Raw genomic sequence first — 60,948 nt, forward strand, 5'->3', positions numbered from 1 at the left:
ATGCAAGAAACCTTTGCCAATCCTTTTGAATCAAGAAGGCTTTTGAATGTATTAGTTAGCTATGCTAAATAGTTTATTATTTTATTGCCTATCACTTCATGAAACCCCTTTTCTTTCCTGTAAACCAGCATAAACCTTATAAATAAATTGTTAGCCTTTAAATGGATTGTGTCTTTTGATTTTGGGATTCCAAGCCTAAATTCTAAGTGCCTTGTGTGAGTGTAAAAATCACCTACCAAAAACCTGAGACAGTGTTGGGAAGTTTGCACAGTCCTGGCTAGGTCTCCGCCTGGCAGGAAAAGTGTTACACTGAATTTGGAGCTTGGCTGGAGGTACCCTGGACTCCTTGCCTGGAGGCTCACCCTCTGGACCCCAGGGTTGGTGGCAGCTATCCATTAAACTTGGGGTGAAAGCCTGGAGTTTAATGTTTTGTCCCTTTTGGGAAACTTTTGACTAAACCAAAGCAGCCTCCAACTGGTGGAGACTGGTTGGAGCTCTTTGACTGTCATTTCCATATTTTTAAATAAAGGAGTAATTAAACTGGCCATCAGCTCATTAAATATAGGACACTCCATGATCATATGTTTGATATTTTCAACTTTGTCATGTGAGCATCTTCATGTTCTATTTGAGTATGGCACTTTATTATATCTGCCCTCCAGAACTCCTGAAGGAAGGGCATTCATTCTTGCCAAAGTAAAAGCTCTTCTGAGCTTTGGTATTGTCAGGCAATAGAAATACTTTGGCAGTTGCATCGGAAGGACAATACCCAAAAAGGAAGCCAAGCATCCCTACGAGCCCTAACAAATGTACTGTTAGAGTCCAATTCCTTTACTCTCATTTTGATTAGCCTAATTATTTCTTTGGTCTCCATAGTCTTTACCATGTCTTTACCATGTTGTTTGTAGTTCCTAGACATTTCATTTTCTTTTCCAATAAATAATCTAATTGGCTAACATGAGTATCTGCCTGTACAAGTCCAAGTAAAGTAGGTATCCCCACATATTTTATCCATGCTTTTATTCATGCCTTAGCCTTCACTGATGATTCATCCAATTGAGCTCTCAGCGCTATGCCCGAGACACATCTAGGAGTAGCCATAAGCATCAGAAAAAATTATGCTGAATGCAGTCCATCCTCTCAGAGACAGCACCAATCCAGATTTCCACACCATACAAAAACTGGTTTGAGACCTTGGCATTATATATCTTTAAAGTCTAGGGGACAAATTCACCTCCTGCTGTATAAAAGTCTTTCACGATTGTCCTCTCGACTTTCAAAGCATTATTCCGCATCAGGTCCATATGTGATTTCCATGTGAGGGATGCATTGAAATGGATTCCCAAGTACGGTATTTGAATTGAATAACCTGTTCCATAGATTGGCCTACTATAAGCCACCTGAAGATTTTCCTTCTTTTCCTTTTACTAAATATTAGAACCTTAGATTTTGCTACATTAATAGACAGACCTTCATGGTCACAGTAATCCTCAAAAAAATTAATCGATTTATGGAGCCCCACAACTGATCTGGACATCAACACTGTATCATCTGCTTATAAAAGAACTGGGATTTCTCAACTGGACAAATACGGAAGATGGAACCATTCCTCAAAATACAAGGTCTAAGATCATTAATGTATAAATTAAACATCAGGGATGCAAGAATACACCCCTGTTTAACATCCTTGTCTAGGGAAAGTACTCCAGATAACTGGCTCAACTCCCCACACCTGACCTGTGCAGTGGGACAGCTATAAAGATGCTGTATTAGATAAAAAGGCAAGATTCAATGTAATATTTCTTTAGCTTTTCTCCAGGACACCGGCGGTCCTGTACCAGCTATTTTGGTGGCACAGGCCCGCTTTCCCCTATGGGTGAAAACCCCTTTTTTTCTGATTTTTATATGGCCGGGAAGCCTATGAGGAGACTTCTCAGCTGTGCCGTCCCGGCTGCCACGGTTTGCGCCCCCGCCCCCAGGAATGGGCTGTTAAAAAACCTCAACCAGAAAAGACTTAAAAGGTTATTAGAGTTATAAGAGTTAAAAGTTAAACGCCTTGCAGACATTGAAACAGGTAAAAACAAGACATAGCAAAACAAAAACAGAGCAGAGCAAAATCCTGGACTTACTGAAAAATTATCTCTGGCTTGTTTCCTCCACTCAACCTTCTCATGACTTTGCTACACCCTCATAAGAGAGGGAGGAAGGAAATTTCTGCAACAAATTCTAAGTTAAAAGCTTATAGGTGAGGAGTACAAGGCAGGACCCCCTACCGGCTGTACAGCCGTCACCCAAAAGCAGAAGACTTCGGCATTCGCCCCAGCGTCAAGTTTGCTCAAGCTTGGTGTAGAAGAATTTTAGGGAGGCAGAGTAGCAAATGCCAGTTATTAACTCCCTAAATAGTGTGGATGCCAGCCAGCTAAACTCTAACAGATAGAGATAATAAAACGAAAAGATAACAATTCTAAAAATAAAGTAAAATAAAACACTTCCCGAATCGGAGCACCGTCACCACGCTGCTCTCAGCTCAACTGGTGAGTGTTTAAAGTTATGGAAATCAAACTCAATGTCATTCACACCCAGTCCTAGCCTGCCTCTGGGATCACTTGATTGATACAAATCCAGGAAGAGAACAATCCAAAGTAAGAGTGACTACATACCATAGAATTTTCATTTTTATTATTGTTTAATTGACATTTATGTAGATTATATGTACTAATGTGGGTAGCATGTCCTTATAGAAATAGTGGCATATATTTAACCATGCAGTTCATCAGATAGAATGGCATTTACAGAAGAGGGAGTGGAGATTTCCATCAGTTCTTCCCCTTCCACACACAATCCCTCTTTGCCCACTATGCAGTTCTAGGCTGCTATGCTAACCCCCCAGGAACAAAAATTTGGAGCCGGGGTGGAGCAGTCCCATTTTGCAAAGTCCTGGGAAGGTTAGCTACATTCCTATATTTTTTTCCCAAACCAGTTTTGCATCTGTCTTAATCCATTATCTCTAACCACTTTAACATAACTATTCATGTGATTTTATGTGTTGAGTCATTCTCATTTATGTTTTGTCGTAGTCTTTAGACCTTTAAGCACAAAAATGAAGTAATAAATAATTAAAACGGGCCGTTTCTATTTGAAAACTAAACCAGAAAGGAAGACATGGTGGTACCCACCGAAGCTGAAGACCGCTGCAGTAAAATGTGGGACTTCTCCGCTGAAGCCACTGGCTTAACCCGTGTCACTAAAAACAATCCATCTAAAAACTGGGTGTTATTGGAAGGAAGAGGAAATGACTGTGAAGCATTTTCCATCTTTTTAGAACAGTTTGCATTTCAATGTCTAGAGCAGGAAAAGGAGTACTATATCCTGTTGATTTTGCCAGCAGATGGTGGTTGTTATTGGTCACAATACAGAATCAGGGATGTGTTTTAATGGACTGATTAGGGATTGTGACCATTAGGTCCTCCTGCAGTCATAGATCGGCTTTGTTGTGGGATTTGTTCAGGACTTCTGGGCCTGTAGCATACATCAGAAAAATTATGTAGAGTCATTCCCTCCCCTTCCTAACACTATGGGCATTTATGCAGGGGTAGTTAGCTCATGATCCCTGCTGGACTCCTTCGAGGCTTCCTTTGCATTATTCATGATTTTACCAACCTTTAGAAGTCACTTCGCTCCCACCTCATTCTTTCCTTCCCAGCAGTTCTAGGATGCTGTTTTATAATGAATTTAAATTCTGCTTTGAGGCAAGAGCGAGGCAAATCTCAACCATTCTCATGCATAGTCCTACCCCCATTCTGGCTTCCCCCTGCCACATGTATGTCCCTTCCATCCAACACCTTCCCTCAAAGCAAAGCACAAAAGAGGGAATGAAACCTTCATGAAATGTGCAGGAAGACACCAACTGAAGAGAGGCTGGAAGGCAGCTCCTGGCAGGGAGCCGTTGAAGAAAGGAGGGGAGGAATACCCAGCTTTGCAAAAGCCCACACATAGATAAGGAGCAGTCCCTTTAAGACACTGGTTCCCAACCTGTGGGTCGCGACCGGGGAGCGTATATAAACCGCGCGTGTTGACGGAGGCTCCTGCAGTGCCAAAGTGTGGCTGGCTGGAGGGTGGGCTCTGAAGGGAGGGGGAAAAGGAAGAGAAGCAGCTCGAGCACGCCCTTCGCCACCGCTGCTGCTATGGGGCGGCAGCCCCAAGTTTGCAGCGGCCCCTGCTGACTCGGACGAGTGCATGGTGACGCACCAGGCTCCCTGGGAGCAGAGAGGTGCTGGTAAGGCGGGCGAGGAGGAGAGCGGCGCCCTGAGTCACCCTGCCTGCTTTATGCATGAATAAGAACCAGACAAAAAAAGGGAAATTCCAGAAGGGAGGAGGAGAAACGAGAGAAGCCGATCTGTCAGGGGGGGAGCGACAGGCGGGGGACTGAAGCGACTGGGTGGCAGTAGAAGGCAGCTTCATGTGTGTTCCTCCCCTCTGACATCCCAAACTACGAGTTCTACTGAATCAGACCTTTGGTCCATCAAAGTCAGTATTGCCTACTCAGACCGGCAGCGGCTCTCTTTTCACATCACCTACTTGCCCAGCCCTAGGCAAGGCTAACTACTTGTGCCCCCCCAATTGCTAACCAATTTTCAAAAACAGATTTCTTGTAGAAAAAAATACAAGCCTGATGTATTCCTACAAAACATTTTTATAAGGCGTTATAATTAATTCTATTCCATCGCACCGTTGTGGCACTTATCTTAAAATAAAAAATATATAGGTCGTCAGCTGCATCTTTTCAAGAAACTAATCTGTTGAAAACGGTGCCCCTCAGGTCAGATCTGCTCCCCTCTGAGGTCTGCGCCCTATGCGGTTGCCTAGTTCGCCTGGTAGCACTGGCCCTGCCTGGTCCCTTAAAGTTTAACTGGAGATGCCGGGGACTGAACCTGGGACCTCCTGCATGACAAGAAGATGCTCCCCCCCCTACGGCTTTATGCAAATGTGGGGTCGCAGGTTACTTGGCAATTGTAAAAGGGGTTCGCGACTCGAAAAAGGTTGGGAACCACTGCTTTAAGAGGTGACCCGCCCCCTCCAAGTAAACTGCAACAAGGCTGCGTTTTTGGGGGGAGGGACTCAGAAGCTCTGTGATTCACTGGGGATGCATAATTAATCACAAGGTACTCCTGGAATTTCTTCAGCGGGGGGAGAGCCCTCATACATATGTTTGAGAATTCGGATCAGAAAACTGTGCAGCAAACCAAACACAAGCTTCCCCTGCATAAATGACCTATGTTTCAGGGGGTACCACCATCATAGCTATAGGGCGAAACTAAACATAACTGAATAGGAAATCCAGGTGGGGTGGAGGAATAATTAACTCCCCCCCCCAGCTGATCACTGCAGCCACCCCGTGATCTGAATCCACATTCCTCATGGCTGCTTCCCCCCCTCCCCGTCAAGTTACAGCTGACTTATGGCGATCCCATAGGGTTTCCAAGGCAAGAGACGTTTGGAGGTAGTTTGCCATCGCCTGCCTCTCTGTCACAAACCTGGTATTCCTTGGAGGTCTCCCATCCAAATACTTGCCAGGGTTGAGAATGAGAGTGCGTGACTGGCCCAAGGTCACCCAACAAGTTTCCATGGTAGAGCGGGGATTTGAATCTGCGTTTCCCAGATCCTGGTCTGACACTTTAACCACTACATCACACTGGCTTTCTATGACTACTTTTAGCCACTCAGAAAATTACAGGAAAAGTTCACCCGATCTCCCAGGTCCAGTTGCCTCCTGCCTTCAACTTCGTTATACAAATATTGTCCTCTGCCAGCATCCTGATCACTGTCTGATTATTGTGACCTGAGTGTGTGAATCCTTTCTGGCCTGCCAGTGCAGAATTCCTAGCCACTATGCGTTTGCGCAAGTCTTGGCTTGTTAATAATCCCCTTTCCCTAGCCGAAAGCCAAACCAAACCCCAAAAAAGTGCATAACTTGTGACACCCCCCCCCCAACAATCAAGTCCTGCCAAATACCTAACCCACACCCTCCTGTCTTTGAATTTCCAGGCAGCCAGCAAAAATGAGGTGGTTATTAGCAGCCCGAAGAGTTCACACTAGCCTGATCTTGTGAGAGCTTGGAAGCTAAACGGATGCTGATGACCGTACTTGGATGGGAGACCACCAAGCCACGGTTGCTGCCATGCTGAGGCAGGCAATGGCAAACTGCCTCTGCTCATCTCTTGCCTTGAAGCCCCATGAGGGGTTGCCATAGGTTGGTTGCAACTTGACGGCTCTTTATTGTTATTATTATTATCATCAGAGTTGGCTGCCAGGGACTGGATTCAGCTCGGTGGACCCATCTGTTTTGCAAGGCTGGCTGGAACATTTAGGCACCTGGCCAAACTGAGCCGTTATAAACCGTGCCTGAATAATGGACAGTTATGTCCTCAAGCAGCGTTTCCATTCCACAGGCTAAATTACTGTTATTTTGCTGTGATCTTACACATCCAAGCTCTTCCGAGGGTACTCATTATGGAAATGTTGCATAACTTCATCCGCCGTTCCATGCAAAACAAAGCTTTCCCTGTGCTGTGATGGAAAAATACTCAGGATCTTTAAAAAGCCAAAACCCCACCTTCCCCTAGGGAGGGGACTACAGTAATTCCAAACATCCTCCCACTGCTTTTGAAGTCTGGAGTTAGTTGTGCACAACAACTGTGTTGGGCTTTCCCCGGTCCCAGCTGGGAGGAGTTTTGCCTATAAAAGCCAACACATTTGTGAGTTACCAAACAGAACGTTATTTATCTATAGAGGAGGGGGAAGAGGATCATCCGCACACCGTCCAAGATGTTTAAACTGAACCTTGCAGAGGACGCAAAGCTGGTAGAAAACAAAGCACAGGAAACAGGTAAAGGACATTTCATCTCCCTCTCCTTATAAGCTTTTAAAAACTAGCCTTCTGCAACCTTTTCAGATCTGGCCCACCTTTAGCACAAAACATGGGGGACAGTAACTTTTCAACCAGCCCCGCTATCTGATTCTTTAACGGCAATGTAACCGGCCAACAGTATTGACAGGTGATAATAATCGGTCTATCTCCATGTACATTTCATTGGCTGATTTTCACAGATGGAGCTGCTGAGAAACAGGGCATGCCAGTTTCTAAAAAATATCAGCAACTCTTTTTTTAACCATATATGTCCATCTTCTGTTCCATAAGGTCACCAGATGCAAAAGAGGAATGGGAGTGTTGCATCTATAATAGCTACATAGGAGGAGGAGGAGGAATTGGAGCAGTTGCATTTTGTTATGCTGGGTTGCAAAAAGTTGTATTTGTGGATATTTCCTCTTATACCAGTAGTAAAAGAGCTCTCTGCTGCTTCAGATCTGATCACTTGTCATCTGCTTTTCTTAGATTGTAATGTTGTTACTGGGGACTGAACTTAAAATGAGAAAAAGTCACCAGGCAAAGACCAGTTTTAGGCTTGCCATCTTGGGGCTGGGAAATTCCTGGAGATTTGGCGATGAAGCCTAGGGAGAACAGGGTTTGGAAAGGGACCTCAATGAGTTATAATGCCAATGATCTGTCATCTGGAGATCAGTTGACATTCTGGGATATCTCCAGTTGTCATTCTGGGATATCTGGAAGTTGGCAATCCTATATAGAACCCTTGAAAATGCCTCTACAGCCTCTCCTTTTAGTTTGCATGTTTCTAAGGTAACGTTTCAAACACAGATGGCGTCACAAAGGCGGCTTAGGTGGTCCCTTGCCGAGCAATGACAGCTGCTGGAGGGCTCACTCACAGCAGGAGTTTCTTGCTAGTGCTTAGGGTTGCCAGCTCCAGGTTGGGAAATACCTGGAGATTTTGAGGGTGGACCCTGAAGAGGGCGGGGTTTGGGGAAGTGAGGGACTTCAGTGGGGTATATTGCCACAGAGTCCGCCTTTCAAAGCAGCCATTTTCTCCAGGTGCACTGATCTCAACCTGGAAATCAGTTGTAATCCCCAGAACTCTCCAGCCACCATCTGGAAGTTGGCAACCCTACTAGTGAAGGAGGAAATCCGGGGGAATCTGCTGAATGTGGGGGAGGGGTCGCCTCCTTCCCTGCTCCCCTCTCCCCAGCTTTCTCCTCACAGTCTGCTGTCTGCACCCGGCATTTGCACCCGCACGCCTGGGAGGATTTGGTGTATTGGCTGCAAGCCGTACTAAAACGACGAGCAGGATTGCCCGCTGGAAACAAGGGAAGGCCCATTGGATGCAATGGGCGCCAGAAATGCCTTTGACTTGCGTGGACACCATTAAAGTACATTACAGCATCAGTTGCAGTGAAAATACAGAATGGATTTTGAATGAAGTTCTCTGGGCCCAGATAGACTGCTCTGGCACTGGAACAATGACCCGCAGAGTGGAAGGGCGGCCCCTGGGAGCAGCAGAAGTGTCCTGGGCCTGGAAGGACAGCCCTCAGATTCCCTGCTTTGTGTCCCCCGTGCCATCCAGCTACTTGGTGGCTGTGTTACCAGGTTTAAATTCAAGCCCAGGCCTTGACGGTGCTGGCGTGATGACGTCACTTCTGGAAGTGACGTCATCACACAGGCAGCGACGGGAGAGATGCTCTGGTATTTGGGCAAAAACTCTATGATCAAAACAGCTTCTACCATAGAATTTTGGCCCCAAATAACAGAGTGTTTCCCCCATTGGTGTTGATGTGATGACGCCACTTCTGGAAGTGACGTCACCACACAGGAGCCGTCAAGGCCAAGGCCTCCTTTTAAGCCTGGCGAGATTTCCCTCCCACCTCCCTCCCCGCTGATGGCTGGGGGGACCTGGCAACCCTAGACCTCAGCAGGATATGATGCCATGGGACCCACCCTCCTAGGCAGCCATTTTCTCCAGGGACGCTTATCGCTGTCACCTGGAGATCAGTTGTAATTATGGGAGATCTCTAGGTAGGGTTGGGAAATACCTGGAGGTTTTTGGGGCGGAGCCTGAGGAGGGCGGGGTTTGGGGAGGGGAGGGACTTCAATGCCCTAGAGTCCAATTGCCAAAGCGGCCATTTTTCTCCAGGGGAACTGACCTCTATTGGCTGGAACCCAGTTGTAATAGCGGGAGATCTCCAGCCACCACCTGGCGGTTGGCAACCCTATCTCTAGGCGCTCACCTGGAAGTTGTCAGCTGTAGTATTCTGGGACTGGAATGACAGCCCCTGTGATTGAAATCAGTCCGTGCAAGATATTTCATTGCACTCCAAGGTTTGTGATGATAGGTGCAGAACACCGACTTCAATCACAGGGGCTGCGGTTCCGCCCTTGGACTTCTCGTTCCAGCCCCAGAACACCTCTGTTCCTCCCAGGGTCCGTCACGCCACTCTGGAGGTTGACATCCCGGGCCCAAAACGCTTCTCCTCCTCCCAGGGGCTGTCATTCCACCCAGGATCTGTGCTGAACCGAAGTTTCCTTTATATGGCAAGACGTTTCCCTTTTTAAAAATGAAAAGGGTTGACGCCTCCCAGTTCTACAACCTTTCATTTTTTTTAAATGCTGACATCAAAAGACCATTTCCCCTGCTGAAGTTTTGTTTCTCATGCAGCTATTAAACGCACAGACGTTTTGCAAGAAAACATATGCTGCCGACCCAAGAATGTTCTTTTGAAAGCATTAGGAAAAGATTGGCCTGACCTTCCCCAGGCGAGGGGAATTATTTTCTCTTTCAAAGACATTGTGAAAGACTGGGTGGCACCAAAACTGTCTTCGCGTGTAAATATGACCCCAACTGAAAGATAATAAAGCCCTCACATTATCACAATTCTTTGCAGTACATAGGGTGTTTGGTTATGGGAGTCAGACAGAAATCAGAGCTGCTTCACGCATTACATGGTACACCCTAAACATAGTGAAGTAACTGCTGTGCTACAGTGCAGTCCTGCTTCCCAGATAGGGCTGCCAACCTCCAGGTGGTGGCTGGAGATCTGCTGAGACTACGACTGATCTCCAGGCAATAGAGATCAGTTCACCTGGAGACAATGGGTGTTTTGGCAGGTGGACAGTATGGCATCATACCTCACTGAAGTCCCTCCCCCTCTTCAAACCCCACCCTACTCAGGCTCCACCTCCAAAATCTCCAGGTGTCTGGCTAGGTTTCCTGTGGGAAGTCATGAGAGTTATATGTGTGTGTTACTTTCTCTCAGTGTCAGGTACCCTCTTCTGTAGTACTCTAAAAGGTACTCTCTCCTGCTCCTTTCATAACTGAGATAACAAATTTGCCTGAAGTACAACTGCTCTCTCCTGCACTAAGGCAGCAATATGCAGCTGCCGAACATCAGGCTGCCTCTGGGCAAAAGTAGACAGAATTCCTGTCGGTTAGGAAGATTGTTATTCCCTAAACCAGCCACGTGACAGCCTTGTGTGATATGAAAAGAACATGAGCTGAAGTTGTGTGACCCTTTGTGGGGGGGGGGGGATAGAGAAACGTCTCTATCCGTGATGCACCATCCCATTTTACAGCAAGAGAAAGTGCAGGAAAGAAAGCCCTCTGGCATAGCAGGGACATATGAATTTGCTATTGAAACAAAACCAAGAAGCATCTTGAAAACAGACCATCGTGATCAAATTGATGTAGACAAAAGACTCATTTTACTTCTTTCATGGAAGAAAAAATGCACAGCCCCCATAATTATCCTGACCTTTAAGTAAGAGATCCAGAGAGCTAAAGGAAAACTCGATTCTTCAGTTTTTAAGGGTTTGACATTCAAGTGTTTGGAATCTTGGCACAAAATGCAGCTTTAGAGTTTCCAGGGAAATTGTGACACATAGGAAATCTTACTTAATGGAAGCCAGACCTTGGCTCCAAACCCACACTCTTTATGCAGATCAGGGTTGCCAAATTCCCAGATAAATTTGCACTTCTGTCAGACTAGCCTGATACACGGTCTTTTCTTTGGACTTAGTACCAAGGCTGTGTACACGTAGAGATCTGGAAGAACCAGAATATGATTATGTATGGAATTCAGAGCATCTAAGCAACCCAAACACTTCTCTAAATCTCACAATTAGGAGGTTATAAATAAAACAACTGCTGAGGTGGGACCTTGATGCCTAAGAAAATCAGGATTTACACTAAGTAGCAAACACTGTAGTTTCTGTGAGAGGCTTCTATAGACATTTACTTGATTTGCATAATTTATGAATGTTACAGAATTGATACAGAAAGGGCAGTGTGATCATTGTGTACCTTATTTTCATGGTAAATGGTCTCATTTTTCCAAAGAGCTTCATTATTACTATCTGTTTCATAAACGTGATCTTTGGAACTTAAAAATATGTTTTTACTCACTTCTATTTTTATGTAATGGCAGTTAATTCAGCAGCTCAGGCTATACAGCAAGCAGCAGACCAGGCAACAGAAGCTGGCCAAAAAGGTAAGGAGAACAAGATATTTTCTACTTCGCAATCTAGAAAATTCCCAGCATATTTGCAAAGTATTTAAGACACCAAACACACCTAAATACCAAGGGAGAAGAGATCTGGCTGTTTCCTTCCAAAATCCAGGTGTTTCTTCTCCCAATAAGAGTCTATAATGTTCAAACTACAGTCTAACTAGAGCAGTCATGTCCAAAGTCCGGCCCGGGGGCCAATTGTGGCCCCTGGGCCAGTTTAATACGGCCCCCCAGCCTGTTTTGCAGAGAGAGAAAAGGGGGTGCATGGGGGCTGCGCCTGTGCTTTGCATCCCCGACCGAGGGGGCGACGCTTGGTCGGAGGGCCGCCTTGATTGGCTGTCTCAGCCCCACCCAGTCTGAAACCCTAGAGAGGCCACTTCCTTCTTACCCAGAGCCCGCGAGTGGGGACACGGCCTTTGTTGTTCTGACGCATGGAAAAGCAGCAGCAGCTCCTCCCGAGTGGGTCAAGGGGGATCCTGAGGATGGGTTGGGGGGGGGGACTCGAGGGTGGGAAAGGTGGCGGGGGGGAAGGGAAATGCAAGGGAGGTCAGAGGCTGGCCCCAATCCAGGAGAGGAAAGACCCCCCCCCACACACACACAAACACCGAAAAGCCTGGGAGTGGGGGGGGGCTGCTCCGTCTGGCTCCCCTTTTTCCTCCTTCCTTTCTGCAGAAGGCTGGGGGGGGGGAGATGCAGCCCCTTCCCTGCATTGCGGAGGCCTCGCGAGGGATCCAGATTTGCAGGGTGGGTGGGAGGGAGGAGAGACTGGATGGGTCTTGAGAGGGGGGATTGTGAGTCAAGGAAAGGCAGGGGGGAGAGGGGGCTGGATTTGGGGGCAGGAAGTGTTTGGAGTCAGACCCCCCCCCCCAGCAGGTTCTCTCCAAGGCAAGTGGCTGCTTCGAAAGAAGGGATGGGGTGGGGGAAATAAATGACTCCTGGCATGTATCGTGTTTGGAAACGAGGCGCGTTGACGGGGCCGAGTCTGCAGAGGACACCTGTGTTCATTCCGGAGGTCAAAGCCCCGAGCAGAGAGCAAAGAGGTCAGAAGGAAAGAAGAAGAGAAGGGTTGGTTTTTATATGCCCACTTTCTTTACCACTTAAGGGTGGCTTACAATCACCCTCCCCTTCCCCTCCCCACAACAGATACCCTGTGAGGTAGGTAAGGCTAAGAGAGCTGTGACTAGCCCAAGGTCACCCAGCTGGCTTCGTGTGTAGGAGCAGGAGAAACAAATCCAGTTCACCAGATTAGCCTCTGCAGCTCATGTGGAGGAGTGGGGAATCAAACCCAGGTCTCCAGATCAGACTCCACCGCTCCAAACCACCGCTCCAAACCACTACACCACACTGGCTCTCATGGGGAGAAAAACACATTCCTCCCTGCACGGGAGATGTCAGAGTGTTTGAATCTTGGACTCCATGAGAATGAAAACCAGTTTATTTCCTGGCTCAGATGAGGGGAGGACAGAATACCCCCAGCATGGTTGAAGGGAGAGTCGACAGTCCCAGAGAGGCACATGAGCGGGGGGGGAGGAAGAGTTCCTGCTCCCTCCCTACAGAAGGATGGTTGGAGATTTAGAAGCTGGGGGGGCATCCGGTGAGCTTAAAGGGGTTTTGGGGAAAGGAAGGAATGTAGCCTTGGTTTTTGTGGTGCAGTCTGTGGTTATGGGCATAATAAGTATGCCGTTTGCAATAAACTTTGCATAAAATAGTTAATTTGCATTTAATTGATTTAATTAAGAATGTCAGGCAAAATGGTCGGCCCTCACGCATGTTCACTTCATCAAATCTGGCTCTCTTTGAAAAAAGTTTGGACACCCCTGAACTAGAGGAATCAGTTTTATCATTCTGAGCAGTAAGCCTGTGTCCAAGTAACCGGTACCGGGAAGCCAAAAATTCAGTCAACTCCAGATTCGACCATGGCCAAGTTTAGGGGAACGAATTGGCTGGATCCAGCTAGCTTTTTCTCTCCTTCTCCCTACATTCTCCTTCAATTGCATTGTTCGTTGGATGTCTTGTCCTGTATAACTACCTCTTATTCTGCAATCTGCCTTGAGTGTGAGACATGTTGGCTATATAACTATACAGGTCATGAGCCCTAACAGTCCTTTTGAGGGGCCAAGGAGACCCATACACCTATTTTTGCAGAAGAAAAGCTGGTTGGATCCAGCCCAACATTTCCAAAAGTGTGAGCAGCCCCATTTCAAATCCAGTAAGCACTACACACTAGTTTCTTCTAGACACTGGGATGCTTTGTTACATGTTTTTTTCTATGTGCAAACTGCCGCTGAAATGCTGTTTCGCTGTCTGATCGATCAAGGTGTTTCTCTTTGTTTTGAAGCTCTGGATGATGCCTGCAGATCTGTTCAAGATGCTGGTGAAAAGGCAGTGCAAAATGTAACCAGCCAGGTAAACGCCTGGGGTAAGAGCTTTGGAAAGAGTGAGGAGAAGAAGGACGTTCCAACCTAACTACTCTTGTGATCTTTTTCTTCCACTGTGCAACTTAAATATTTACACATCAATGCAATGGCTCTTTTACACACTGGAAATGCTTCTCTGAATACTATTCAATTCTGATATGCATTTTACACATTCATTAAAAGTAAAGCTGCAAAATCTCAGGAATTCATTACTGAAATGCATGTTTTAAACAGAGCGAGTCCAGGAGGATCTTTGAGGCTCAAAAGAGTTATAATCTTTTGAGAGTCAAAGCTACCTTCATCAGGTAGTTTTGACTCTCGGAAAGCTTATATGTCAAATTTTGCTGGTCTCTAACGTATTCCTGGGCTCAAATCTAGCTCTTCTACTGCAGACTAACATGGCTACACTTCCAAAACTATGTTTTAGTGATAGCTGCTTTGCAAAACAACCGCATCATGCAAGTTACATGAAGATGGTTTGCGTAAGCCCTATTCTACATGGGCAGGTGAGGTGCAAGAGAAAAGGAGAGACTCGGATTCACGCCCACATGCATATCCCTGCAAGATATAGAATATGTGAACTATATCCCATCTGCCACCAGAAGTACAGGTACATATGCACACAAATGTTCTACATTTCCATTCTACTATGAAGAGTATTACTGTACAGACTTATTAACAGGGTCCCAGATGAAACTCCACACCAATTTTGAAAAAAATTCCAAGAGGGTATAGATGATCAGATGACCATCACAAGAGAGATTAGTCTCACCAAAGAATTGCCATTCGTTGACATTCGTTTGAATGCAAAACTAGAACCGAAACATTGAACAGGAAAACGAGTCCAGGGAAAGTCTCCAAAGGGATCATATTGGAAAGGATGGAATCCCCGCAAGGATATTTGGGCACGATAACTGCTAATGTGCAAGAAAAGAAGCACTTTATACTTGTATGGAAACTTTATCACAGCATCTCTAGCACAGATGGCTTTAAAATTTATTGAATGAAGATGAGTACTTGCAGGAAGACAGGATGCCATGGATTGTGGACAACCTTCTTGTTGGTGGTCTTTTCCACGGCAGGTGATCAAACACAGACAATGTCCAGTTAGGAATACTTTCTGAATCAGCACAGCACAGCAATTCTTATGAATGCAGCGGCACTTTCTCAAGCTACTATCATTGCAGGAATTATATGTGCTACTTGCAGAACCAGAGGTCACACACCTAATTTGTAAAAGCACTCCTAGGAATGGAGACTTAAAAGTTCTGTCTTGTTAAAGTGCCATGTCACTGAAATGGGGTTGTTAAAAATATGCCCAGCTGTAAGTCTGAACCCAACTTTGTTCCATTTAGACTGAGAAGCTTCCAGCTGCCCCCTCAGAGAAGTCAGGAGAAAGCTATGAGAAACAGAAGCCAGCCCATGTTTGGAAAGGTCAAGTTTTAATTGCTTTCATTGCCAGGTTATGTCATGAGTTACAAAGTAGCTAAAAAAAAAAGTATGAGTTCCTGGGAGGGCTAAGGTTTGTTTCAAAAAACATTCATATCCATTACATAAATACATCTGGCACTATAGAGGAGTCCTCCAGATGACAGACCTTGTCAAAAAAAGCCTTCAGGCGAACTTGTGATCCAATCTTGCTTTGAGGTCCCTCTTTATTAAGCTCTGCGCTCGGGCTATGCAAAAACCTCCAAATGAAAAGAACACAGTCAGCGCGATGAGACCCTAACGCAAGGTTTGTAGCAGCAGCCTGGCTCTTCGTTACCAATGATTTCTGTTTTAATTGTTCATCGAGGCAACGGCCAAGGCTGAACAAGCCTTGGTGGCAGGGGAACACACACACACACACAACTAAGGACAGTAAAACGTTACACAAATTCTTTGGACTACCTAAGATTATGCTTAAGGGCACGTATTCTGTCTCTTTAAAAGAAGCTAACTGGATATGCAGAAATGCAATTAAACTCACAAGAGATCAGTCCATTGGGTGCCTGTACATCGATACTGCTCCAAAGCTTATAAAAATATTAGCTCCTGCAACCCATTCTCTAAATGAGCACCATGTAGTGCATGAGTCAAGTGGAGGCTGGGTACATGATTTAAAGGCAGTCTAACAGGAGCAAGGATTGTAAAAAGGAAAAAAAATACAGATTTGCCGAAGAGAACCAGGCCTATGGCTCTGTTATGTGTAAAAATTAGAATCCTATCAAAGTTATTCCCTGCAGGGGGCCTGTTCTGTCTTTGATAATGCCACCGCATCGATCCTACAAGGCGTTTACTCAAAAAGTGCCAAAGCTAAGAAGGTTACGCGTTTGAGACCAAAGTGCATAAATAGTTCTCCAACAGTACACTGTTATGTGTGGATCTGAAGCTTTGCTAAATCATCTTTCATGGCAAGACCACAAAAATCTTAAAATACAAAGGTACCTTTTAAAAAATTTCAAGGTGAGAGATACACCAGTCTTCTCCCACATCCCAAACATGCAGACAAATGGGTTACCTTTCGGTATGTCTCAGCATGAAGCCCTAAATTCATGTTTTTCTTCTTCTTTTATTATAAAAAAAAGACTAGCTTTGACAGAAGCTAATTGAAAATCATATCCACTATAAGGAACTGAGAAAGGAAAGTGATTTATGTGGTTATGTAAACTTGTGATAAGCTTTCTGAAGAGGATATGCACCAGGGAGCCAGGTGGAGGTGGATGTCGGTCCATTTATGCGAAGGACAGCCCAGCCTCATTGTACACCTTGAAGACCTTCTCAATCGCATTGACGTAGGCGGCTGTCCTCAGGTCCAGGCCCAGATTGTACTTCATGGCAGTGCGCATGATTTGCTAGAGGACACACACAGACACACACACAACACCGGTCACTAAGCGCACACTATTTACTAAGCTCTTCTTTAAAAGGCACACACAGTTACAATGCATTTTGACCTGGAGGAGCTACTGAACCACAAGTTAACACGTCAGAATTAGCTTGGGCTTTGCATTCGTTTTATAAAATATCTCGAAGTAGCCAGGAAATTAGGACACTTCAGCTTATTTGTGAAACTCAGGGGGGCCTTGCCCTTCTGCTGCAAAAATGTCTAGGTTTGGAGGGGTTCAAATTCTGGAACAGGCTTCAAAATCTACACCACAGATGATGACACACAGGCTTCTTCAATTGGAAGAAGAAGAGTTGGTTTTTATATGCCAACTTTCTCCACCTTTTTTTAAGGAGAATCAAACCGGCTTACAATCTCCTTCCCTTCCTTTCCCCACAAAAGACACCTTGTGAGGTTAGTGAGGCTGAGAGAGTTCGGAGAGAATCGTGACTAGCCCAAGGTCACCCAGCTGGCTTCATGTGGAGGAGTGGGGAATCGAACTCGGTTCTGCAGATTAGAGTCCACCGCTCATGTAGAGGAGTGGGGAAACCAACCCAGTTCTCCAGATTAGAGTCAGCCACTCTTAACCACTACACCACACTGGATAGTAGTGTGGAACCACAGATAATAACTAGGGCCCTTGCATGTTGATATCACCTCATCTGATACTTGAAAGCCTTACTCCACACACCCTTCCCCACAGCAGTGTTCACACAACACATACCCTGGCAGAACGCTCCATGGTGTAGGCCAATCCAGAATGAACAATGTCTTTTTCAGATGCACCCTGTATTGAAACACAAAGAGAAATCTCATGGCATCTTAAAGAAAGACATGCTGTTTGTGCTGCGTGGCCTGCACTGAAACAAACTCTGTAGCCAATCGGAAGGCAGCCATGTGCTTGGATTTTCTGGTTTTTTTTTTTTTTTTAGTGCTTGGTTAAAAAAGGCAACTGAAATAAGGAGAATTAAAGGAGTGGCTGTTTATGGATTTCACAGCTGTTTATAGACTGTGAGCCAAACAGTAGCTTCATATGTAAGGCAAATACTCAGAGAGGTACACACAAACATACGAAGCTGCCTTATACTGAATCAGACCCTCGATCCATCAAGGCCAGTGCTGTCTACTCAGACTGGCAGCAGGTTTCCAAGGTCTCAGGCAGAGGTCTTTCCCACCAACTACCGCCTTGTCCTCTTCAGCCAGAGATGCCGGGGATTGAACCTGAGACCTTCTGCAAGTCAAGCAGAGGCTCTTCCACTGAGCCACAGCCCTGCCCTGCGGTACTGCTACAGGACACTATACTGGTAAATATACACTGTTTGGAGCTGAAATTCAGAGGTTGTCATAATTGCAGTCCCAAGTTAGAACTATAATCTAGTAAAAGAGGCTGCTGAGAACTACCTTGCTCTGTCATTACATTGCTTGCTTCTATAAATAGCAAGGTATATTTAGGTTAGCCTGATGGTCATTCAACTTGTTTAACAGAAAAGTTTCTTTTGGGGCGACACCTCTCAAATGACTTACAGATATCCTATCCTGGAATTCGGCAGTAGGCACAACTGGAATAGCTCCACCGTGTTTCCCAAATTTCCTTTCTAAGCTTTCCTGGACTGACACTGGAAGGAGAAGCAAAGAACGCAGTTAGCCTCGAAGACAGCAAAATTATTTTAGCTTTTTAAAGCCTTTAAACAAACACCAGTTGAGATATTTACAGCCCAATTCCTATCCCCTTTAACTCTGGAATAAGCCCCATGTGTTCCATAGGATTTGTCAGAAGTGTGCAGAGTTAGACTCACTCAGAAAGCAGATCCCAACTGAAGTAGAAACTCTGCTACTTCTACCATGTTGCTTAAAAATGTTTTCTATACTACATATCGTAACTTGCTATACAGTTGGCATAATAGCAGCTCCTCCTGCAGTAGCAGCATTACAATTTGCATGGGAAGGGAGGGAGATTTTCACCAGTCCCCCCTGTTCCCATCGGTCATCCAGCCTGTAGGATCCCAATTTCAGGGGATGCAAAAGGCTACAGCACAAAGTAGGAAATTTGCCTTCATCTAGCACAATTCCACTTGTGCGGCCTATGATCCAAATCTATGTTTCTAGAAACAAGAGCAAATGCCAGGAATACACCAAACCTAACCAAAGAGGTGGCAGCAAAGTCAGAATTGACACAGGACTTCAGTTGCACCTTATACAAAGGCTAGCATACATCTAGGCTTATTCATTTCAGATTCTCTCACCTGGATATGCAGAAGACCACCACATGGGAAAGTGGAATTTAAAGAACAGACACTTGCTATTGCAAATCATAGTACCAAACAACTTTCCACTGGATAATGAAATTTCCATTCTTCAGGGTTTAAGTTTACAGCTATTGCATCATTCCATACAAGAATGCATTAGAAATAAAGTAAAAGAGAAGTTCTAAGTGTCAGTCTAGATTACGAAGCATCCTATAGAACAAAGATCTCTCCAGGTTTTACCTTAGCCTGGTAGCTTAAGAAATAGTGTAGGTCAGCAGAGTTTGGTGCATTTTCCCTAGGTGGAGTAAAGAAGTTGTACAACTTACTGAGCAAGTGGTAGTTTGAATCCCTTTCATATTTAAATGTCAAGCGTCCATAGCTGACATGGTTCAGGTTCTTCAGCCACTCAAAATAAGACACTGTTACACCACCAGCATTTAAATACAGATCCTGTACAGAAACAAAATTAAGTGTTTTGAAACTGAATTGACTCACCTATTCATGTGCTCTACAGCTTCTAAAAAAAACTGCAACTGACAAGATTTGGAAAAGCAACATACAGAAGAAAAATTATTACCACTGTAACTCTAGAAGGGCCCAGCATTCTCAAGGGTAAAATGGAGGACAGAGGAATAGTGTATCCCACTCTGCTGTGGTTGTTAAGACCGGTGGACTCTAGTCTGGTGAACCGGGTTGGTTTCCCCACTCCTACACATGAGGCCAGCTGGGTGACCTTGGGCTAGTCAATGTTCTCTCCGAACTCTCTCAGCCCCACCTACCTCACAAGGTGTCTGTTGCGGGGAGAGGAAGGGAAGGAGATTGTAAGCCATTTTGATTCTTCTTAAAAGGGAGAGAAAGTTGGCATATAAAAACCAACTCTTCTTCTTCTTCCCCATTTGGGAGACAAGTGGGATATAAATGAATAAATGAAGTAAAATAACAGTAACGTGGCTGAAAATTAAACCAATGCAATATCATTTATTAATGAGTAAAGGTCGTAACCCGGAGGGGTACAACCACTCTTCAATTCAGGTCCTACTACTAGGCAACAGAAGGTAAGTATTTCTATGCCAGTCTGACACCACCATAATCCACTCAGCGTTCAGCGACGGCTGAAGGAGTGGGCTGACCTTGGATGCAAAGCAGTAGGAATTATGGGTGTTTATGAAGAGGCGACAGTTAAGAGGAGGTGGAGGAGCTGAGGGGGGCAGTCACCAGGCCAATTTTATTAGGAATTCTTGGCTCCTGGTCACCTTAAATTTATGTTCCTCTGCTTACAGCCACTTCCGCCACACAAACTATAAATGCAACTATGCAACTTAAGGTATGATCACATTTCAAATTTACTTCCAGTGTTAGCTACTTACACCACCCCTGCACATGAATATCCATTTTTTCCTGAATCGATGGTTTCTACACTACCATCCATAATCTATTTGCTGCAACTATTATGGAGTTTACTACAGCGTAGCATGCAAAGTAACCTTGAGGCCAAGGTAAAGTGCTTTTTGAGGGCAAAGGAAGATCGCGCCTAGCCTGAACTGTGAGCTAGTGTGACATTTGTACAAAATAAGGTTTAATTTCAAGTGAGATCAGTCAGATCCTCTCCCCTACTGAAAGATTTGGTGCGTTTCCCATAAATTGTTATGTAGTAGCAGATAGGACAAATTCTTCCACAGAAGCAGTTTTCTCCATAAAAGCATGATATATAAAAACATAAGAAAAGACATGCTGGATCAGACCAAGGCCTGTGAAGTCCAGCAGTCTGTTCACACAGTGGCCAACCAGGTGCCTCTAGGAAGCCCACAAACAAGATGGCTGCAGCAGCATTACCCTGCCTGTGTTCCAAAGAACCTAACACGCATGCTCCTCTGATACTGACCAAGTTGGCAGCCATCACCACATCCTGGGGCAGGGAGTTCCACAATTCAACTATATATGTCTATACACCAAAAGAACAAGAATGGTAATTCGATGGGTGCAGCCCAGCTCCAATGGGAGTTTTATCTCTACCCTCAATGGATTCTGGATTTCAGACACCGGCTTGAACACAGCAGAGTATTCCCACAGGGGGATTGCTGCCCACTGAGCACAAATTTCTCAACTCCCCACCTCCCGCTAAAGCCAAACTGCCCCACCAGGACCCCAGCCACTATTCAGTACGTGGATTTCTATACTGCTCTGAATAATGTTTGTCCTCTTTAAAGTATGTTCCCATTTTCACAAGCACCTCTACTGAAAACCACTAGCACAACGTGAAGGGAGAGAGGAAATGCGTGGTTGTGTGTGTGTGTTTTTACACAAGCTTATAGTGTACGTAAGAGAACCTTACTGGAATAACCATGATATTCCGTTCCAAGAAGATTTTGTCTGCTTCGGGAGTTGTGGGCCCATTAGCACCTTCAGCAATGATCTAAGAAGAAAAAAATCAGAATACTACAGTTCAGCAACGGAAAATTTACATTATGCCATAATTCCTCCATGCCTATGGAGGAGGGCATTCACAATTTAAGGTCCCGTTACCAAACTTTTAATTTGTGCATTCCTCTTACTTTTGCTTTGACTTTATGAGCATTGGCTTTTGTTAACTGTTTTTCGCTGGCGGCCGGGATAAGGATGTCACAGTCGGCTTCGAGGATGTGGCAGTCCAGGGCTTGCGCCTTCGGGAAGGTGAGAATTGATCCATGTTGCTATTTCGGCATGAAAAAAGAAAACCAGCATCTCTTACTTCAAATGATATTGAAATACAATAAGAGGCTTCAGTTTGAGGTACATAATCCTATGCCAAAACTTTATATTCTTTCAATGCTTTAGCGGAGGAAGCTGAAATTACTGCCATAGTTTTCCAAAATGCACGTCAAACATTTTATCGAAATTCTATCAGCATGCTAAGAATCCCAGACATTCTGAGTTATTTTAACCTCTCCCCCTTCCTTTCAATCTGTTCAGCAGCACTGGGGAAGGAGATCAGCACCTATATATCCTCCTTCAAAAACAAGAAGCGTTCTCGCATTGCCAATTTAAAACGCTGAAAGTTTTGAGAAGCAAGACTCGCAGGAGCAAAAGCTGGCTATGTTCTGATACAGACTGAATATTTACTAGCAAGCATCAATCACATTTATACCAACAAGTTTTCTTACTGCGCCAAGAGCTTATATTCAAAACACTCCTAACCAAAAAGGTGGGAGGATGAGTCACAAATTACCACCAACCAATTTGCCCCACCCCTCAGTGCAGTTATGCTCTAGTTTTGTTAACTACAACACACAATGGAAATGCTTTAACCTAATAAATAAATAAATGCTAATAAATAAATGCTTTAGCCTTCTTAGCAAAAAGCCCTGTGGCGCAGAGTGGCAAGCTGCAGTACTGCAGTCCAAAAGCTCTGCTCACGACGCGAGTATGATCCCGACAGAAGTCGGGTTCAGGTAGCCGGCTCAAGGTTGACTCAGCCTTCCATCCTTCAAAGGTCAGTAAAATGAATACATAGCTTGCTGGGGGTAAAGTGTAGATCACTGGGGAAGGCGATGGCAAACCACCCCATGAACATAGTCTGCCTAGTAAACGTCAGGATGTGGTATCACCCCATGGGTCAGGAATGACCCGGTGCATGCACAGGGGACTACATTTACCTTTTTTAGCCTTCTTACTGGCAAGATTTTATGCACCAACGCTGCACAACTTTGCAATAAAACGAATTCTCAGTTTACATTTTTCATACCAGTTTGTAATCTTCCAACTCCTTTGGGTCAAGCCCATCAGGATTCCATATCGCACCGTCCTTTTCCCCAATGGCAACACATTTTGCACCGTACCGATGCAGGTACCTCATAGAATGCAGGCCCACGTTGCCAAACCCCTGGTTAAAAAAAGAGAAGGGAATTAAACTCAGAGCCACTCAAAAGTGATCCCGCAAGTAAACTAAAAAAAGATAATTCACAGTGGGTAGCCGTGTTAGTCTGTCTGCAGTAGTAGAAAAGGGCAAGAGTCCAGTAGCACCTTAAAGACTAACAAAAATATTTTTGGGTAGGGTATGAGCTTTCGTGAGCCACAGCTCACTTCTTCAGATACAACTAGAATGTGAATCCATCTGTCTTTAAATAGAGGAGAGTGAATTCAGACAAGCATTAGTATGTAAATGTTAACAGTATGTAAATGTGAATAGCAGGTGTGATGGGATTAGGTGTGGTATGCAGAAGAGTCTGTGATGTCCAGGGGAGAGATGGGTGTGGAGAAATCAGCATTGGTAATGAGCCATGAATGCAAGGTCTTTATTCAGCCCAGGTAAATGCATTGACTTTAGTTTGAATATCAACTCTGGACCCACCAATGTCAGCCATACTATCTCAGGTTCATACTCCTGCTCATCTTCTAATGTGATTTATGCCATCACATGCCAGCAATGCCCTTCCACAATCTACATTGGACAAACAGGTCAGTCTCTTAGACAAAGATTAAATGGACATAAGTCTGACATCAGAAACCACAATATTCAAAAACCAGTGGGAGAACATTTCAACCTTCCAGGACATTCTGTTGCAGATTTAAGAGTAGCAGTTCTCTTACAAAGGAATTGCAAAGGGAGATTGGAAAGAGAAACTGCTGAATTACAGTTGATATTCAAACTACAGTCAATGCATTTACCTGGGCTGAATAAAGACCTTGCATTCATGGCTCATTACCAATGCTGATTTCTCCACACCCATCTCTCCCCTGGACATCACAGACTCTTCTGCATACCACACCTAATCCCATCACGCCTGCTATTCACATTTACATACTGTTAACATTTACATACGAATGCTTGTCTGAATTCACTCTCCTCTACTTAAAGACAGATGGATTCATTTTCTAGCTGTATCTGAAGAAGTGAGCTGAGGCTCACAAAAGCTCATACCCTACCAGAAAATATTTTTGTTAGTCTTTAAGGTGCTACTGGACTCTTGCCCTTTTCTACTAAAAAAAGATAAGGTATGAAATGCTCTTGCTGGTTATAGGCACCTGTGCAGCTTGACTTGCAGTATCAGTGGCGTGACACTCATCTGGGTCTCTGACAGAAGGATGTATGATTTCAATATACCAGCTTATGGATACAGCAAGACACCTGGCTTTGGTCAAGTTAACATTGAGAGCATTTCTAGTCACGTTCCCACAACAGCTGGGAACACTCATCTCCTTAAGCTGGAGGAGGGAGGAGCTGGATCCTACCTGGCCCAACCGCGCTCACCACTTGCGCAAAATACAACTGCCCCCTGGAATGCCTGGCTCAACAGGCAAGAGGCCCGGGGGTTAGATATTTGCAGAGAGCTGTCAGTTAGCTATCCTAGGTTAGAAAATTATGAAATGATTCCAACCACACAGGGAACTGGCAAGTAATTTCCCCAAGGTCAAAGCCAATGTAGAGCCGGCATTGGGGTCAGAGGGCAAGAATGCGAGCATTTAATGGAAGTGCTCGTGTTTGGGAAAGCATACCTGGTCTGACCACAATCCTGAATGCTGGCACCAGAATATCTATGTATTTCACAGAAACATTGTACTGGTGCAGCTGCCCGTACTTTCCATCCTAAGGAACGTTAAAAGAAACAAAATAAAAAGACCCTCTTCTTTCAGGACAGAGATTGCTTATATCCAGCGTGGTGTACTGGTTAGAAGCGGTGGACTCTAATCGGGAGAACTGGGTTTGATTCCCCACTCCTCCACATGAGCATCGGGCTCTAATCTGGTGAACCAGGTTGGTTTCCCCACTCCTACGCATGAAGCCATCTGGGTGACCTTGGGGTAGTCACAGTTCTCTCCAAGCTCTCTCAGCCCCACCTACCTCACAAGGTGTCTGTTGTGAGGAGGGGAAGAAGATTGTAAGTCGATTTGATTCTCCTTAAAAGGTAGGAAAAAATAGTATATAAAAACCAGCTCTTCATCTTCTTCATGTTTCCTTGATTACTTTTCTCATCTTTGTGGTCCAAGATTTCAGTTTGCTATTGAAATTTGGGCAAGCGCCTAACCCATTTCAGCTCTGCCAATGCAAACATTCCAAACAGGGGCAGTGCCAGCTTCCTATTGCTTTCTCACAGGGTCAGCGTGGGTCTCAGCTCGATTAAATGGACAAATACAACAGGTTTTAGACAGCTCCCTCATTAGTATAATTTTAGCAGCGACCAACTGTCAACGTTAAGTCTTGACAAAGCCATGGCTCCACATAGAACATTGCCATCGACAAGCAATATTCTGGGCAGAAGACAGAAACTGCACTCTGGTCACAGCGAGATTCAAAAACCTCTTGGATGAACAGTGATTGATCAGAAGCCAACTTTAAGGTCGCCCTGACAACACGGTACTTTCTGCCTCATGAAACCTGAAGGGTCCAGGAGCAGAGGGAATCCATTTTGAAATAAGGCGGACTTTTGTCAAATGAAAAGACATGAGCTTGTGAAAGTTCTGCTGAGAGACAAGGTGATGACAGCATGAATTGACTGAGCCAGGAAACTGGTAACCGCAAAAACTAAAACAAGAATTCACTTGTTATCAAGGCACTAGGTTCTGAACATACAAAGACTATAACTATTGCCCAAACTGGAATTTCCATATAAATTCGGGTAATTTATATATAAATTCAGGTAAATCATCAGTGGTCTTAGAAGTGGACCGTCTTTGATAAGTCAACAGTGTCTTCTACTGGATCTTGAAACAGTGTCTAGTTTAATGAATATAATTATGGAAGAAATAAACATGACTGCTGTTAATAGAAGAACAGAAGCTTTCGAATGTTTAAGTGCAATCTAAAAAGATGTTACAATCAAAGTAGTTTGAAATTAAGAAGATCTTTGGACTGAGATATTAGAGGCATCCAAGTGACTTGCCAGCGTGTTTCTTTAAACACGGAAGGAGAGAAATTCAGTGTCAAGCCCAAAGGCTGGAAAAATGGCAAGGAGCTTGTTGTCATATGTTGATATTCTGTCAAATGAGGACAAAAATGCCTCAGAAGACAGATAGCAAGAGCAATTTTGGGGAAGCTGTTAGCTTCATGGAAGGGCTTGTGAAGTCCCAAACTGGCTGACACTTGGAGCTGGACAAGGCAGCCCCTAGAACTGTATATAACTATGGGTTTTGAAGGCAGGGAACCCCCTAGAGACCATGGAAAGGGTATCTAAAGATGCCGAGGTTCAACAGGGGGAGTTGAGTACAGAAAAAAGCACAAACAAGGCCCAAGGGTCAAGCCAACACCAGCAGCCCAGGAGTGGCACATAAGCCCAACAGGGGAAAAAACATACCAACTTCGAGGAACAAAGTCAAAGGACAGAGAAGACACAAGGCAATGTTTTGAGTATTTGTTAAGCCTGTGGCTTCCTGATGTCCTACTGAGACTACAGAAGTGCCTCATTTTCATATTTAGTGAATTCATCTTTCAGCATACAACAGCTCTATGGACAGGGAAGGTGAGACGGGAGCTTGGTCTCACCAACTCTGCCTCCCTGTATGCTGGGCCCACTTTCACCTGATGCCCATTCACTGGTGTAGGGGCCTAGAATAGATCCCATGCCTGTGCAGGCCCTCTCTGTATCGTCAAAACTGAGCTGTAGCAGATTGGTGTCTGAACCTTGTGCCCACATAGCTCAAGTCTACTACAGAGGACCCAAATACTCAAGCTTTTAATGAGCTAACCTCTTGTAATACCCTATGAGACCTATATAGTGACATATCACTGAAAATGAGTAGTCACTGCATTTCTTTAAATAAATATGTAGCTGGCATTAGTGCATGCCTCAAACAACTCAGGTCATATGAAATGTCCAAATTCCTACCTTGCTTGCTGGGTGATCTTGGGCCATTAACACACACTTCTATGAGGAGTAAAATGGTCTGAGGTGGGGACAGCAGATGCTACAATGTTGTAAGAGGAGAAATAATCTCCTATTTTTGTCTGCTTCCGGGCAGGAGGTTATAAATCAAATAATTAAAAAGCAAGGTTAAAAGAGAAAAGAAATAACTTGCAAGGTGTAGACAGTAGCAGTTCTATCCCATAGCCGTCTTGCTTCATCCTCTCTCAACACAGAAGAATGAAGAAACCTTAAAATAAAACGTTGCTTTTCAGCATTGTCTAAACATAATATCCTGTCTCCATCCAGCAATAAGGGAGGATAAAGTCGTGAACAGCGACGACAAGTCAAGTAAAACAAACTGAGAAGAACAGCATTACTGACTTGTCGCCATCTTGGGAGTCCACTTCTATGAGCGCACTTCTATAGCCTCAGTTACACATGCAATCGCTGCGAGAATGAAATGGGGAAGGGGAGAATGCTCGAAGCTGCGCTGGGGTCCTTTTTGAGGAGAGAAGTGGAGTAAATAGTTTGGCAAAACATTAACTTTACAGAGTGCTAGGAATGCATTCAAAATCCCTCAAAACCTCACCAGCATGAATGACAGAGAAATTAAGAGCAAGTCACAGAATGAAACACAGTACTGTTGGCAGAAGAGTATCAAGGTTAGTGTCCGACAAGCATGCTAGGAATACGTCACATTTCCCCAAAGACTATCAGTAAAGCAACATACATTTCTCACTTTCCTCCCCAATATGGTGGCTGCTCTACACACTGAGTACCTGGATAGCAAAAGTCTTATCTCCAAATCCTGGAGTCATTCCCAAGAGGCTCATATAGGATGCTTCATTAATGAAGTTCTCGATTCCATGGAAGACCCCACGGCCTGTAGCAGATATACGTCCATGGATGCCACCTTGGCTGATTGGCTTCCCAGTGACGCAGGCATGGGCATTGATATCCTGCAAGACAGCAAAGGATGTTAAGAGCTTTCTGTAGGACATTTTGACAGGTGCCCATGAATTTTAATAAGTTAAGGATCTGCCAAATGAATTTTAGCCCCACTAGAGATAAGGAAATACCTATACACCTCTTCCGACACCAGCTCAGTGTATTTTCATTAATTTAAAAGCATTTCCCTATCAAGGTAAAATACATTTCACTAATGATCAGAGGAACTGATTAACAGAACAATGAAAAAAATCCAGTCAGTCAGAGAATTACTGAACTTTTTTAAAAAAAATATTTTTTTATTATTTTTCAAAATTATTAAACACAAAGTTCAAGAGTTAGTATAAACAAAGAATAAAATATAAAATGCAATAGAAAACATTGTTAAGTATGATCAAAAATATATTGACTTCCCCTACACCTCCCTCCATCTATTGATTAATTAGTAATCTCTTTTGCATAAACTTCTAATCCTAATATTATTACTAATACCTATCAATCTCTTTGGCATTTATATTCTTTAAAGAGAGAATGATTAATGATTAATACAATCATAAAAAAGAAGAAAAGAATTTTTTTTAGTAAATCTCACTAATAAATGGATTAGAATAGGAAACATTTAGTTGTTTTCATTAAAAATTATTTTGTAAACCCTCCATTTCTTGCAAACACTCATTTTAATACAAATTATATTTCTAGTATACGGATATCTTATGTTATTTCATTTCCATTAAAACCAAGCCTTTTAACCAATTCCTGTTTAATCCCTTCCAAAAGACAAGCCAGACTCTTTTAAATCAGTTCCTTTGTCCAGAATTTCCAGCATTTTTTTCTTTTCTTCATGAAGACTAGACATCGAAGAGCATCCTGGGAAGTTGTTGGTAAGATTTCTTCTGCTGGTGAATGATCTTCATAGTAGATCTGCGTTGCAATTTTTTCCATCTCAAAGTCAATAAAGGAGATCCCCATAGATCCAGTTTTTCTACCCTTTACGTCCTCCAAGCTGCTGTTAAAAAGTTCCTCAGGCAGATTATAAAAACAAAGATTTAAGTCGCTCACATTCAGATCCATTGTTGCCAGCTGGACTATTGCAGTTTGTTGTCATTCTCCATTTCCTTTGCAAGGTTCTTCTGTTCTTCGTCTTTCTTGTCATCTGAAGAACCCTCTGATCTCACCTCCGACCTCATTGTGATGATCTGAATTTTTGTATCTTTAAGGTCATCTAAGATAAAATCCAGTTTTTGATTCATCAAAGCAGAAAATTGATCCAGCTGTTTAATCAAACGTTCCATGGTTGCTACTTCTGAAAGTTCTGTTGAGACTTAGTTGGTAAAGTCCCAACAAAGACCGGTGTTATAAATAGCAGAGAGGTGCAGCAGGAATCAGTGTTGTAAACCTTCCATCTTCCTTTTGTTCAGGAACTTGGGAGGTATTTGCCAGTTGCACGATGATGCCACACTTCCGATTCCAAGTTCTCTGCTACTCTCGCGATGATAGATTATTTCCAGGAAGGACGTGACAGGAAGACTTAGTGTAGTTAGAAAGACAACACCTCACGATGTGGGGGGATTACTCCTCCTCCCTCCTCTTTATACGTCGTAGTTTCTGATTGGTAGCAGAGACGTCTTTCAAAAAATCTTAGTTGTTGTGTCTTCCCACCGATCAAATTGATAAGATTCCTGGGAATTTATCTGATCTTTTCTTGTTTTCAAAGAGTCATTTAAACATTAAGTGGGGAGAGACAGATTCGGCAGATGTATTTAGCAATCTCCCGGTGCTTCCAGATCCAGGTAAAACAAAAGTGTTCTTTTAACTTACTCATATTTTAGGAGAGTAGGTATTCTTGCTTCTGTGTAGTTGCTTAGATGGTGATAGATAGGGGAGATCTGAGCCTAATTCCAAAGAGACGTTTTTGGCAGTGTTTCCCCCTCAGGCCGGCGGGACCTCTTCCAGGATTCCGAGAGTCGTCCGAAGACTCTCTCAGCAAAACTGGGGGTCAGACCGCTCTTGAAGGCAGCAGGGGTGTTCCTGTTCCTTGGTCCACTAATTAGAACCGGGGTGGGGTGCAAAAATTTGCCCCAAGTTCAAACGTTTCTTGGTTCTCTTGGGAGCCCCCGAGAAACGTGGCACTCAGATCAGCGTCCCTAGCGGAAGTTAGAGAATTACTGAACTTGATCCCGAGATCACTTTTTAAAGCTTTTAAGAAAATGCGCTTCCCATCAAAGTATAATCCTGCCAGAGGCTGCAACGATAGGTGGATTTGATTCACAGCCTGTTTTCCTAAGTAGGTGATCTCTGTACTGGAAATGATATTTGAATGCCAGCCACGCTATTAACTATGGCATTAAATTTTTAACAGTACATAAAATATATTATATTTACATCACAGTGTCAAGCTGCAGAAATATAGTTTGCACACAGAACAAGTTAATATGCCAAAGTAATCAAGACATGATATCCTACCGTGGTTTTTAAAAGGACATGGAAGAAGAGGCTGGGTCTCACACATCCTCCCTATTAGAGGAGACGCTTTCCGTCAGTGAGTAGGAGCCTTCCTCTGAGGCAGGATGAAGAGACTTGCATCTGGGGAGGCTGTTACTGCCAGATAAAAGCATCTCTGATAGCGAAATGGATCCACAGGATCCAAACCCAATTCATGAAGGGTACACGTATACCAATAATAGCTAAGAAGAACCTCCATGGACAGAGACAGTACAACACCAGACATTGTGGAAATCCTCTGGTGCATCCAAGCCAGACAGAAATTATGCCCATCAGCGGAACATGGATTCCTCGCTTCCCAGACCAGCCCAAACTGGTGTTCCTGCGGGACCCTCCAGAAGAACATGGAAAAGGGAGCCCGTGAAATCCCCCCACCCCAGCCACAGAAATCCTCCAGAGAATCCAAGCCACAGAGATTGGAACAGAGCATGATCTTCACATCCTATTTGTGAGTTTACGGAATAACCTGGACGACTCCACTTGAAGCCAAGACTGGATGGATCTTGGCCCCATTTAATAAGGCAACTCTTAAATGTAAGCTCTCTTACAAAGGGATTTCAAAGGGAGATAAGAAAGAGAGACTGCTGAATTACAACTAATAATGAAGCTCAAGACCAGTGGTTCCTGAACTGTGCTCCATGGAGCACTTGGTGCTCCGCAAAACATCTCCTAGTGCTCCATGAAGAGATTGGAAAGAAAAATACTACTGTCATTTGGTTTAGTATATACGTGCTAGGTGAAAATTAGCGCTCCGTGATGAATTTCTCTCTTGAAAAGTGCTCCATCACTCAAAAAGTTTGGGAACCACTGCTCAAGACAATGCGTTCTCCTGGACTGAATAGGGACCAGGAATTCCTGTCTCATTACTAATGCTGATTCCTCCATGCCTACTACCCCTCTGCATACCACTCCTGATCCAATCATGCCTGCAAATGTCATTTACCTGCTATTGACATTTACATGCCATTGGGTGCATGAATTCACTCTTCTCTACTTAAGGATAGATGGACTCACATTCTAGCTGTATCTGAAGAAGTAAGCGGTGGCTCATGAAAGCTCATACCCTACCAGGAAATTTTGTTAGTCCTTCAGCTGCTACTGGACTCTTGCTCTTAGATGTAAGAATAAGTTCTGATGTTATCAGAGCGGTGTAGTTTCCATCTGCGCATGGTCACAACCCTGTGTTGTTCCAAATGAAACACTGAGGCCATCCGTGTATGGGCACTGGATAACGGAACAGTTCTGTAAGCAAACGGATTGCTTATCTCCAGGACTGGTCATGGCATCCGCAAACAGTCTATGTGTGCGCCCTGTTCCAGCCGCGCACCTGCCCTAAACGCTACAGGGAAGGCTTGCCCGCGCGCCAGCGAAACTGACACGACCGCTACTGTGTGTTCCGAGCAGCCAGCAGCTGAGAGACCGAGGCCAGAGCAACCTCCAGAGAGCCTGAGAGATGCCATGTTCCTGGTCACCTCCATTCCAGCAGAAGCCATGTCAGAGAAAGCGCACAAGCACGTAGCCTGCATCTGCATTTCCCCTCCCTTGCAACATTGAACTGCTTAAGCTAAGCCATTCAAAGACATTAAGATAACGATGACTCGTTCTTCCAGCTGTGTGAAATCTCGATCTCTGGACATTAGTGTGATCGCGCCTTTTGTTTTAGGATCGTTAAGCCCATCAGCGAGAATCTCCCGGTTCCTCCCGGGTTGCATTAGCCACTGGAATTAAAATAGATTTCCAAATTCCAACCTCCACACCCCGGTAGCCGAACATTAAATCTTTTGTCACCTTTTGTCACCTGGGAACCTCGAAGGGGTAATCCCAGAGAAACAGTATAACTGGGGTTGCCCACTGCCATAACCTTACCTTAGGGCTTCCCATCTCATACAGCCTGCCACTCTGCTGGAGTGGGCAGCCATGCTAGAATACGCAGGGGGCTACCCCTGCCCCCTGTTTATTCCCCCTGCCTCCTTTTTCTTCATCTTAGTCTACTGGAACTTGGGACAACTCCTCTACTGGACAGGGTAAGTATTTCCCCACCAACGATCTACTGCCACATTGGCATCCATTCTTGCTCTACTACCTTTTGATTTCTTAGCTTCTCTGTATGTTTGTGATGCACCATTGAATGCTTGACTACATAAACACTATTAATTTGGAATCCTTTTGCTTCTGTCATTATTCAAAGGTCTCAGTTAATGGGCTCTGGTATAGTTGGTTGATCTCGCTATATAAATATTGTAGTTTCCGATTGCTCAAGCTAATTTCCCCATTTAAAGAGCAATTCGGGTAACAGTTCCATGCACTAGTGTCACTCCTTCCTGCAAGATACTATACTGTGTGTCCCTTCCACCCGGCCTCCGCTTCTCAAACATTACAGGAGCTGGGTGAGAGGTCTGAGTAAGAGACCATCTCGCAACCCAAGAAACGACCGACAAATTTAATATATTTTAAACAGTGCATTAACCTGTACCTGCTAACCTTTTCAAGTTTAAACAAGATTATATGGGAATTTAAGAAATCCCAATTAACTGGGCTTAAAGTATTCAATTAGATTGTATGCGCTTTGACACGAAGACATAAGCCGATTTACAGCTAAAGCTGTTTAACCACTTTTAAAATAATCTGGCAACAGAAACTCTGAATATATTTGAAAACATCGGCGCAATCCTTCAACTTGTTAAAAATAGTAACTAGCTGGCCATTCTTCTTTTTCAGAAACCTGCAAAACGAAGCAGCAAGCTTCTTAATCAATCTCCATCTTGTTCATTTTTACAGAAACCCAGAAGCCGATGACACTCTACTTGACTACGTAATCATCTACTGCATTAACTCTTTTGTTGCAAGCTTTTGGTATTCACAAAACCTGTAAGCATACACAGGCCCATGAAGCAATGTACCAGAAAGTTCACATGAGGTGATGGTTTCCCATCTAATTGACAGAAGCGATATGTGGTGGCTCCGAGAACTTGGGTCATCCTCAGGCAAAAGCCAGTTAACTGAAGCTAGAAATCAATTAGGCTGGCCCAGAAACTGCCTGAGACTCTCTCCTTGAAGGATAACACACTGTCATTAGTTGCTGAGCTATTGCCATCTACAAGGGATGCTTTAAAATCTGAATGTCTACAGCAAGGCTGAGTTAACACAATAATGAAGAGCTGCCTTTTCTGGCCATCAGATGCCTGGAACCCATGTGCAAACCCCCCCCCCCAAATCTCTGATGCAGTGCTGTGAATTGCTAGGGAAAGAAAAATGGCTTAGAAACTACGGCTTGCTGACCTGAATACTGAAGAGTTTAGTGCATGAGACTTGAACTCATCACTGCCAACATGTTTAGAGGCCACAGAGGTTTTTGTGCCTTAGCCCTTCTCATGACTGGTACTTCACATGCTGGCTTTATTGCTTCGCAACCCAAACTGTTGTTATTGGGTTTTTTGGCAAACAAATCTGAATTTAATAAATCATTCCCCAAGAAGGGGGCAAAGACCCCATGAAGCTGTTCGGGAATCTGTTTCCATAGCCACCCCGAACAACCAAACTGCTAGCTTCAGCTCAATCGATCCAAAGCAGCGGTAGAATTATTCAAAAGCTTTCCCAGGCATGAATAATTCAAGTGTACTCAGAGCATACTGAGAAGCAAAACACCGCCCTACTGTTTTATAAACCCCGACAGGGAGAAGAAAGAGGGAGAAGAAAACAAGAGGCTGCCTTTCAAAGACTTGGGTACCGCTAGTTAGAGATGAGCAGGCACTGAAACAGAAGCAGGCGCCAACGGCAGCCCTACGGGACTTATCAAATCCCCCCCACCCCCATCACTTTTACAGAAATGGAAGTTTAACACCAATGACGCTACAATATACCACCATGATGACAATTCCTGGTGGGCAGCCATGTTGGTTTGTAGCAAAACAGAACAGGAGTCTAGCGGCACCTCGCAGGCCAAACAAAATGTATTCCAGAACAAGCTGCCGTGGGGCAAACCTAACTTAATTGCCCAGGCTGCTTTCCTACAGCACATTAGAATCCCTGATCTACAGTAATGCAAGAGATGTGGAAAGAATTACTGAAGGGGACCATGGGAAAATTCTTCTCCAATACCTAGTGTCATAATAAAGAAGAAGAGTTGGTTTTTAGGTGCCAATTTTCTCTACCACTTAAAGAAGAATCAAACCAGCTTACAATCACCTTCCCTTCTCCTCCCCACAACAGACACCCTGTGAGGTAGGTGAGGCTGAGAGAGTGTGACTAGCCTAAGGTCACCCAACTAGCTTCATGTGGAGGCATGGGGAAACAAACCCAGTTCATCAGATTAGCCTGCGCCGCTCACATGGAGGAGTGGGGGAATCAAACCCGGTTCTCCAGATCAGAGTCCACTGCTCCAAACCATCGCTCTTAATCACTACACCATGGTGGCTGCTAAACTCAAGTTTAGACTGTTAAACTCCAGGATTGAATGAGGAGCTTCTTGCTCACCTATAGTGCAATTGCCCTAAAGTGCTAACTTAAGAAGTTTGAGATTAGGTGAGCAGGACGCTGTTTACTAGTCCCAAGTCTGTGCAGTGCAAGACATGAGAGAGAGAGTTTCACCTCCTGCTTCCCATGCTGCATGGTAATAGGGGAGGATGAATGCCTCATGGCATATATCCACTAAGCCTATTTATACTCCCCAATCCAGGATACTTTAAGCTGTTGGAGGGGGGGTGTCATCTGAAAGCACCCACAGCTGTGCGTGCATCCACTATTAACTAGGAATAAAGGAAGAACTACACTTCCAATCCTAATGAATTCTTTCCCCTTGGATCTTTTAGCTTCAGTGGACAGAGCCAGTACAAGCCTGTAACAATGTGAATGGAGGTCAGGGGAGGAGGACACAGACATGCAGAGTGGCACCCTTTCCTTAACCTACTGAAAGAAGCAATAGGAAGGTTCCTACTTCAATTTCTCACATTTATGTAGCCGACTGTGACAAATGGGAAGGAGAGTTTATATGGAGGCAAAACCAAAAAGATCTAATTCAGTTGTATATTCCTGTAACCAGGTATTTTTATTCCTTTCCTAACTTCTTCCTACACTTCCTTGTAGTCTTTTACACTCTCTCTCTCAATAAACAGCTTGATTTGTTTCAGTTAAATTTGTGAAGTCTGTCTTCCTCCCTAGCCCAGCAATTGCCTACCCAAGACTATAAAAGGACCTCACTTTCATGAAGTCTATCCCATTTATCTGATATCTTGGCAAATTTGTATATTTGTGCACATAAGTACATAGTCACATTATGCTCGTGGATCATTTTTAATAAGAGAGGGTTGTGATTACTTGTGATATACAGAAGCAGTTGGGTTTTATACCCCAATTTTCTCTACCTTTTAAGGAGTCTCAAACCGGCTTACCATCACCTTCCCTCCTCCCTCCCCCACACACAACAGACACCTTGTGAGGTAGGTGGAGCTGAGAGTTGAGAGAGAAATGTGACTAGTCCAAGGTCACCCAGCAGGATTCATGTGTAGGAGTGGGGAAAGAAACCCAGTTCATCAGAGTCTACCGCTCATGTGGAGAAGTGGGGAATCAAACCCAGTTCTCCACATTAAGAGTCCACCGCTCTTAACCACTACACCATGCTGGCCCTCCATAAAGTCCTAAACAGCCTTAATCTTCTTTACACTTCACTTTAAAACAAGGCAACATCTCCAACAACTTACTGAAGTAGCTAGAATACCACTGTTTTACTGTGTAATATATGTAAGTTCATAAAAGTACCACCGGTAACAACTTTTGCCCATTTGCACATTCCAATCTAAAATTGCAATCTAAAACTGCACATTTACCAGAGAGGAAGCTCCAATAATCAGCAACTATTTCCAAGTATGCGTAGCATAGGATCAGGCTGAAAGAGGGATGAAACACAATTATCCTCCTTGCATTATCCTGCATACACAAACTGCTCACACACATCAACACATGAAGCTGCCATGGGAGCCAGCGTGGTGTAGTGGTTAAAGAGCAGTGGACTCTAATCTGGTGAACCAGGTTGGTTTCCCCACTCCTCCACATGAAGCCAGCTGGGTGCCCTTGGGCTAGTCACAGTTCTCTCTGAACTCTCTCAGCCTCACCTACCTCACAGGGTGTCTGTTGTGGGGAGAGGAAGGAGATTGTAAGCCAATTTGAGACTCCTTAAAAGGTAGAGAAAATCAGCACATAAAAGCCAACTCTTCTTCTGCCTCATACTGAACCTAACATTTGGTCCATCAAGGTCAGCACCGTCTACTGCGACTGGCAGTGCCTCTCAAGCAGAGGTCTTTCACATCACCTGCTACCTGGCCCTTTTTTACTGGAGATGCTGGAGATTGAACCTGGGACCTTCTGCATGCCATGCAGATGCTCTGCCACTGAGCCACAGCCCCTCCGACCATTACAGGGACAGCAAACAAAGTCAGGACTACAGAGATGGTACACTTTACTCAGCTGGTGGAATAAGCGGCCTCAGTACGTGTCTCCATTTTGAAACCTTCACTCAGGACAACTTACGTTGTGGCCTATGGTGGTTGCGTAGGTGTCGGCAATCCAGGACATCTCCCTCTCACCTGTGCTCATGTCAGGCGCAGGCACGTCAATACCAGGCCCTGTTGGCAAGATTGAGAACATTCACAGAGCGCAATCATCTGCATTTGGTTATCTCCATTTATTGCTAAGATCTGCATTCAAGTAGCATGGCAACTTTTAAAATTGCGGTTTCTGCTATAACAGTGTATTCTTTACAGATTTCCTATGTTCCAGCCACCACGCCCGAGGCGGCTTGAAGGGCTTCTGAACTCCTCCTGCATGCGGATGCTGCTTTACTAAGTGGTGTGGCCACAACAATGAAGGGAAAATCGGTCCACGACACAGAGGTTTGCCATTTAAGACACCATGATTCAGGGCTGAGTTTTAGTTCAGCGCTCTTCGAAATACGCAGCATTAGGCCCTTATTTTGAGCATGGTCTCTGAGGACTATCTGAAAGTATACAGCGAACAACTAGCGGTTTAATAATCACCGTTTTCAGTGTGTCCGTGAAAAGTACTTTCTTAAACAATAAAACGAGGCAAGGATAACCCCTACATTCATTTCTAGAAATATTTTTCCTTAGGAATTTGGGCAGCACCAAAAGCCATTTGAATTACTTCCTGAACTAGAGTTGAATTCCTTTTCACGAGACATACTTATGTATATTTTATTCAGATTATGAGATGAGACATAAGCACACCGATTTCACTCTGCCAGTGAGACACCAAAGAAGATTTTGTAGGAGGCATCAGATCTCAATAAAGGGAAGTTTGCAAGTGGTTATTAGAACAATTCAAGCGGGTACAAGTTAATATGGGGCATTTCAGGCTGGAAAGAACATACACAATATAAAGTAAGATTCCTTTAGTACCCTATATTTATTCTGGAAAGCTATTACAAAAACTTGTTTTGGGACTGCTATGAGGTGGAGCTTGAGATTTCCTTCCTCAGCTTCCTTTAATACTGGCACAGCTTTCAACAGAAGAAAAAACAAACACTAAGAGTCGCAAAACTGCCTTGAATATCAACCTGGCCCATTTTAGGAGGGCGATACTGTTAAATGTACAGAGCTCCAAACTATTGAGGAAGATTTCCAGGGCCACAGTCATGTGTAAACAAAGCAAGTTTGTTTTGGACATCAGGAAAGGGAGCAAAAAGCAGTTATCACAAGGCCACTATATAAACCAACGGTATATCCACATGATGAATGCATGTAATTCTTATCTTGGCAAAGCAAAAAAGTGTGTGTGTGTGTGTATAGATATAAATATATATCAGAATTGGCGAATATACAAAAAAAGTGATTTCCAGTGCAATCCTAAGATATACCCTAGACTAGAACTCATCTTTCAAAGGTTAACAACATCAGAGACAAATGGGGTTGCCAACTCCAGCACGGAAAATTCCTGGAGATTTGAGGGTGCTGCCCTAGGGAGAGAGCTCAACAGGGACCTGACGCTATAGAATATGCTCTCCAAAACTGCCATTTTCCCCAGAGGAACGGTTCTCTGCAAGCTGGAGATCAGTCCCAGGAGAACTTCAGGTCCTACCTTGGAGGATGGTAGCCCTAGTGGCAAATACGCCTCAGAATGACCTGCATAAGAAATTTGTTGGAATAATGAGATAGTAAAGCACTCCTGTACATGGAGAAAATAAACACAGTTGTGACGGTATGGTCCATGAGTTACCGAAAGCATGCCAAGCAACCACTACTTATTGGGAGTGGAAAGAACGGAGGATATATTTTACCATTTCTTGTAGAGTGATTGATACCACCATTGCCAAATTACATACCAATAAATCCCTTCTTTGCTAGTTCTATAGTAAACCGTCTTGTGATTTTTTCCAACTCATTATCCTGTGGGGGGAAAAAAGAAATCAGAGAAATTCCTCATAACTGTACCACAACCATTAATTTTCTATTATTCTTCTGCTGCTTTTATTCTCCTCATTGTTTGATTTGCTATACATTTTGGTTTTATTTGTTCATATTGCATGGTAATTGTTGCAAGCTGCCATGAGTGCCATATTGGTGGTTGAAAGGTAAGGGCATGTATTTCCTCAATGAACGTGTTCTAGTTTCGCGCATGTAGCAGAATGCACAACAAGCAGCAGCTTCGGTTATAAGTGTTCTATACTTAACGGGCAGGTACCTGGGCATTTTGTATCCTGCAAATGTCAGGATAACAAAAAATTAATCTGAGATAAAGAGCGTGTACAGATACAGATACAGACAGAAACAGAAGCCAACATGGTTTATTGTTCCTATGGAACAAGCCAAGCTTTCCTCTGCTGAATTAGGAAAAATTACATGATCACTATTTGGGGGATATTCACTACTCCAAGCCAAATTCCAATGGGTTGGATCCGGACAATAATATCCACTAATAGAAATTCCTAGCCTTCGCCCTCCTGCTGCAGCCCATGGGTCCCAGGACCAGCACAAATCAGAGAGGGAGAAAACAACAACAATCATCCCCCCATTTCTATTAGTGGAATGGTATTGTTGAGATCCAACCTGACATATCTTGGGTAGTAAAATGTTGAATAAAATCTGCTTGCAGTGGCAAAAAGGCAGCACTTCACAACTCCCAGAGCCTGTTACAAATATTTATGTCATATCTGGCCCTTGAAACAAATGAGTTTGCACCCCTGCCCTAGAGTGTTTACTTAAGGATTTAAATACATTTACCATATTGGTTACTGGAACATACGAGAGAATTTCAGAAGAAAATCAGCTTGTGTTTCATAGATTACAGCAAAGCTTTTGACTGTGTGGACCATGAAAAGCTATGGCTGGTTTTAAAGGAAATGGGTGTGCCCACTACATCTGATCGATTTAATGCGCAACCTGTACTCTGGACAAGAGGCCACAGTTACAACAGAATATGGAGAAACGGAATGGTTTCCAATTGGCAACTGTGTCAGACAAGGATGTATTTTATCTCCCTATCTCTTCAATCTATATGCAGAACCTATAATTAGGAAAGCAGGATTAGATTTAGATGAAGGTGGAGTGAAAATTGGAGGGAGGAACATTAATAATTTGAGATATGCCGATGACACTACATTGGCAGAAAATAGTGAAGATTTGAAACGACTACTGCTGAAAGTTAAAAGAAAGTGCCAAAGCAGGACTACAGCTGAACATCAAGAAAACAAAAGTAATGACTACAGGAGAATTACACAACTTTAAGGTTGACAATGAGGAAATTGAAATTGTTCAAGACTTTCTATTCCTTGGCTCCACCATCAACCAAAAGGGAGACTGCAGCCAAGAAATCAGAAGGAGATTGAGACTGGGAAAGGCAGCCATGAAGGAGCTAGAAAAGATTTTGAAGTGTAAGGATGTGTCACTGGCCACCAAGACTAGATTAATTCATGCCATTGTATTCCCTATTACTATGTATGGGTGTGAAAGCTGGACAGTGAAGAAAGCTGATAGGAAGAAAATAGATTCCTTTGAAATGTTGGAGGAGAGTGTTACAGTGTTACAGATACCATGGACTGCCAAAAAAACAAATCAGTGGGTTATAGATCAAATCAAGCCTGAACTGACCCTAGAAGCTAAAATGACTAAACTGAGGCTGTCGTATTTTGGTCACGTCATGAGACGACAAGAGTCACTGGAAAAGACAGTCATGCTAGGAAAAGTTGAGGGCAGCAGGAAAAGAGGAAGACCCAACAAAAGATGGATTGACTCAATAAAGGAAGCCACAGCCTTCAATTTGCAAGATCTGAGCAAGGCTGTCAAAGGTAGGACATTTTGGAGGACTTTCATTCATAGGGTCGCCATGAGTCGGAAGCGACTTGATGGCACTTAACACACACACACACACCGCTGAAACTGTGGATTAAATGCTGGTTTGCCCCCTCCTTCCTACGCTTCTGGGGACATCCCTCCCCAATGAGGCATCTAGGACACCCATCCAGACACGCCACTTTAGAAGTGTATTTTAATATGTGCTAAGTTTACATCTAGATCAGGGCTCCTCATGGTGCCTGTGGGCAACATGGTGCCCACCAGCAGTTCTCCTGGTGCCCGCAAAGTTTTTCTGAAAGTGGCCATGGCCACTGTAAGGCAGGGCCGATTTCCCCCTTTTCTTTTCTCCCCTTCCCTGGGCTTGCCTTTATTTCCTTCTATTCCCCTTCTGAAATTCTTTTGTTAAGTGAAGAGGGAGATATGGAATTTGGCTCCGTGCTTGTGTCAGCCCCGCTGAGTTTGGCTCCGCCTCCTGTGGAGCACCACATTTTGGGGTGGTGCTCACCACCCGCTCTCAGAATTCCTGACCCAGATGTTTGGAAACTGTAGGTTTTGAATAAGCTGCTGTTTAATTCCTCCGGGCCAACAATGCACAGAGTACAGATTACTGTTCTCTTCATACTGCCTCACTACCACAGAAAAGATTCTATAAATAACCAACCTTAACACACCAGTTAAAAGCAGAGCTCTATGAAATTTAGACTTACTGTATAATTCCTAGGATTGATCTTAACACCAGCCTTTGCACCACCAAATGGCACATCTGAAAACAAAATTTTAATCTTAAGTTTTGGAAAGTTTACAAGAGTGCCAAATCATAAAACAACAGAAGTTCCTGATCACAGAGGTAGAGTTGGTATGCCTACAGTTCATACGCATGTAAGTCCTGTGGCCACAATTGGGGGGCTGTGTTTGGGGTGGGGGGAGGCCAACATGTTTGATAATGAACTGGTGGCAGACAAGAGCCAGTATGCTCATACCTGCTCCCCCTCTATGTCCAGCATGAACCATGTGTATTTGGCTGCTGAAAACAAAATGTGACTTCAATCAGCTCTGAAAAACTGCTGGGTTTGAAATATGTTAGGACTTACTTAGATTCTGCATAAGTTTCAGAAATGCATGTAATTTCTGCTGCTTTGCCTTCCAGAAGGAAGAAAGGTTTTAAAGACCAGCTTCAGGAAGCAGCTCTTCATTGATCAAAACCAAAGTGTACCTAAATCGGCCCTTTTCAAAACTTGCCAATGAAGAACTTTTTGTTCCAAAAAAACCCTCTCCCCTTGATCACAACTGACTGATTCACTGATATGCGTCAATTTTTTTTCATCTGAAGCAGAAAACTGCTTCACTAAAAAATAAAAATAATAAAAAAAAGAAGCAGAGGAACAGAATTTTAATATTTTGTGTATGGTAAATTTAGTTCTGGACTCTGGAGAAGTAACCTTTTTATGGTTTTAACAAGTTTAATTTCAGATTCAGTTAGCAGCACTGACTGAATCAGCATGGGTAACTTTATAAGTATTACTTACCGACCACCGCACATTTATATGTCATCAAAGAAGCTAAGGCCTTCACTTCATCAACACTCACGTCTGTGCTGAAACGAATGCCTGTTAAGAGAAAAAGATGAAGATTTGCCACTGATGCATAGGTCTACCACGTAACTTACGCTTTTGTCTAGTAGTAGAATTAATCCTCAGAGCCTTAGAACAAGTTAATTATTTGAACAGGAAGCCCTGCAGAGTATCTCTTCTCTGGGCAGAGGTCCATGTAACTGATTTTTTCAAGCTTCTCTGGAGACAAAACAGGGCCCCCAGCTTGGTATGCACCACAGTAATCCCAGGACTAAATTCAAATACCCTTCCTTGATTAGTAGCAATTAGTAAGTATGGCAAGCACTTCACGAACACAATAGACCTAAGTACTTGTGCCAGCGGGCATTTCCACAATGCCCTCCCTGAAACTCCAGGTTTTGCAGTGTTACATAGGCACAGCAATCAGTCAACCCAAACCAGAGCACTGATGTGCCAGAGTGCCAAGTTTTAGGGTTGGGCTATTAAGTGGTTGGTCTCGAACATTCTACTTGAGGGTGCGTTATCTTGTAGAATCGACCTTATTTACAGCATGGTTTGGGGGAAAAGTCACTTTAAAAAGCTATGAAACAATCTTACAGGGATGAGGCAGTGACTGCAAGTTGCACTTACACTTGAGTATTTTGTAAAAAGTGAATTCAATCATTGATGGCCCATGTGGACTCCATATTTTTTTGAGCAACAGAGAAGTAATTTCTCAACAGTAACTCCTGGTCATCAATCCTAGTGACAGCATGCTGTTAAGTTGCAAGAACTTCAGCCTTTTGGTTGACAACAGCTCAAATTTACAGATCAAGCTGTTATTTTATTTTGAACAAGGGGAAGGGACAGAGCAGCAAGTCAGACTGCCCTCCACCAAGAGGGTAGGAAGTGGAGGAGACTGCAGCAATGCTTCAGCTGATGTAATATGGTTAAAATGCCATATGAGGGTATGTTATCCCAAGCCACAAAGTAAAATGGACTAATTCACATGACGGTAGAAGGCTGCCTTGCTAGCATGTGGTGGCAACAATTAACAATGAAGGCTTAGAAAGCATCATACATTTGTTATAGGCTGCCACAGTGGCTTTTGAACATTAAAAAGCACCCCAGATTGCTTGAAAAGCTCCAGTGGGATCAGATCCTCTCCAGATGAAGTAGCACCCCAGATTTAGGTGGATTTATCCTCTTCACTGGGAGAGGATATGATCCCATTGGAGCTTTTCCAGCAATTTCCTGATGGGTGGGCCCCCCTTTTGACAAGAGCATTCACACAGATGGCTACTTGTACTAGTTTGTAATGTCCATATTGTTGCTTCTACTGAACATAGTACAGGGGCCCAGGCACACACACACAACCTTCACTTCTTCAATTCAGAGATCAAGTAGGTCTCTCTTCCCTCGCCTTTTGTGAAACAGTGTTCACAAGCGACATGAACTCCCTCCCTTATTTCCAAACACCCAGATTGTCTAAAAGAAAGAAAAACTGGAACTTCAATCGAGATAAATGACTGAACATATCTATTCTTGGGTGCCTTTTCAGAGCATTCAAGCTTACAAAGGATGTTTGTCTAAATTAGGTTAAGTCCTGAGCAAGAATTGTCCCCATTGAACCATTTCCGGACATTCCAAGGACAGGAAAAAAAATTGATCACATGATTTTTTTTCCAGTTTTCCCTCCCCTCCTGATATAATTCAATACTTTATGCTACTATCAGGATGTTTTCCCCAAGATAACTACATGAAATTCAAGTGCATTAGAGTTTCCATAAGAGTTTCCCCACCCCCCTTTTTAATGCAAGTCACAGTAAGACAGTATTAGGAAGCAAGACATCCAAGTCTGCTGGATGTGGCTGTTACTCCTTTTCAAAATGTATTCCCTTGAGTTAAAGGCAGTCTGGCAATTCATGTGCTGAAACAGCAGTGCTTCAGCTTACATCCTCTCACCCATTTCTCTAGTCAAGCCAGCAACTGCTTGTGAGGAAAGATGAAAAGCTTTTGGATTGTCACACCCCAGAAACATACAAAAGCTATTATATAATAAAGTATGTTTCTTGACGGAAGCAACATTTCAGCCTTACTTAATGCAAAGAATGCCAGCTCTGAGCTACCGGGTAACTTTCTTAGGAATCCCCAAATCATTAACGGCTAAGGCAAGTGACAACTCGTCAATGACTGCCACAATACTCTTGTCTTACTCTTATAAAAGTGCCACCCCATGATCCACAAGGCAGCTTTTAGGATATTCCTTTGCACTTGGGATGCCTCTACAGAACTTTAAAAAGCAAAAGCAGCGACTCACTATTTCTTAACTGAGTACCCAAGTTGTCTGTATATACTTAATGCAACACCAATACTTTCCACTTAAGAGGTGATATGATAGCCATCTTCAAGTACTTGAAGGGCTGTCATAGAGAGGATGGTGGGGAGTTGTTTTCTGTTGCCCCAGAAGGTCAGACCAGAACCCACGGGTTGAAATTCAATCAAAAGAGTTTTCAGCTAAACATTAGGAAGAACTTTCTGACAGTTAGAGCGGTTCCTCAGTGGAACAGGTTTCCTTGGGAGGTGGTGGGCTCTCCTTTGGAGGTTTTTAAGCAGAGGCTAGATGGCCATCTGACAGCAATGCTGATTATGTCAACTTAGGAAAATCATGAGAGGGAGAGCAGGAAGGGCTGCATCAGTGTTTGGCTCTCAAGGCCCTTTCTTGCATTCCCAGAGTAATGCTGATCACCACTTTGGGGTCAGGAAGCAATTTTCCTCCAGGCCAGATTGGCCAAAGATCCTGGAGGATTTTTTTGCCCATCTTCTGGCTATGGAGTAGGGGTCACTGGGGTTCGAGGGATAGGCAGTTTTGATTTTCCTGCATTGTGCAGGGGGTTGGACTAGATGGATGACCCTGGTTGCTGAGTTGTAAGGGGAAATGTGCAGCCTGCACCCTTCCCCTTATATTTTTTCAACCAAAAGTGCTAGAGACTTATTTTAAAAACATTCGCTAGTGGTGGGAAAATGGCAGCCATGGGCACTGTGCCATAGAAGTTTGCACTCACAAAGTCTGAATTCTTCCTCTAGCCTCAGAGTCTTCTTCTAACTGCAGCAGTTCTTCCCTGGTTGAAGAGTCATTGTGCAGTGTGCTGGAGTTGATAAATGTGGAGTGCAATAAGAAATGCCCAACTCGGCTCATGTACAAGGCTAGTGCTCATATCCTTACAAACAGTTTATGACTAAACAATCAAGCCAGACATCAGGTACTACTGGATGGTACATAGGATGGTACGCCTGTTGCTAGTTTACCTCTATTTTATGTTTTCAGTGGAATCTCACAAGAACTACAAATGGCATTGTGGAACTGAGGCAACCTGCCATTAGAAAACAGTGAGAAGTAGTAACAGGGAAGTTTCACAACAAGGTTTGCTTTTCATTTTAAACTGTAGACAGTACTGCTATGGTTCTTTAAAATCCTTATACAAACTTTTTTTATTATAAAAGCCTTTTACAAAATGACTCACAGCCATGTCAAATACTTTCCACTAGAACAGGCAGAGAATCTTGTTTATTAAGCTGAGGGTTTTCTCTTCCCTGCCACACCCAAGAATGCAAGTTAACTTACTGTTGTTTATAGAGCCCCGCGTTTCTCTGAATCCAGCTGTGCATTCTATGTCCCTGGCCTCTTGGATCCACAGACCCACATGTATGGTAGTTCTTTGACACCACTTGGAGCTTTTGTTTGTTCTTTAAGGACAGACTGCTCCAGACCAGTCAGTCCTTCATCCCTTAAACATGGGTCTGCGTGCACGTGTGAGGAAGGCCAAGATCCCCACATACCCTTCCTCAGACCAACATGGTATTGCAAGTTTAACATGGCAGCTCCAGGGAGAGAGCTAACCCAAAAAGTCTTCGAAGCCAAGGCACAAACTGAAAGAGGTCTATTCTATACGTACACAGAGCTATTGGGGGAAACCTACAAGGTGAAACTACAGAACACAGAAGTGCAGAAGCATTTGTACAACCCTCAGACATCTCCCCTCCATATACAAGGGATCAGCCTTCCACTCTAGCAGATATCTAGGCTTGGCAAAAAGGCCACAGACGTTTGCTTCTTTGAGAGGAGGAGGAGAAGAGTTGGTTTTTATATGCCGACTTTCTCTACCACTTAAGGAAGACTCAAACCAAATTGCTATCTCACCTTCCCTTCCTTTCCCCACAACAGACACCCTGTGAGGTAGGTGGGGCTGAGAGAGCTCTAAGAGCTGGGACTAGCCGAAGGTCACCCAGCTGGCTTCATGTGTAGGAGTGGGGAAACCAACCCGGTTCACCAGATTAGTGTCCGTCGCTCATGTGGAAGAGTGGGGAATCAAACCTAGTTCTCCAGAGTCCACTACTCCAAACCACTGCTCTTAACCACTACATCATGCTGGCTCTTCTTCAGAATTCTTCAGAAGTAGGATAACCCCTTATGGACCAATCAAGAAGTGGGGTGTCCATTTGCAGCTCCCAAAGGAGGTTCTGACCAATAAACTATTTCCTCAGGATCCCAAAATGCTTTGCACGCAGACTTCTTTTTAGCCTGGGGGAAAGAATGGGAGTCAAGACTATAGGCAATTGTCCATTCACTCCCCACTGGGCCAAGAGGCCATTGTGGCAACCTGCAACATCTATACGCCAACTCTACCGCGGCCCCCCCCCCCGGGATGCTGAAGGGATGTTCTTATCTCTGTGTAATGCAGTTTGCGGATGGACTGCAACTCAACAAGACTTTCTGTCTAAAACAGTAGTAGAAAAGAGCAAGAGTCCAGTAGCACCTTAAAGACTAACAAAAATATTTTCTGGCAGGGTATGATATCACTTCTCACTTCTTCAGATATCTGAAGAAGTGAGCTGTGGCTCACGAAAGCTCATACCCTGCCAGAAAATATTTTTGTTAGTCTTTAAGATGCTACTGGACTCTTGCTCTTTTCTACTACTGCAGACAGACTTACACGGCTACCCACTGTGAATTTTCTAAAACAGATTCTTCTATAGCAAGTACAATACTGTAATTCAAGGCAGCCAGTTTTGGTAGCCTCTTGCTGCAAACACAAATAAGGAGTCTTGCAAGCACCTTACCGACTAACATCTTGTTAACCTTTAATGTGCTTTGAGATTCCTATTTTAGTTCAACGTGGTGGTTCTAACGATCTGTTTTCTCTTGCTGTGAAGTAAACTGTTACCTCTGTAATTCTCAGCAAACTTAAGGGAACGAGGTTGCAGGTTCCGTCTGTTGGTCCAAACTTAAAACTTACAGTACTTAAACTACTTTTGTACTGCTGTTCCATAGATATAAAACACAAGATACGGGGATTCCTCTCAGAAAAGAGAATTTTCTAAAAAAGAGAGAAGTGTTAGATAAGAGCCTAATCAGGTCAGCCCAATTGAGATGAGTAATTTCAAAGTCATTCAGTTTGTAAGTGGTGATGAATGACAATGTTGCAAACAAAACAAGTATTCTGGTTGCCACGGCAACGCTACAAACCAGACCATCTATTAAAGCCACCAAACCATAAAGCCTGGTGGGAAAAAAATCTGAGCATCGACAAAAGAATTCTTATTCTCCCTAAGCTTTTAAAACTTATCCAAAGCTTCGATACATATTTTCTCGTTTTTCAAATGACTGGAAAAACACTTCACAGTAAGTTGCAGGCGAGCCCAGGTTGTTCAATGCACACTTGATGTTATCCACCTTTTCTACAATAAAGATCACACAACCCTGTTATGTACCAGGCCTATGATTCATAAGACAGGGTGCATATGAGCATTTGGGAGGAAACTCCTGGGGTTTACAAGAGAATTTTAATACAGACAAGATGGTGTAAGACACAAAAGTAGATCTTTTCCAGAAGTTTCTGAAGGCACAAGAGTTGCTTTGCAGGGTCCCGATTCAAATCATGTGCACAGGTCAGCACATGGGGTGGGGGGATTTAATGCTTCCAACTATGCAGGTTGGCCAATCAAATCTAACACATACCCCAGCACAATGTTACTAGCTGCAAGAAAGAGACGGGAGGAGATAGGAACCCTCTCCTGCCACTTTTTAAAAACCATCTTTTTTTGGACATGGGAAGCAGTTAGAGTAATTTCAGCGCAAGCAAAATCTTATGAGCCATATTGCTTACATGAATTCTTATTACAATAGCTGTGATCTTTACGAGGTTATTCAAATGTGATGGTATATGCAAGATTGCCCTACACTGTCCCATCAATTACCTGGAGAGTTTTAACCAAATGCACACAACTGTTAGTTCTTGATGACAGACCAATCGCTGGTTTGTTCAGCTGTTTAGCACCAATTCAGACAACAGCTACAAGAGCTGAAACAAGCAATGCTTTTGCTAAGGAAAGTAAAGCATCCAACAAAGTTAACTTGCACGCCACCGTACCCTACTTGGAAACATTTAGTTCTCCAGGCAGCTGCTGATTCATATGATGAACAACAGCAGCTGTGGTTTCCTGTTAAGTGGTGCCTCTAGGCACACGCAGTCAGATGTGAGGGGGTTCCTGGGGAAGGCTCATCAGTGGATTTCCATATGTACTCAAGCATTATATAAAGCTGATTCATTCTTTCATTCCCTAAACTGCAGAGAATTTGCAATTCCTGTTCCTCATCTTTCATTCTCTTTTCTAGGAAGAGGCTAATTCCTACAAACTGAACACCGAGTTTCAGAGGAGCAACTTACAGGCTGAAATAACTGAATGAGGAAAAACATTACAACATTTGCCAAGATAATGGATACCTTATAGCCAAAAACTATTAAATGAGAACCAAAATCATCAAGTTCCGGTTTTCTTTGAAAGACCTGTAGCGTTTTCCAGGGGTTTTCATGAGTCTGTTGCAACTCGACACCAACCTTCACCTTTAGTATTTTCCAAAAGCAGGCACCCAAAAGAATAAACACTACACCTCCTGTGCTACATGCTTGCAACCTGCCATGAAAAACAGCACCCCAAACTGAAATCAAATAATTGATTTAGTTAAGCAGCCACGTGGAATTCCACTTCTACAGTGAAGGGCAAACATTTTTCAGTCTAGAAAACTGAGTTTAAAAAAAAAAAGGTTCTACAAGGTTCATTTTTCAAGGGTCAAATCAAATGCAGTATCATCAACACAAGCTCAAGTTTCACCCCAAAAGTAGGAAAGGCTTTGAACATTTCAATTCCAATGATCAGAACACATTAAATAAAACATTATCAAAGGCTTTCACAGTCAGAGTTCATTGGTTCTTGTAGGTTATCCGGGCTGTGTAACCGTGGTCTTGGTATTTTCTTTCCTGACGTTTTGCCAGCAGCTGTGGCAGGCATCTTCAGAGGAGTTAACACAGAGGAGAGACACTGTCCTTCAGTGTTACTCCTCTGAAGATGCCTGCCACAGCTGCTGGCAAAACGTCAGGAAAGAAAATACCAAGACCACGGTTACACAGCCCGGATAACCTACAAGAAACATTAAATAAAGTTCTTTATTCAAGGTAGACACCCATTTCTTCATCTTTAAAAAAAATTAACTACTCTAACCCTGGACTGGCACACAGTTGTGGCCATCGCACTCTTGACTACAGTAAACACTGAATCCACTGTTGTAACACGGTGATCAGAGCGCTATCTCCTTTGCCTGATCAACACCAGATGTTAACAGCAGCACGGTTAGGAACCATAGATAAAATGGTCTTTTTCCTATACATGTTTCCCCTCAATATCTGTTCAGAGGAATTTGGGCACACAGACCACTATTATCCTTTCCCCAGAAATGACAACTGCGTGGTTCTTGCAAACAGCCTAGTTGAACCTATAAGGAGTGGTGCAGTAAAGAGTGGCGGACTCTAAACTAGGTTTGATTCTCCACTCCTCCACACGAGCGGCGGACTCTAATCCGGAGAACCACACACATACACAAGGAGTAAACTCATGCAAGACTACATACAGGGACTACTTCACAAAAAAGTATTTGTGCTTTTAAATAACCCTGCATTCAAAGTAGCCAATACAGCCCTTGGCAAGTACCCTCACCACACCCTGGAGCTAAAAAATGTACTGTAAGGCTGCTTCATGCCACTCGCCCCAAAAATTCATCCCCATACCAGAAAAGCCACATATAACATGATAAATAGCAGTGTGCTTTTTAAAAAACATTCCAGCTCATGTACTTGGTGTTGGGAAGAGCTAAAGAACCAGACTGGTGTAGTGTTAAGGTGTCAGACTAGGATCTGGGAGACCCGGGTTTGAGCCCCTATTCTGCCATGGCAGCTTGGGCCAGTCCCACACACTCAGCCTAACCTACTTCTCAGGGCTTTTGTGAGGGTAAAATGGAGGAGAGAACAATGTAAGTGGCGCTGGTTTCCAATTAGGGAGAAGGTGGAATATAAACAAAGTAAATTAATTAACTGTAAACCACAAAGTCCTCAGTTCAAATCTTCAATGTACTCTTTGCCTCAGAACCCCTTACCAGCAATATTGTTTTTAACACAGCCTACCTTAACCGGCTGTCAAAACAATGATCAAGAATGTATTTAAAGTACTTTGAGTGCCCAGAAGGTGCTTCACAAATGGTAAGATAAGATAATGCTTAAGATAAGAGCCTTATCTTAGAGCATTTGCTTTGCATGCAGAAGCATCTACAGTTCAACATTTCTGTGCCTTAAGGCTGGGGAAATCCACTACTTGTTGGAAATACAGTATGGGCCACACTTTAAATTATATAGTAATACTGACAGAATGCAAACATGCTGGGGAATGAAGTAAGAATTCACAAACCATGATCTGATGAACAATTTAATGAATGTAAAGCCTTAAAAACACCCACTACTTTGACCTTTTGCCTTTAATCTTAGGAGTATTAAATACTCATCCTGGTAAACAGCAGGCCTTATCTTTCAGCTTAGTAGCTGTTCCATCCTAGATTAATGATTTATTTCAGCTATTCTGAATGCAAACAGGCAAAGTCAAATTTTATTTACTACGTCTGCATTTACTTAAAGCTCAAATGTTTACCCTATTCTACCCACTCCAAGAGAGCCTGCGTGGTGTAGTGGTTAAGAGTGGCGGACTCTTAATCTGGAGACTGAGTTCGATCCCCCACTCCTCCAGATGAAGCCTGCAGGGTGATCTTGGGCCAGACAGAGTTCTCTCAGAACTCTCTCAGCCTACACAGAAATGGCAAACCACCTCCAAAGGTCTCTTGCCTTGAAAAGCCTATGGGATCACTGTAAGTCAGTTGTGACTTGATGGCACTTTCCACCCCCACACCCACTTCAAAGGCTCAGGGTACATTTTAAAAAACAAATTACAAGTTGGGCCCAATTCCAGTATCACAAATAGAGCCTGCTTTAAGTTAACAATGTCTTAACTTTTACACCATTTAGTAAGGATTCTTAACTTGATCGTCTCTTGAACCACAGAGTGGCTATTTGGACATAGAAGTGAAATCACCACAAGTCTTCCCTACTGTATGATACAAGTGCTTGCAACTGCTCAGACTCCTGCTTCTTCAAGGGCTACTCGGGCAAGCCTTGACAAGCAAGTATTGCAGCCAGGATCTGGACAAGTCTTGACTCAATTCAGCCATGAAGACTATGGACATAGTGGGGACTATGGGGAAAAATGTTTTACAGTTTGGACTTCAAGAACAGCTTGTTTAAAATATTGTCGAAGGCTTTCACGGTCAGAGTTCATTGGTCAGACACTGTCCTTCAGTGTTACTCCTCTGAACATGCCTGCCACAGCTGTGGGCGAAACGTCAGGAAAGAAAATACCAAGACCACGGTCACACAACCCGGATAACCTACTAGAGCTTGTTTAAAGTCGAGGTGTTTGTTCAAAGACGTTGGCCCAAACCACAAAGATGTTGGCCATATATATATATATAGACGCTGGGTCATTTGCTGAAGCTGGAGGGTGAGAGATTAAAAACTGATAAAAGGAAGTATTTCTTCACACAACGCATAGTTAAATTGTGGAACTCCCTTCCCCAGGATGTGGTGATGGCTGCCAACTTGGCTTTAAGAGGGGAGTGGACATGTTCATGGAGGAGAGGGCTATTCATGGCTACTAGTTAAAATGGATACTAGTCATGATGCATACCTATTCTCTCCAGGATCAGAGGAGCATGCCAAATATATTAAGAGCTGTGGAACACAGGCAGGATGGTGCTGCTGCAGCTGTCTGGTTTGTGGGCTTCCTAGAGGCACCTGGTTGGTCACTATGTGAACAGACTGCTGGACCTGATGGGCCTTGGTCTGATCCAACATGGCTTTTCTTATGTTCACAGTGGATATGTGCCTAAAATACCTCTCTGGATCCCAGCCTTAATCTATAATGCCAAGAAGTCAGCTCAGGGATGCAAGTAATTTCTCCCTTAGGGTGATCACAGAACAGGGAGATGCCTCTACTTTTCAAAGAATCAGCGGGCAGTACCTGACTTTTGTGGTCTGTGCATCGAAGGTCCAAAGTTCAAGGCAGTGCTACTCTGGTGCACTTAAAGCTGTCACTCACTTATCTACAGAGTTAAGAAGCAACACAGCACTGAAGAGATAGGCAGGTGATTAGTACTGGCATCTTTCTATCCCCCAAGACCTGATCCCTGTGCACTGGCCCACCCTACTCAGCCAGAGTATGAGAGAGTAGACCCTCGGGAACACCCTAGTGGGAATCTGCAGAGGGAGGGAGGAATTAGTGGAAATCAGTGTAATTCTTTATGAGTACTGGTGCTTTTTAAGAAACAAAAAACACAGAAAGCACTGGCTATGATGCTCCCTAGATAAACTTGAGCAACTCGTTCTCTCTATTCTAAAAATAAATGCAAGCTATACCTATACCACCCTGAGTTTCTTTTGATAAATGGGAGTAGAGAACTGTGGCTGGCATGTACTTCAATAAAAAATGCTCTGACAACTCTGAGGCAGGAAACAAAATACTTAGGAATGGGCTAATCCAGGGGTCTGCAAACTGCGGCTCCAGAGCCGAATGCAGCTCGTTGGCTCGTTGAGTGCGGCTCTCCGAACTTGGTTCGGAGCCCCTGCTCTCGCGCCTGCTCGCGCCGGCAGCCAGGCTGTGGAGCCGGCGCGCCTGAGAGAGAGACAGAGAGCAGGCGAGTGGGCGCACTGGCTCTCCCCCCCCGCCATGGAGAATGGCCAGGTCCCCCTTTCCCTTGCTCTCAATGGTTGGGAGGCTAAAGCCTCCCCTCCCCTCTAGCCGCGCGATTGCTGGGCGGGCGGCTCGGCAGTTCCTGCCCCCCCCCAGCCTATCAGCTGTTGGGCGGGGCGGGCTTCCTTTGATAGACCTGGCCTCCGGCTGAGCCCCATTGGGAGGCCATGTCTACCCATTGGCTTTCTTGGGGGTAGACCTGGACTCCGAGGAGGGGAAAAAGTCCCCCTTCAGAGGCCAGGTCTACTGCCAAGAAAGCCAATGGGTAGACCTGGCCTCCCAATGGGACTCAGCCGGAGGCCAGGTCTACCAATAGGCTTTTATGGCGGTAGACCAGGCTTCCAGACGAGGACTCCAGACGGGGAGGGGGAAATAGCAGGGACTTACAATTTAATTTTTATCAATAAATAAGATCACTATTAAGTATGATATCAAGTTTTATTCAGTGTACCTATAGTTTAATTAAGACTCAAAACTTTAATTAAAGTTTATTAAGTTAATAAACAGTGTACCTACCTATATAGTTTAAGAAATTTGGCTCTCAAAAGAAATCTCAATTGTTGTACTGTTGATATTTGGCTCTTTTGACTAATGAGTTTGCTGACCCCTGGGCTAATCAAAAAGAAAACAGTGACAGATGTGGGGATGGGGAGGTTCTGGTGCCATTTTGGGGAACGCTTATTAAGCCGCCAGAACCCAAGTTCAACTCAAGACCACTTCTCTTTTTATACAAGACCACTTAAAGTGATTTTACAGTGACATCCTAAGTGAAGTTACAACCTTCTAAGTCCAATAACCTCAGCCTTAGAAGGCTGTAACTCTGCTCAGGAGGGCAAAGTTAGATCCTCAGCTGCTAGGCTGGCAATAAGGGCTACTTCAGCCAACTGACAATAAGGCAAAGTGCTGTACTGGTAATTCAAGAGATGTGATACAATAGCTTTTTATCAGTGTTCTAATGCTGCAAAACCGCTGTGTCAGGGAGAGACCCGGCAGCAAGACACAGAAACGGTTCAATTTAAACAGTACTAACTGCAAGGAGAGAGCGGCAGCATGCTGACGTCACACCCCTGGGAAGTTTAGCTTCCCCATAAAGTTTGATCACTCCAAAAAAGTCAGTCCCCATTCCAAAGGAGCTCTGCTTTTAGACATCACCCTTCAGACAAACATGTCAACTGATTTTTATTAAAAGCCTTGTCAAAGGTGGTTTTGCTAACATACAAACACCAGTATTTCACTTCAACATACTGGTTTCACTGAACAATCGGGTTTCTTTTGGTCAATGCCACTATCAGGAAAAACAAAACATTTCACACCATTTTGCATTCCTAACTTTACTGTATAACCTTGGGATACCAAGTGGATGTCCTGCTTATATCAGAAACTGATTCAGCATTTGGAGGTAAAGATTGGGGGCGGGGGGAAGTAGCTTAAAAGAACAGGAACTTAACAAGTAACTGACTTCAGCAACTGCAAAAGTTTTGAAACAGTTTGTGTGCCACGTCACGCTCTTCCAAACTCCAAAAAAGACTTTTTGCTGCAGCACAACTAAAACAGGAAACTAAATCAGCGTGGGCTGCAGCTGAATATTTTACAACTGTTGCAGAAAATGTGCAGATGGAATAAGAGAAAGGTGGGAACTCTACTTTTATTCAGAGGAGGATGAGAACTGTCTGCATTGTACGACTGCGGAGACCAACAATTTCTGCAGCAGTAAAGGAAACAAGCAAAATCTTGGAAGGGACGTTTTAAAATTTCCTACTGCTTTTGTAGGGTTTGCCCCTAAGCAAGCTTGGACTGCCAACTGCAAGATACGAGTCACACAGTTACTGTACATTTCTGTTCCTTTGCACCTTTCCCCTTCTTAAAGTACCCAGAGAGGGTGCATGAAGGGAGATATAACCCTACCGGCACAAGCTTTGGGTGAACTCTCACAAATCCAAATCCCTTTAGAGGAAACTGTCTGGAAATGCGGTATATGGCAGGGGTCCCCAACCTCTTTGACCCTGCGGGCACCTTTGCAATTCTGACACAGGACTGTGGGCACAATCACAAAATGGCTGTCACAGGAGGTGGAGCCAATCACAAGATGGCTGCCGCAAGAAAACCACAAAATGTCAGGGAGGGAGGTTATATGTAATCCTAACAGTAAAAATTTGACATTTCAGGCAGCTCTGTTTAATAGAATGTCTTTTAATCTACAGAGCCAATCAGAAGCCCTGCTGAGCAAAAACACCCCACCTGAACACATGAAGCTGCCTTATACTATATAAGACCCTCGGTCCATCAAAGTCAGTATTTTCTACTCACAGCGGCAGCGGCTCTCCAGGGTCTCAGGCAGAGGTCTTTCTCATCACCTACTTGCCTAGTCCCTTTAATTGGAGATGCCGGGGATTGAACCAGGAACCTTCTGCATGCCAAGCAGATGCTCTGCCACTGAGCCAACTAGTCCCTCCCACTTTCTAAAAGCACTTGCTGGACACTGACACTCACAGGCACCATGCTGGGGAACACTGCAGTATAGTTTTCATGTTCAGGACTACTGGGTTGCAATTCTATGCATGCTTTCTTGGGAATTAGTCCACTGAACAGGTAGATTTTACTTTTGAGTTAAGATACAAACAGAGGCAAGGCACTAACTGACTTACAAAGCGCTGCTCTTCTGCCTGTTTTGTGTGCCTTGACATGAGATGCAGAGCACGGAACCACCTAATGCTGAATCCCTGAAAGGTAATGGAACAAGCTACGTTTTTTTACCCCAAAGGCAAGAAATGCTGCTTCTGATTGTAAGGAAGAAGCACATCTGGTCATCCAGCCATGTTCAATAACAATTTCACATACTCCCTCTATACTTAATACTACTGAACATTGCTCAAGTAAATGCAGCCACTTTGGCCGATCCACACAGTTGTTTTTACACATGACGCCAATGCTAGTCAACTTTAGCATACCTCAGTATGCAGGTCTTGTGAATGCTGTGCCATTCATTTAGAACAGCTTACCATATTGCTCCAACCCACTTTCAGAAAACTTTTCAGTATGCATTTAATAGCAACCTGTGAGCACTCACCAAATCCAGCTACGCATACTTAACTGAAAAAAGTCAACATACATTAACTACACAGCGCTGGAATTGTTTGTACACATTCATTGTGTGTAATGAGTCAAAAAGTAACAGATTGGCTCACTGTAAAATATGCAGAAAAATGAAATAAATGTGTGGTGGAGAAACTATATTCCACTCTAATGTGTGAGAATATGGCAGTAGAACAGAAAAAAGAAGGTGATGCATCGACCTCACACAGTACCTCTAAGACATGGGACCATGCCTAGCATAAGTCACTGCTCAAGTTTGAAACTCTGTATGGACATGATTTTTGTGTAGAGTAGTATGCAAGTATCACTTGCAAACAGAGCTACCAGGATTTTTTTTGCTGGCTGGCAGCTTATGCCTTTAACAGCATAAAAAACTCAGCAATGTGAAATTTCCCCCAAAACTCTTGTCAGACTGGTTTACAACTTCCACTGTTCAATGAACGCTGTATGAAGGAATGATTTGCATGTGATCTCTACAGATCAAACACATGACAGAACTTTTTACTTCATGCTGGAGCCATTATGGTATGGTGGATAAAGTACTGGTCCAAGGAAACATGGAATTCACCAAGTAATCTTGGGCCAGCCCCCAGCCTAAACGACCTCACCTGGCTATTGTGAAGCTACAAACACAACAGAGTGAATAAACACAACATGCGCTACCATAACTTCATACCATCTCCTTTATTACGCTCCCAGCAGTGCCAGCTCATACACAGCTGAGTCATCCACCACACAGCCATCCAGGTCAGACAAACGGAGATGGTTTGCCATTGCCTGCCTCTGCATGCCAACACAGGTATTCCTTGAAGGTCTCCAAGCCAAGGACTAACCAGGGCCAACCCTGCTTAGACAATGCGATGCGGGACCACCCAGCTCAGGGGAGCAACATATTGGGGTTGGGGAGGGCTGTTTTTCTGCACTGCTGTTTGACAGGGCAGGTGCCAAGTCTGCCTTTAGGCAAAGGGGAGCAGCACCAAGAAGGGAACAGAAGGTGGTTTTGCCACTGCCTGCCTCTGCATAGCGACCCTGGACTCCCTTGGTGGTCTCCCATCCAAGGACTAACCAGGTCTGGCCCTGATTAGCTGATGCGATGTGGGACCACGCAGCTCACGGAAGGAATATATTGGGGCGGGGGCTCAGTTTTTCAGCACTACTGTTTGACAGGGCAGGTGCCAAGTCTGCCTTTAGGCAAAGGGGAGAAGCACCAAGAAGGGAACAAGAGGTGGTTTTGCCATTGCCTGCCTCTGCATGCCAACACAGGTATTCCTTGAAGGTCTCCAAGCCAAGGACTAACCAGGGCCAACCCTGCTTAGACAATGCGATGTGGGACCACCCAGCTCAGGGGAGCAACATATTGGGGTTGGGGAGGGGCTGTTTTTCTGCAGTGCTGTTTGACAGGGCAGGTGCCAAGTCTGCCTTTAGGCAAAGGGAAGAGGCGCCAAGAAGGGAACAGAAGGTGGTTTTGCCACTGCCTGCCTCTGCATAGCGACCCTGGACTCCCTTGGTGGTCTCCCATCCAAGGACTAACCAGGTTTGGCCCTGATTAGCTGATGTGATGTGGGACCACCCAGCTCACGGAAGGAATATATTGGGGCGGGGGCTCAGTTTTTCAGCACTACTGTTTGACAGGGCAGGTGCCAAGCCTGCCTTTAGGCAAAGGGGAGCAGCACCAAGAAGGGAACAAGAGGTGGTTTTGCCATTGCCTGCCTCTGCATGGCGACCCTGGACTTCCCTGGAGGTCTCCCATCCAAGGACTAACCAGATCCAACCCTGCTTAGCTGATGAGATCTGAGATTAACCAGGTCAGGGGGAGCAATATAGTTGGGGGGGGGGGGCGGCTCAGTTTTGTTGCGCTGCTGTTTTAACCAGGCAGGTGCCGAAGCCCGTCTCTCGGCGAAGGGATGCAGTGGAGGTAGGTTGCCAGGCCCCTCTTCGCAACCGGCGGGAGGTTTTGGGGGAGGAGCCCGTGGAGGGCGGGGTTTGGGGAGGGGTGGGGCTTCAATGCCATAGAGTCCAAAGGCCCACGCGGCCATTTTCTCCAGGGGAACCGATCTCTACGGGCTGGAGATCAGCTGTAACAGCAGGCGATCTCCTGCCACCCCCTACAGCTATTCCTATACTGAATTTCTCATCTTATGATAAATGTATAGAGGTGTCTGATTTGTTTTCCACCCCCTGGAGGCTGGCAGCCCTAGGGGAGGGGGAAGACCCCCCCCACCGCCCCCCCACCGGGCCTGCGGGCGGGCGGGGCGGCTCACCTCCCTTGCAGGGGGTGCGGTGCTGGCTGTGCTGCGCCCGGTAGCCGTCGACCACCTCCCACTCGCCGTTGTCGCGCTTGATGGGGAAGGAGATGCTGAGCACGTGGTTGCAGGGCTTGATGATGCGCAGGATGCCGCGGACGCGGTGCCGCTTCTCCTCGGCGCTCTCGCGCGTGCGCAGACCCTCCACCAGCTGGTCCTCCACGATGCCGGCGCCCCGGTCGAAGAAGCCCTCCACCATCTTGAAGAAGTTGGGGTCGTCGTCGCCCTCCGCCCGGCCCACGGCCTGGCTGTAGCGGCGCCGGGGGCCGCAGGGCCTCCTCCCGCCGCCGCCCCCCGCCAGCAGGGCGGCCGCGCAGGGCTCCGCGCCGGACAGGGACGGGCAGGAGCCGGCGGCGGCGGCGGCGCGGGCGGGCCCGAGAAGCTCCCCCACGCAACGGTACATGGCGGCCGCGGTTACCTCAGCCGCAACGGCACAGGGGAGAAGCAGCTCCGGCGGCGCGCGAGAGGGAGGGAGGGACGGACGGTGGCCGAAGGGCGTCGGCGCGGCAGGGCGGGGTGAGGGAGGACAAGAAGCCGGCGGCGCTGCCGGGAAGGAAAGGCCGGTGCCCGCGCGGGCCAATGGCACCAAGACAGGAGCGGGCGGGCCCCGGACGCTGCCTTTAAATGGCCCTCGCGGGGAGGGCGGGGAGCCGCCTCCCTCCACTGCGCAGGCGCGTCCCTCGAAACTGCCCTTTCCCCCTCCTCTCCCTGGCTGCCCTTTTTTTTTTCCTTCCAAGAGCGCAGCCGCAGAAAGGTGGGAGGGGGGAAGGCAGAGAGCGTCCTGATTGGATACTCGCTTCGCCGCTGCCTTTAAATAGCCCCCTCGTGGGGAGCTGTCTCCCTCCACTGCGCAGGCGCGTCCCTCGAAACTGCCCTTTCCCCCCCCTCTCTCTGGCACTTTTCTTTCCTTCCAAGAGCGCAGCCGCAGAAAGAGGGCGGGGAAAGGTGGGAGGGGAAAAGGCAGAGAGCGTCCTGATTGGATACTCGCTTCGCCGCTGCCTTTAAATAGCCCCCTCGTGGGGAGCTGCCTCCCTTCACTGCGCAGGCGCGTCCCTCGGAATTTGCCCTTTTTTCCTCCACTCTCTTCAGCGGCCCTCTTTTTTTCCAAGTGCGCAGGCGCCAAAAGGGGGTGGAGAGAGAGGGGGGGAGGTGCGAGAAGAGGCAGGGAGCTTCCTGATTGGATACTCGCTTTGCCGCGTGTGTGTCGAAGCGCGCGGAGCGACGGTTGCATTCCTGCGCCATCTCCATCCCCCCCCACCCGGTATGTATGTTGGTCGAATGGGGGTGGGGTGGGGAGGGGGTGGAAGGGGAAGGTACAGCCTCCAGGTGGGACTTCTTCCCCCCCCCCCCGGAATTACAGCTCTTATCCTGACTGCAGAGATCAGCTTGCCCGGAGAAAATGGGATGCTTTGGAGGGTGGCCTCTGTGGCATCGTACCCCACTGAGGTCCCTGCCCCCCACCCCCCCCAAGATCCATCCCCAAATCACCAGGACTTTCCCAACCTGGATCTGGCAACCCTATTCCCCCATCCCCCACTAGTGGCCGTAGGGGACCTGGCAGCTTGGAAAACTGTGCGCAGTTCTGGTCACCACACCTAAAAAAGGATATTACAGAGCTTGAGAAGGTGCAGAAAAGAGCAACCAAAATGATTAGGGGACTAGAGCAACTGTCCTATGGGGAGCGGTTAAGACGCTTAGGGCTGTTTAGCTTGGAAAGAAGGCGGCTGAGGGGAGACATAATAGAGGTCTATAAAATTATGCCTGGTTTGGAGTCAGTGGACAGGGAGAAGTTTTTCTCCCTCTCCCATAATACTAGAACACGGGGTCATCTGCTAAAGCTGGAGGGTGAGAGATTCAAAATAGATAAAAGGAAGTATTTTTTCACACAACGCATAGTTAAATTGTGGAACTCCCTGCCCCAGGATGTGCTGATGGCTGCCAGCTTGGAGGGCTTTAAGAGGGGAGTGGACATATTCATGGAGGAGAGGGGTATTCATGGCTGTTAGTTAGAATGGATACTAGTCATGCTGCATACCTATTCTCTCTAGTATCAGAGGAGCATGCCTATTATTTTGGGTGCGGTGGAACACAGGCAGGATGGTGCTGCTGCACTCATCTTGTTTGTGGGCTTCCTAGAGGCATCTGGTTGGCCACTGTGTGAACAGACTGCTGGACTTGATGGGCCTTGGTCTGATCCAGCAGGGTCTTTCTTATGTTCTTAACCCTAGTTGGTCCCCATTTCGCTGTCATAAGAAAGGCCATGCTGGATCAGACCAAGGTCCATCAAGTCCAGCAGTCTGTCCACACGGTGG

The 60,948-nt window shown here is 44.9% G+C and overlaps 2 protein-coding genes across 2 annotated transcripts; one reads left to right on the top strand and one right to left on the bottom strand.

The window, feature by feature from the left end:
- The first annotated feature begins 6,825 nt into the window (after window positions 1-6,825).
- ADIRF (adipogenesis regulatory factor) lies at window positions 6,826-13,888 on the top strand. Its single transcript, XM_056850341.1, has 3 exons — window positions 6,826-6,886; window positions 11,329-11,391; window positions 13,748-13,888. The coding sequence occupies exons 1-3, from the start codon at window positions 6,826-6,828 to the stop codon at window positions 13,873-13,875; spliced, it is 252 nt and encodes an 83-aa protein (XP_056706319.1). The 3' UTR covers window positions 13,876-13,888.
- A 2,495-nt stretch (window positions 13,889-16,383) lies between these two features.
- On the bottom strand, window positions 16,384-59,039 carry GLUD1 (glutamate dehydrogenase 1). The gene is made up of 13 exons (XM_056849925.1): window positions 58,595-59,039; window positions 42,033-42,113; window positions 41,214-41,269; window positions 38,538-38,601; window positions 36,728-36,822; window positions 27,535-27,714; window positions 22,660-22,797; window positions 21,491-21,628; window positions 21,271-21,351; window positions 19,265-19,388; window positions 18,217-18,308; window positions 17,417-17,479; window positions 16,384-16,660 (listed from the first exon to the last, which is right to left on the bottom strand). Exons 1-13 carry the CDS (start codon window positions 59,037-59,039, stop codon window positions 16,541-16,543), a joined length of 1,677 nt encoding a protein of 558 aa, XP_056705903.1. The 3' UTR covers window positions 16,384-16,540.
- Between the last annotated feature and the right edge of the window lie 1,909 nt (window positions 59,040-60,948).

The sequence above is a fragment of the Euleptes europaea genome, chromosome 5, assembly GCF_029931775.1.
Source record: "Euleptes europaea isolate rEulEur1 chromosome 5, rEulEur1.hap1, whole genome shotgun sequence".
In the NCBI taxonomy this organism is placed as follows: Eukaryota; Metazoa; Chordata; class Lepidosauria; order Squamata; family Sphaerodactylidae; genus Euleptes; species Euleptes europaea.

Coding starts and splice junctions, on each gene's coding strand:
- ADIRF (XM_056850341.1), top strand. CDS start 6,826: ATGTTTAAACTGAACCTTGCAGAGGACGCAAAGCTGGTAGAAAACAAA. Junction 6,887..11,328: donor AAACAAAGCACAGGAAACAG/GTAAAGGACATT, acceptor ATGTAATGGCAG/TTAATTCAGCAGCTCAGGCT. Junction 11,392..13,747: donor AACAGAAGCTGGCCAAAAAG/GTAAGGAGAACA, acceptor TTTGTTTTGAAG/CTCTGGATGATGCCTGCAGA.
- GLUD1 (XM_056849925.1), bottom strand. CDS start 59,039: ATGTACCGTTGCGTGGGGGAGCTTCTCGGGCCCGCCCGCGCCGCCGCC. Junction 41,270..42,032: donor ATATAAATGTGCGGTGGTCG/GTAAGTAATACT, acceptor TTTTGTTTTCAG/ATGTGCCATTTGGTGGTGCA. Junction 36,823..38,537: donor AGCAAAGAAGGGATTTATTG/GTATGTAATTTG, acceptor TCTTGCCAACAG/GGCCTGGTATTGACGTGCCT.